Source organism: Amblyraja radiata, chromosome 1 (genome assembly GCF_010909765.2).
Source record: "Amblyraja radiata isolate CabotCenter1 chromosome 1, sAmbRad1.1.pri, whole genome shotgun sequence".
Lineage (NCBI taxonomy): Eukaryota > Metazoa > Chordata > Chondrichthyes > Rajiformes > Rajidae > Amblyraja > Amblyraja radiata.
In genome coordinates this window covers 48,531,735-48,603,823 of record NC_045956.1, presented here as the reverse complement: position 1 = coordinate 48,603,823, position 72,089 = coordinate 48,531,735, and the positions used below count along the sequence as shown (strand labels likewise).

Genomic DNA, 72,089 nt, shown 5'->3' with positions numbered 1-72,089 from the left:
GATAATATTGAACAAATGGTGTCAAAATTATCACATGTTAAAACATATAGATTTGCATTTTATCATTGAAATAGCATGTTTGCAAATGGTGTATTTTTCGTGACTAAGGTAGACTAATGATTATTAAATTTATTTATAAAGAATATAAAGCAGGATAGTAAAAGCTTCTTTAGGTATGTGAAGAGGGAAAAAATAGTTAAGACCAAAGTTGGACCCTTGAAGACCGAAAAAGGTGAATTTATTATGGGGAACAAGTAAATGGCAGATGAGTTGAACAGGTACTTTGGATCTGTCTTCATGAAGGAGGACACAAACAATCTTAGGCAGGAAATGGTGTTGGATGGCCTGCTCCTGCACCTATTGTCTATTGTCTATTGTCTAATCCAAGGTTTTGGACCATAGTGAACCATAGGCTCTGGTATGGAGGAAAGTTGATTTAACAGTTGGGCTTGCAACTCTAGATGCTAAAATAACCCTTGCCACATCACCACCAGGTCCACCAAGTACTCTGCTTCGCACTTTGCAGAGCACAGATTCACCATAGTGATCTTGCTGCCTGTACCTGGACACTTACAGGTGTGTAAAGCACGTCAATATAGTGGGGAGACACAAATTTAAACCCGGAGAGACAAGAGATGCAGATGCTGGAATCCCAAGTAAAAGGTAAACTGGTGGTGGAACTCTGTGTAGGAAGGAACTGCCAATGATGTTTTAAACCGAAGATAGACACTAAAAGCTGGAGTAATTCAGTGGGTCAGACTAGAGATGCTGTCTGACCCACTGAGTTACTCCAGCTTTGTGTCTATCTTTGGTCAAGGAACTCAACAGGTCAGGCCGCATCCATGGAGGGAAATTGACATCTCAAGTCGGGACACTTTTTCAGACTGAGTCCTGACCTAAAACATTGTCTGCCCATTTCCCTCCACAGATGTTGCTGAGTTCCTCCAGCAGTTTGCTTTTTTGCATAAACTTAAACTTGATTTATGGAAATCATATTACACTGTCACTGCCTCCCTGCATCTCTGTTACTATTGTCCTTCATCTTTTCAACCCGCTGCTTTTCATTTGAGTGTGTTTTTTTATTGTGTCGTTCCCTATTGCACTCAATCTTGAGCAGATATTTGGCAAAAGCCCGTTTATATTCCTAAATTAACTGAAGGTGTCCTGTATAATTTGCATGAAGAGAATGTTTTGGTTTGTATCAACAGTGGTCAGTTTTGGTTTCTTTATCTCAGACGAGATATGGGTTCCATGAAAACAATGCAACATTGGATTACGAACTTGATTCCAGGGATAAGAAATGTGTAGGAAGGAGCCGCGGATGCGGAAGATAGAAGATAGACACAAAATGCTGGAGTAACTCAGCAGGACAGGCAGCATCTCCGGTTATTAGGAATGGGTTGACATTTCGGTCCGAGACCCTCCTTCAGACTGAAGAAGGGTCTCGACTCGAAACGTCACCCATTCCTTCTATTCCAGAGATGCTGCCTGTCTCGCTGAGTTACTCCAGCATTTTGCGTCTGTCCACGGATAAGAAGTGGCCCTCTGACGTATGAGTGGATACAATTGGTAATTTTGCAGAATTCGGAAGTATGGGGAGAGATCTTGTTAAACATGTAAATTTTTAAAAGCTTATTTCCCTTGAAGGAGGGATCTAGAACAATGGCCAAGGGTTCTGGATAAGGAATCTAATCCCAGAGAGTTCTGGATGATCGAACAGGCAATTCCCACGTTTTTGTAAACAAATTTTCAAAGAGGAACAAATTCATTCTCTATGGGACAAGATGGCAATTTTATGGCACTTAAACTTGTAGAGCCCTTTATTTTAATGCCACTAACCAGCATATAACTAAGTCACCTGAAAATACCTTTAACTAGACAGGCCATCACTGAACATAGATTATGTCCTAATTAAAGAAAATTGTCATCAATATCATCCAAGGATTTTTTTAATGATTTTATAAGAATAAAGATTTTTTGTTCAAATAAAACACTTCAATCTTCCCTGATTCCAAATTAAAGATCAATTTCCACAGTAAATGTTTCATTTCTATGAAACGGGGAAGTGATTTTTGATCGTGAAATAAATTGAGATATTTTACAAAGATTGAAACCTTTTATTGTTCCTCAGTAACATTTAGGAAACTATTATCATACCATTTCAGATATTTTTTTACGACATGAAAGGAGGTAATTTGGTCCATTGTGCGAATGTCAACCTCTAGAGCAGTGGTTCCCAACGTGGGGTGTACGCCCCACAGGGGGGCAATTTGATTTTTAAGGGGGGCAATTGAGCGCGACTGAGGAGGTCTGGGTCCAAACAGTTCTGGAAAAAGATTACAAAGATGTTAAAGCCATGCCACTCAGTAACAACACTGTTAGGAGAAGAATGTTTAAACCAAGGTATTGGCGTTTTAAGCTTCTTCAGCTGAAACGGAGTTCACTTTTTAAATGATAAGAATTATATATCACCACATGGGGGGGGGAGCATCAAGATTTTAGAGGTGATTAGGTGGGGCATGGCCAAAAAAAGGTTGGGAACCACTGCTCTAGAGCAATCCGATTTTCTCTGCAACCTGCTGCCTACACTAGTGACAACACCCAAGATGATGCTTGAATGTGGGTTGCTGGAGCTGAGAAGCAGCAGCATTACCTGCTGCACCACCGTGCTACACAGACCCACAAATGGACCAATACCAAACTTGAAACTGGTTAATGACAGATTAAAACCAGCAAATCAGCTAAAGAATACCAGGGGTGAGATGAGAAACTTACAATTATTACAGATAAAAATAAAAGGGAGACTTGACTTTATATAATGCCTTTCTTGACCTCAGTGGTCCCAGTTCTTTCCAGCGAATTAGTTACTTTTGAAGTGTAGCCATTGGTACTGGTTTATTATTGTCACACAATCTTCTTCTTTTCGTGTCCATCTTGCTACAAATGTTGACCTCGCTGTCATCGTCCGTCCTGAAAAGGACGCAAGCTTCCGGCAACAATCAGTGGAAGCCATCACTTGTCGCAATAGATAATGGTGGTAGCAGAATTAGCTCAGGATACTTCCCTTTTCCAGCCCCGTGAAGTGAACGCTTCTGCTATGGGGCCATCACACACACTGAAATATAGTGTAAAACTTTGCTTTGCGGCTGTCCTGTCAATTCATACCATACACGAGTACAATCAAACCACACACAAGTCCAACAGGTAGTATAAAGAGAAACTTAACAGAGTGCAAAATATAGTACTACCATTACAGAGAGTAGCATGCTTTTGTAAAGGGGAGATCCTGCCTGACAAATCTATGGCATTCTTTGAGGAAGTAAACATGCAGAATAGACAAAGGAAAGTCAATGGATGCTGGATTTTCAGTACACCTTTGATAAGGTGGCACATGTGAGGCTGCTAAAGATCAGAGCCCATGGTATTAGAGGGACAATACTAACATGGATAGCAGATTGGCTGAATGGCAGAAGACAAAGAGTGGCAATTAAGGAGGCTTTTTCTGGTTGGCTGTCAGTGACTAGTGGTTCCACAGGGGTCGGTGTTGGAGCCGCTATTATTCTCGTTGTGTATCAATGAGTTGGATGAGGGAATTGAAGGGTTTGGGGTCAAGTTTGCACGATATGAAGATAGGTGGAGGGGTAGGTATTGTAGAGGAAGCAGGGAGTCTACAGAAGGAATTGGACAGGTTAGAAGAGTGGGCAAAGAAGTAGCAGATGGAATACAGCATAGCAAAGTGTATGATCATGCTCTTTGGTAGTAGGAATAAAGGTGTAGACTATTTTCTAAAGGGGAGAGGATTAAAAAATCAGAGATGCAATGGAATTTGGGAGTGCTGGTGCAAGAATCCCAAAAGGTTAATTTGCAAATTGATTCGGTAGTAACGAAGGCAAATACAATGTTGACATTTACTTCGAGAGGACTAAAATATAAAAGCAGGGATGTAATGCTGAGGGTTCATGAGTCACTGGTCAGGCCCCATCTGAGCAATGTTGGGCCCCATATCTGAGGATGGATGTGCTGGGATTGGAGAGGTTTATGAGAATGATCCCGGGAGTGAATGGGTTAACATGTGATGAATGGTTGGTGGCATTGGGCCTGTACTTGCTGGAGTTTGGAAGAATGAGGGGGGAACCGCATTTAAACTTACCGAATAGTGAAAGGCCTGGATAGAGTTGACATGGAGAGGATGTTTCCACAACTGAGGTATAGGACCAGAGGGCAGAGCCTCAGAATAAAAGGATGTACCTTGAGAACGGAGATGAGGAGGAATTTCTTTATTCAGAGGTTGGTGAATGTATGGAATTCATTGCCGCAGACGGCTGAAGAAGCTGTCATTGGGTATTTTTAAAGTGGACATTGACAGATTATTGATTAGTAAGGGTGTCAAAGGTTATGGGGAGAAGGCAGGAAAATGGGCTTAAGAGGGAAATACTAGATCAGCCATGATTGAATGGCAGAGTAGACTCGATGGGCCGAATAGTCTAATTCTGCTCTTATGGCATGAACGTATGAGGGAGTGCAGAGAAAAAAAAGTACAAGAGCTATGAGGTAGGATGGGAGGTCAAGAAAATACCCTTACCTTATGAGAGGTCTGTTCATCAGTCTGATAACAATGAGGACGGGTGTACCTGAATAGCTTGTAGGAAATGTGGCAATTAATGTATACACTATAAACTCCCACATTGTCCAACTATTCAGAAATCCCAATAGTTCAGTATCTGGCTCACAAAGTAATGTTTCTTTCACTCCCTTTATACTTACAATGAGGCCTGGTTTCTACGCTTTCCATAAACGGACCAAGCCCCAATTCTCATGCCCCTTTTAAACTGCCTAGGGATCTGTTTCCCTTGATAGGTTTAAAGATTTTCTACAAAATGTTAAGTACTGTATAATTTTGTTTTTAAATTGAGGCAGGTGTGATGGGACATTAATAAATGTATTGATAATTTTTTTTGCCCATTTCCTTCCCTCCATGTATGCTGCTGTACCCGCCTTTTTTGTGTACCTCCGTATTGATAAATCTACCAGTACAACTCCACCAAAGTCCTGAGTGTGGGTTCTTGGAGTTCTACTGTAATCTGTTCTTTGTGATGTTTGACTGTCCACAAATCTGGAAATGAGCCCTTCCCATCTTCAAGAATTTGCACACTTGAGAGGGCAACTATTTAATGTTTAGTTTAGTTCAGTTCAGTTTAGGTCAGGTTGGAGGGAGTTCCCCCTGCCACGGGTACCATGTAATCAGTGCTACCTGCACCATAGTCGGATAGTCGGCGACTAAACCGTCTCCCCCACCTGATTTGCCAGGTGAGGAGGGGGCTGTGGACCCCCAGCAGGACCAAAAACAAGACCTGTCAAAGGGCAGATGAGCTTCTAGCGAGCCATCAGCCATCCACACTTCAGTAGAAGTTGCGATCGCTGTCGTACATCGCATTGTAAGGAATGAAGATAAAGCACACACACCAAAATCCTATACTTCCAGCAGCGGAGGTCCGCATGAACTGGAGGACAGAGATGTGTGGTGCGTCCATCACCGTTCCCGTTGAGACCAGCACCACTGCGTCGCTAATGTTTTCAACGATGATGAATGAATGAATGAATTAGTTTAGTTTAGTTTAGAGAGACAGCACAGAAGCAGGCCCTTCAGCCCACCAAGTCCGCGCCAACCAATGATCACCCCGTACACTAACACTATCCTACACACTAGGGACAATTTACAATTCACAGAAGTCAAGTCAATCTACAAACCTGTGCGCCTTTGGAGAGTGAGAGGAAACCGAAGCTCCCGGGGAAATCCCACACGGTCACCAGGGAGAACGTGCAAATTCCGTACAGACAGCACCCGAAGTCAGGATCGAACCCAGGTCTCTGGCACTGTAAGTAGGTATGTTGCAAAGCGTACCTGAAGCGTCGCGGAAAATCTGCCGCTGCGGGTGTGCGCGATTTTGGCTCCGTTTAGAGGGGGGCGGGTTTAAAACGCGATTTTCTCTAGGCTGTTCAAATCGAAGATGTTCAGCCTAGTTAATTATTAACGAAAAATCGCTGGAAGACCCCGTCGCAAAAGCTATTATTAGTTTTAAAGGCCTCGTAAAATAGTTATAGTAGTTTAAAAATCAATCTCTAAACCCGCGACCGCCAGCAACCGCAGGGTCTCATAAAGCAGGCAACTGAAGGTAGGCTGTATATTTTTACATTAAAAAGGGCTTCTAAAGATCCCTTTATACAAAGTTTAATATTGCGAGTAGCTCATTTTGGGCCTATTATATCCCGCAGTATTTTTCTGGGCATTTGAGGGCACAAATCTACCGCAATGTGAACGTTCTAAACCAGCGCGTTCACAGGATCTCACTAGAAAGCTGATTTAAATGGGCATTTATTTACAGCAATTGAACACTAAATTCCTTCCATTTGGTCTATAAATTAATGTAAATGAGATTTAAAAATCATGTTTTATTGTGAATTATTTGTGAATATTATTTGGACATTTAGGCTATTTAAAAATGTTAATCATTTATTAAGAAATGGATAGATGTTTAGATCTAGTAATTGAAGTCTGAAATTAGCTACAATTAGGTAACTAACTAATTATATGCTTTAATTTCAGGTCATCCAAGTAAGATTATTTTATATTTGTTTCAGAATGCTTCAATCTATAACTGAAAATTTCATTCAGTTCTCTTAATTTTTAAGAAAGTTATGGGCTTTTGACTGTTCACGATCACAGCTTTTTTGTTATGTCCATAGAAAATCAATAGGGAACAAGATGCTCATTTCCCAGTATGAAAATGGCCATAACTTTTTAAATACTTGAGATATGAAAGTGAATTAGGTGTCAAATTAAACTTGATTTTTAAAATCTCAAAATTTTGTAACATTGCTACTGTAAGGCAGCAACTCCGCTGCTGCGCCACCAGGCCACCCCATAATGTCCAAATGATGATACCTCCAGCAGTGAAGCACTCTCTCAATGTTAGCCTGGACTGTTATCCTCAAGTCTCTGGTGTTCAAAATCATGAAATTTCATGTCAATAATAAAGGAAAGGGAAGGCAACAAGGGGAAAAAATATCATTGAGTTGTTTTAATCGAGGATTTCCTGCCTGTAAAGGTGGCAGGAGCAGATTCAATAATAAGCTTTAAAGGAAATTGGATAAAGTAGTGTAGTGGAAAAAGTTCCAAAGCTATGTTGAAAGAGCGATGGCGTGTGACTAATTGAATCGTTCTTTCAAAGACTGGCATAATCCACATTGTCCATTTACTCTGCCATTCATTTCATGATTCTGACATCTATGCACAGCAATCTTTGCAGGTGATTACAAACTAATTATCTCGGAGAGCATGGGACTAGGAAACGTTTGATTTTTCATCTAATTCCGCCTTCGGCCCTGAAACTTTTTTTAAATACATCATAAAACTATTTTTCTCATACTTAAATGTAATACTTGATCCAGCATCAACACTCATTGGAAGAAGAAAGTGATACTTTTCTGCCATCTTTTGCAGTTAAATGTTTCTAACTTCACCTCTGGAAGAAAAGACACAAAGTGTTGGAGTAATTCAACGGGTCAGGCAGCATCTCTGGAGAATATGGATAGGTGGCGATTCGAGTCAGGACCCTTCTTCAGACTGATCGTGTGAGGGGGGGGGGGGTGAGAGAGGTGGGGAAGCTGGAGGAGAGGAGGGACAGTACAAAGTCTGGCTAGTAATAGGTGAATATAGGTGAAGAAAGTTTTGATAGCACAAACTATCGACTGACACGTACTACAAAGCCACCGACTCCCACATTTATCAGGACTACACCTCTCCCACTCTAACTCTTGCAAAATCACTATCCCCTACTCTCAATTTTCGCATGAGAATTCCTATTGTCCTGCGTTCTTCACTTCTGGAAGGTTTAGATTTAATTTATTTGTCTATTTCCCCATGTCCAGGAGTCTACAACCAACATTTTATTTTCTCTCAACCTATCCTTTCAGATTTCCATATCTATCTATATATTAAAACTGTGTGTGTGTGTGTGTGTGTGTGTGTGTGTGTGTGTGTGTGTGTGTGTGTGTGTGTGTGTGTGTGTGTGTGTGTGTGTGTGTGTGTGTGTGTGTGTGTGCGCGAGTGTGTGCGTGTGCGTGTGCGCGTGGGCGTATGTGTGTGTGTGCGTGTGTCAGATTCCATTTTCAGATATTTTTTCAGATTAGATTTTTGGCCTTTGATTCCTTGGTCCGCCAAAACCACACGCTGAAACTCCGTGGTTTTTTCCATTTCGCTAGCGATTTCACTTTTACATTCGCTAATCCACTCCTCATTACATTGAGACATTGTTATGTACACATTTTTCAATAAAATCCTCCCCCCCCACTCACTCATTTTAAAATCTAAACGGGACACGAGCTGCTGACGTCACAATGCCAACATGCCGACCAATCCAGGCCCACCTGCCTCCAGGCCCCGCCCCCCGGCCGCTGTGGATTAAAGGCGCAGAGAGATTGAGAAACTTCTGCGGAACAAACATTCTACATTTCGCTGTAGCTTCTTTGTTCTACACATCTCGAGGCAGCGACTCCTCACGCGCTGAACCTTATCATCACAGCACTCATTCCAGCTGTGGGTTACAGAGTCAGAAGTGCTTCTCTCTCTCTCTCTCTCTTCATTTGGCAGCCCGGCTCTACTCCACCCCCCACACCCCCCAGCTGCCTGCACCATGAGAAGTACGCTCGCGCGAAGCCTCCCGCCCGCCTGCTCCAACCCCCCCCCTCCCCCCACTTCACCTCACTCCCCTATCCTCCCATTCCAATTCCCCCTTCACCCCCACTCGCCCTCTCCCTCCAGACAGAGCAGAACGCCAGCTGTTGCCAGAACCGCAGCCTCAGTTTTTCAGCTTCTGGCAACTGTGCCCGACAGACCTGCTTCAGGGGAGATTTACCACCTGCCCGCCCGCCCGCCCGCCCGTGTGTGTGTGTGGCTGTTTGTGGGGCGGGCATGCACTCTCCATTCAAGCAGACACTCTCATCTGTTTGTGGGGGCGGGTGCTTAGTGTGTGTGACGACACACGCTCCTCCCCCTGAACTCCAGAGTCTTCACTGTGTGCCCCTCTCTGTGCGCCCCTCTCTGTGCGCCCCTCTCTGTGCGCCCCTCTCTGTGCGCCCCTCTCTGTGCGCCCCTCTCTGTGCGCCCCTCTCTGTGCGCCCCTCTCTGTGCGCCCCTCTCTGTGTGCCTCTCTCTGTGTGCCCCTCTCTGTGTGCCTCGGTGTCACCCAATCTCTCTCTCCCCCTCTCTCTCTTTCTCTCTCCCCCCTCTCTCTCCCCCTCCCCCTCTCTCCCCCTCCCTCTCTCTCGCCCCCCTCCCTCTCTCTCTCCCTTCCTCTCCCCTACCCCCTCCCCCCGCCCCAAACCCCCTTCCCCCTCCACCCCTCCCCTACCTCCTTCCCTCCACCCCCTCCCTTCCCCCCACCTCTCCCCCTCCCTTCTCACCTCATCTCACCCCTTCCCTTCCCCCCCTCTCAACCCCCCTCTTCCCCTCTCTCTCCTCCCATCACTCTCTCCCGTCCTCCCCACCCTCTCCCCCTCCCTCTCCTCCTCCCCTCCTCCACCCCCCCCCCCCCTCTCCCCCTGTCTCTTGCCGTTCTGTTTCTGCCTCTCTCACTATCTCTCCCCATTCTCTCTCTGCCCTCGCTGTCTACCCCCCTCTCCCTCTCTAGACGTGCCTGCGATTTGGGGGCTATGCGTTAGTGGATAGGGCGGTTATGGGGTAAAAGGATCTAATTAATAATATTAATATAATATCAAGGGGGTTGTTAGTGTGGGGGTGGTTAGTGTGTGTGACGCCGCATGCCGCCCCGCACCAACCCCCCCCCCCCCGCCCGCAAACGCGCGTTGGGGGAACAGACCCAACGGGTCTGCACTTGGTCTAGTTATCTCTAAAAATTCATCAACTCACTCAGTAATCTCCTAACTTCCAGCTTCCAGTGAGTGCTACCCTAATTCATGGCATCTCTTCTCATAATTTAACCCTTTCAGTCTAGGTATCATTCCAGTAAATCTGCGCATATAGTGCCAAATATTCATACTAAGCCATGCGGTCCAGAATTGAATACAACAGAGCTGCCAACTCTCGCGCATTGAGCGTGAGACTCGCGCATTTCACCCACTTCTCACGCTGATCACAGAATTTCTCACGCTCTGTCGTGAGAAATTCTGTGATCAACGAGAATTTCAAAACTAATATCAACTACATGGGCCGCGGGTGTTGGAGGGCCAGGGCGGAGGGAGGGATGGAAGCAGAAGCAATGTAATTTAGCCTAACCTTATTCATAGCTAATCCAATTAAAAGCATAAATATTGCATTCAAGTGTAAGTGAAAAGACTTGCTGCAGTATACACCAGATTGCACAATTTCAAACTGAAAAATGCAAAAGCTCTGTACCAATGGGAGGGGGGACAACCCCTCTCCCACACCTCCCCCCCTCGGTCGCTACACTCCCTCGGGCTTGGTCTCTCGCAATTTCTCCCTCCCAACTCTCACCCAATGTTAGCAGCCCTGATACAATATGCCATGTGTGTCTCTCAAGAGTTCTCCTTGCCACAGCATGACTTTAACCCTCTTATATTCCAGCCTCCATGGTGTACAGGTCAATGTACCATTCACATTTTAGATTATTTTATCTATCTGCCCTTGAAATGCTCTTAATTGATTTGATACAATTAATACCTTTAGTGATTCTAGTTCTCCACCATTTAGAAAGTATTCAGTTTGATTTGTTCATGATCCAAAATGAATGGCTTCATGCTTTTCTGCATTTAAGTCACCAGATAGATCTGGCACTCCAATAATTAACCAGAATCAGTTTCAGTTTAGTTTATTGTTACAGTGCCCTTAATAATGTTTAGGACATCGGTCATTTCATGGGCTCAAGGCATTTACAAACTTGCGTTTCCTCGGTCTTTCCCCGGCTGTTAATGTTTTGCTGGTTGCAATCAAAAGGGGACACGGAGTTTCCAAAAGCGAACTCTTCCCCGAGCACATACAGTGCCTTCCATATTGTTTGGGATAAAGACCCATAATTTAGTTATTTGCCTCTGTACTCCACAATTTGAGATTTGTAATAGAAAAAATCACATGTGGTTAAAGTGCACATTGTCAGATCTTAATAAAGGCCATTTTTATACATTTTAGTTTCACCATATCGAAATTACAGCAGTGTTTATACATAGTGCCCCCATTTCAGAGCACCATAATGTTTGGGACACAGCAATGTCATGTAAATGAAAGTAGTCATGTTTAATATTTTGTTGCCTATCCTTTGCATGCAATGATTGCTTGAAGTTTGCGATTCATGGACATCACCAGTTACTGGGTGTCTTCTCTGGTGATGCTCTATCAGGCCTGTATTGCAGCCATCTTTAGCTTATGCTTGTTTTGGGGTAAGTCCCCTTCAGTTTTCTCTTCAGCATATAAAAGGCATGCTTAGTTGGGTTTGGATCGAGTGGTTGACTTGGCCACTCATGAATTGACCATTTTCTAGCTTTGAAAACCTCCTTTGTTGATTTAGCAGTATGTTTGGGATCATTGATCTTGCTGTAGAATGAACTGCCGGCCAATGAATTTTGAGGCATTTGTTTGAACTTGAACAGATAGGATGTGTCTATACACTTCAGAATTCATATGCTACTCCCATCAGCCGTTGTATCATCAATGAAGATAAGTGAACCAGTACCTTCAGCAGCCATACATGCCCAGGCCATAACACCCCCACCACCGTGTTTCACAGATGAGGTGGTATGCTTTGGATTTTGGGCAGTTCCTTCTCTCCTCCATACTTTGCTCTTGCTAACGCTCTGATATAAGTTAATCTTCGTCTCATCTGTCCACAGACCTTTTTCCAGAACTGTGATTGCTCTTTTTAGATTGTAGGTTAATGGTCGTGGGGGCGCTGCAAGCCGGCAGCCCTGCTAGCAGCGTGTCAGTTTTTTCAACTCTTTTTTATTTTTTTAGTGTGTTTAAATGTATGTTTTTAATGTTTCTTTGTGTGTCTTGTGTGGGGGATGGTGTTGGGGGGGGGATAATGGGGGAACCGTTTTGGTCGCCTCCTCCACGGAGAGGCGACATTTTCCATGTCGTCTACCCCGTGGCCTAAAATCGAGGATCGGTGCGGCATTTCCCGGAGACGCGCCTGGGGCTTCAGCTGTGGGCGCAGCGTGGACTCTCAGCATGGAGTGGGCGAGCTCTCGCTTGGGCTCGCCGGAGGGGAGAGCTCCGTTTTGCTGGCCCGCGGGAGCCTGGAGCTGCGGTCTGCAGAGCTCCTGCTGGCGCGCCGTCCGCAGCCTGGGATCCCTCGCTGGGGACCTGGGAGAAGAAGAAGCTCCGACTACGACTGCTGGCCCGCGGCGTGGACTGCGGGCGCGGCGTGGACTGCGGGCGCGGCGTGGACTTACCATCGGGAGCGGGGTCCCTCGCTGGGGACCCCTGGAGCGGGGTCCCTCGGCTGCCGGACCTGGCGTTGCTTCTGGCTGCGGCGTGAACTTTAAATCACCGATCGCCGGCCTGCGGCCTACACCAATCTGAAGCCGCGGTCTCCGGTGGGTGAGGCACCGATTCAGGACTTACCTTGAATTTCATTCATCTGGATGCCCGCAGCAGCGGCTGCGGAGGGTTGAGGTCCCGACCACGGGGGGAAATGGAGGAGGAGTAGCCAAATGTTGTGCCTTCCATCACAGTGATGAATGCTGTGGTGGATGATTGTGTTAAATTTTTATTGTGTTTTGTGTGTTCTTTCTCATTGTACCGCTGCTGGCAAATTCATTTCACTTGCACTTTATGTGCAATGTTACGAATAAAACCGTATTGTATTGTACAGGGTATTGTATTGTATTGTTTCAGTTCTTATTGGTAAACTGTAACCGGGCCATCCTATTTTTGAAGCTAACCAGTGATTTGCATTTTGCAGTGTAGCCTCTGTATTTCTGTTCATGAAGTCTTCTGCGGACAGTGGTCATTGACAAATCTACACCTGACTCCTGAAGAGTGTTTCTGATCTGCCGGACAGGTGTTGGGGGATTTTTCTTTAATATAGAGAGAATTCTTCTGTCATCAGCTGTGGAGGTCCTCCTTGGCCTGCCAGTCCCTTTACGTTAGTAAGCTCACCAGTGCTCTCTTTCTTCTTAATGATGTTTTAAACAGTTGATTTTGGTAAGCCTAAAGTTTGGCTGATGTCTCTAACAGTTTTATTCTTGTTTCTCAGTCTCATAATGGCTTCTTTGACTTTCATTGGCACAACTGGTCATCATGTTGATAAACAGCAATAAAAGGTTCCAAATGTGATGGAAAGACTGGAGGAAATATTACGTGCTGAGAGCTCTCTTATACCTACATTAAGGACGCATTTAAACACACCTGAGCAACTATAAACACCTGTAGACCTGTGCCAAACATTATCGTGTCCTGAAATGGGGGGACTATGTATGTACACTGCTGTAATTTCTACATGGTGAAACAAAATTGTGTAAAAATATTTAAGAAGGAACTACAGATGCTGGAAAATCAAAGGTAGACAAAAATGCTGGAGAAACTCAGCGGGTGAGGAGCATCTACGGAGCGAAGGAAATAGTAAAATTTTGAGTTGAAGCCCTTCTTCAGACTGATGTGAGGGGGGGTGGGGTGGGAAGAAGAATGGAAGAGGTGGAGCCAGTGGGCTGAGGGGGAGCTAAGAAGGGGAGGAGAAAGCAGGGACTACCTGAAATTAGAGAAGTCAATGTTCATACCGCTGGGGTGCAAACTGCACAAGCGAAATATGAGGTGTTGCTCCTCCAATTTATGGTGATCCTCAGTCTGGCCATGGAGGAGGCCCAGGGCAGATAGGTCGGATTCAGAATGGAAGGGGGAGTTGAAGTGCTGAGCCATCGGGAAATCAGGTTGGTTATTGCGAACCGAGTGGAGGTGTTCAGCGAAGCGATCGCCAAGCCTACACTTGGTCGCACTGATGTAGATCAGCTGACATCTAGACCAGTGGATGCAATAGACGAGGTTGGAGGAGGTGCAGGTGAACCCCTGCCGCACTTGGAAAGACTGTGGAGTCAAGGGTGGAGGTAAAGTGACAAGTGTAGCATTTCCTGCGGTTGCAAGTTAAAGTGCCCGGAGAGGGGGTGGTTCAGGTGGAAATGGACGAATTGACCAGGGAGTTAAGGAGGGAGCGGTCTCTGCGAAAAGCAAGCACGGGAGGAGATTGGAAGATTTGGCAAGTGGTGGGATCACATTGGAGGTGGCGAAAATGTCGGAGGATTATTTGTTGTATGTGACGGCTGGTAGGGTGGAAGGTGAGGACAAGGGGGACTCTGCTCTTGTTATGAGTGGGGGGATGGGGAGTGAGAACAGAGTCACGGGCTATAGAAGAGACCCTGGTGAGAGCCTCATCTATAGTAGAAGAGGGGAATCCCCGCTCCCTAAAGAATAAGGACATCTCCGATGCCCTGGTGTGGAACACCTCATCCTGAATTCAGATGCAGCGTAGATGGAGGAATTGGAGTAGGGGATAGAGTCCTTACTGGAAGCAGAGTGGGAAGAAGTGTAGTCCAGATAGCCATGGGTGTCAGCGGGTTTATAGTGGATGTTGGACAGTAGTCTATCACCTGCAATGGAGATAGTGAGGTCAAGAAATAGTAAGATTAAACGAGAACTTACCAGTTTGTAGTACCATAGACGGGTTGCTGATAATTATTGGATTGGAACAATACCTGATGTTATGTTCCCACCATTTTAGTTCCATTATGGCCTCTGTTGGTAGCTTCATTGGTCTGTCAAAATGGCCACCATTAATTTTGAGTGCTCTTATTTTTGCTCTCTGTAAATTTCGATAGTGTAAAGGTCCGAATTGTGTGGCTGGAAATGCAGCCACTATCTTCCCAATTATTCTAGCTACCAGTCTAATGGATGGTTTGGTGATGTCAATGATTTCGCTACAAGCCTCTATTAAGGCTGTAACCTTTTCTTTCGGCAAAGTCACTGACATGAGAACTGAGTTAATGGTGAACCCCACATAATCCATTTTTGTTGAAGGCGTTAATTTAGACTTAACTGGATGGATGATAAACCCCAGTTTTTCAAACAATTGTTTTGTGGCTGTTACCGCTTGTTTAGCCAATTCCAAAGTTTTGCCAACAATAAGTATGTCATCTAGATATGCCATTACCATGTGTTTTTGTTTCCGCAGTAACGCTAGGGCTGGTTTCAAAATTTTTGTGAACAGCCTGGGGGCTGATGTTAGATCATTAGGTAGTGCCCTGTATTGTCAGATCTGACTCTTCCAGTTGAATTTTAAATAACATCTGTGGTCACCTCTTGTGGGTACTGTATAGTAAGCATCTTTTAAATCGATGCTTGCCATGTAGTAGCCTTCGGAAATCAATTGCTTAGCAGTAACAAAGGTTTCCATCTTGAAATGAATATATTGTACAAAGGTATTCAAAGTAGTCAAATCGATGATGATGCGGCAACCACCATCTTTCTTGTTTTTTATAAAGATGATGGACACGAATTCTTGTGATTCGTGTTGGCTTTTCTCAATTACTCCTTTTTTATATAGCCGCTGTAATTCAGCATGTGCTTTAGATTTTTCTATGCCGGTGAGCACGAACATTCGGTTCGGTACATGCTGAACTGGAGGGTTATGTTTTTGTATAAATTCTATGGTATAACCCTGGATACTGCTTAGAATATAAGTGTCGGTAGTTAACTTATTCCATGCATCCAAATAATATCGTAATCTCCCACCAACTTCCATGCTCCCTTTAATTCTTAAGGAACCAGACCCACCTACCTGGTAGGTGTGTTACATCTTCGGCATCCTCCATGGACGTTGAGGCGCCGTTGTCTGGGTCTGTAGTTGGGTTGGTGTTGAGGGTTTGCGCATTTTCCAGGAAGGTCGGTCTGGGCCATGGCCTAAAAAAGACCGATGTTGGGTGCTCCTGGTTTTTGCGCTTTCTCCAGTTTGTCTTGGCCGACTGGTGGGTGCGTAGGGATGATGTTTTTGGCCGTAGTAGCTTTTGGATGCTGCTTTTATGAGCCCCAGGGTTTTCGCCTCTTCGTCAAGTTATTTGACTTGTTTTGATAAATCCCCTCCAAATAGTAGTATTGATGGTTTGGAGGTTCCAGGTTTGCAGAGGCCTGCAAATTTGGGGTCTAAAGCCGGTTGGATAGCACTTTTCCTAATATTGTTTAACTCGTATTGTGAGTTGCAGAGTAAAGCTAGCGCATCTCCCCGACATGTTTCCAGATTCACTGGTTGACACTGGGAACATTTAGCGACTTGCAGTTCCCTGGTGGTAAGTGGCGTGCTGTGGTGTCCGATAATGCCTGTCCCTGTTGTTGGTTAAAAGACATGTAGTCAATGCTTGCCGCTGTTTTCGGCTCAGGTTTAGGCCAGTCTGGTCGGGTTGGATAAACTGGGACACCATATCCAACATGTTTTCTTTCACCCCAGGCATACTAGGGGTATGTTGATCACTCCCCTCTTCAGGGTCAGCCCAGAATTGACCCTCCGTGCTCCCCTCTGATGAGGGAGAAACACTGTGCAGCCCCACAAGAGGTACTGCTGTGGGGCTTACTAACTGCCCACTGTGGCTAGCCTCCATCTCCCGGAGCCTGCCACTTTGGAGTATTTCCTCCAGCAGCCGCTCCAACCGGCTCCAATGCTCACGGGCACTGGCCGCTCGCGGCTGCTCCTGTTCCCCCAGCCGCTCCAACCGGCCCCAATGCTCACGGGCACTGGCCGCTCTCGCGGCTGTTCCTGATCCTGCAGCCGCTCCAACCGGCTCCAATGCTCACGGGCACTGGCCGTCGCGGCTGCTCTTGTTCCCCGCTCCCAGCCGCTCCAACCGGCTCCAATGCGCACGGGCACTGGCCGCTCGCGGCTGCTCCTGAAGCCGCTCCAACCGGCCCCAATGCTCACGGGCACTGGCCACTCGCGGCTATTCAGAGTCGGACTCATCGGAGTCAACGACTCTGTTAGTTTTTTGCTTCGCTCTACCGCCCGGCCGTGGCCGGTGCGGGAGCGAAGTCGGGCACAGCTGTTCCCATTTCGGGAGATTGGCGTGCCGTTGGCTGCTGCTGCCGGCTTCCCGCAACTCCGTGGTTCTCCCCCGCCAGCTTTTTCGCAGCCTTCGTGGATCTGGTCCATGTCTCCACCTGTAAGGTAAGTGGAAGGAACGCAGAGTCTCCTTACCTGCTGTTCCCGGCTTTCAAATTCTGCCGCTAAGGGGAACGTCGTTCCACCTGCTGTGACTCGTTGCAATGCGTGTAGCGATATGACACGCATGCGTCCTGGCGGGGTTCTTCACGTAGTCACTCACGTGACTCCGAAGTAAAATGGTTGGGAAATGTCGGAAATGGTCCAGGTGTATTTGAGTGCCGGATGGAAGTTAAAATAATATTTTATAGATAATAATATAAACATAAAGGGTAAAAATACCCTTTAATAAAATCTGACAATGTGCACTTTAACCGCATGTGATGTTTTCTATTACAAATCTCAAATTGTGGAGTACAGAGGCAAATAAATAAATGATGGGTCTTTGTACCAAACATTATGGAGGGCACTGTACGTGTACCGAGGTACAGTGAAAAGCTTTTTGTTACGTGCTAATCAGTCAGCAGAAAGACAATACATGATTACAAGCAAGCCATTCACAGTGTATAGATACATGATAAGGGATTAACGTTTGGTGCAAGATAAAGCCAGCAAAGTTCGGTCAAGAGGTAGATAGTAATTCAGCACTGCCCTCTGGTTTTGGTAGGATAATTCAGTTGCCTGATTACAGCTGAGATGAAACTATCATGCTGGATCTGGTGGTATGCGTTTTCACACTTCTATACCTCTAAATCTTCACAGGATATATACGTACGCACATCCTAGAGGCCTAAACAATCCCTCATCTCATCCCATTGTCAGTCAAACATAAACCACTTCCCAAAATACTTTGGAAAACAGCCTTTTTTCAAACGCCCAACCGACCTACGTTTATTCAAAGTGCCCTTTAGCCATTTATTTGGGTCAAATTACCAATGTTCGTTTCAGTTATTGATGACGAATTTGGTCTTAGCTGGTAATGCAAACTGGAGGTATATTAACATCAAATCTTCTCTATAATTGACTTCAATTAGAAATATTCTGGCAGGCAGTGGGGTGGGCTTAATTGTCAAAAATTACTAGTCTGGTATCTTAATGACTTCCCCTGTGGAATATGTAACTTTGACATTGAACCAGCACACTGTATTCCTCAGTACACACGGCTCAATGCTGGAAGGTAGCGATATGGTTGAGGAGGATTTCCAATCCATCCATGAAAATAGCTGGGACTCTATCCCAAATGAAGATGAACTATTTCCTCTTACATTTCTCATTCTCAGACACAGAAAGGATATAATCCGTCGAATGGTACAATTGGCAATGAGATAATAGAGCAGACTAATTCAAGCATATTCTTGACACAGCCGACACCTGCTTTGAATGATACAAGCACAAGACATGTGTAGGAAAGAACTGCAGATGCTGGTTTAAATCGAAGGTAGACACAAAATGCTGGAGTAACTCAGCGGGACAGGCAGCATCGCTGGAGTGAAGGAATGGGTGACGATTCGGGTCTGAAGAAGGGTCTCGACCCAAAACGTCACCCGTTCCTTCTCTCCAAAGATGCTGCCTGTCCCACTGAGTTACTCCAGCATTTTGTGTCTACAAGCACAAGACATGTTGGCAACAGCCCTGATCCGGGCAGTTGATCCTATTAAATTATTCACAGTCCAAGTGAAAGTCGACTGGGATGTCTGTACGATGGTTGCCAGACTATTCCACCCCTCTTCTCTATGTATCTGACACCTTTTTGCTTCCTTTTCATTTCCAGCCTTTGTCACTTATTCCACCCATCTGCCATTCAATCTCCCTCACCTGTATCCACCTGTCACTTGTCAGGCTTTGCCCAGCCCCTACCTCTCTTTTCCACCTCCCCTCCTCCCCCACTACAATTTGAAGAAGGCACCCGACCCAAAACGTTGACTCTCCATAGATGCTGCCTGACCCGCTGAGTTCCTCCAGCACTTTGTGGTTTGCCAAAGTTTCCAGCATCTGCAGTTCCTTGTCTCTCCAGACTATCCAATCCTGCTGGACTGCCTCAGGAGTGATTTTACAACAGAGGAAGTGAGAACAGGTAAGCAGTGAAAATCTCCAGGCTAGAGAGGATAGGGTGAGTTTTTTCAAACCAACAGTGCATAAGATTTAGTTTCATTTATTTAGTTTTGTTTATTGTCATGTGTACCGTCACACAGTGAAAAGCATTTTTGTTGCATGCTATCCAGTCAACTGAAAAACGATATATAATTAAACTAAGTAGGACCTATTGGGTCCCAGCATCACACTGGGGTGGGCTTTCTGGAGCGCTAGTATGGGTGTTGTGGTGTGAAGGGACTGGTTTCCAGAGGGCTAGTATGGACATTGTGGGCCGAATGGATTCTTGGGCTGGCGGCTCAGTCACTAAAGCCTGTTGTGCTGGCAGCTCACTCACTCACGGCTGGGGGGCTGGCAGTTGACTCACGGCTATTCCTTGAAATTCCATTTCAAGCAGGGTGTAAGGCCACCAAATTCAAGTGCAGATTCTTACCACTTCAAGCAGGGTGCAAGGCCACCAAATTCAAGTGCAGTTTCATACCATTTCAAGCAGGGTGCAAGGCCACCAATGACACTGAGTCGTGACCTCTCCCTCCTCCATCTTGCAGAGCCCACACTTCTGGGTTTTATAGTCTCTTCCCCCTACCACCAGAAGGGGTGTGGCCTTCATGGCGTGATTGACAGGAGAGAGAATCTCAACATTTTTTAAACACTAATAACTCTTTTATTTTTCATAGATGGGAAAAATCCTCGGCACCTGAAGAGCGGAGGGGGACTCTCCACTCTTTGGTGGCCTTGCACCCTGCTCTCCGTAGCGTTTATTCTAAAATCAATATAAAGCGCAAACAGGAAGTGGTCAAGATTAGACTTTTAATTATATAGAAGGCAAGGCAACCTTAATTAGGCAAGGCAAGTTTAATTGGGCAAGGCAACTTTAATTAGGCAAGGCAACTTTAATTAGGCATCACAGCTTTAGCATTTCCAAACCAAAGGCAACACAGCTTTAGCATTTCCAAACCAAAGGCAACACAGCTTTAGCATTTCCAAACCAAAGGCAACACAGCTTTAGCATTTCCAAGCCAAATGCAACACAGCTTTAGCATTTCCAAACTATATTTTCAAACCACATTAAGGGAACTGACAGGTCAGTAAAACCACTCACAGTTTAGTTGACATGTGTTCAGTGTTATTCACAGCTCAGACTGAGAGACGTGACCCTCGCGCTCCCCCATCTTACAGAGACTGACTGAGGCACTCAACACTTCTGGGTTTTATAGTCCCTTCGGAAGGGGTGTGGCCTTCAGGAGAGAAAATCTCAACATTTTATAAACACTAATAACTTTTATTTTTCATTGATGGGAAAAATCCTCTTGTCCTGCGTAGCGGAGAGGGACTCTGAGTAAGATGGCCAAAAATCACAGCCGTAAGTGGCAGCGTTTTTTTCTAAAAATCAATATACAGAACAACAGGCAGTGGTCAAGATCAGACTTTTAGTAATATAGATGACAATCAGGCCATCCACAGTGTACAGAAAGAGGATAAAGGGAATAACGCTTAGTGCAAAATAAAGTCGAAAAATGTCCGATTAAATATAGCCTGAGGGTCTCCAATGAGGTTTATGGTAGGTCAGGATGCTCTCTAATTGGTGATATGATAAGAAACTGTCCCAGAATCAGGTCGTCTGTGTTTTCACACCTGAATATCTTGCCTGATGAGAGAGGGGAGAAGAGGGAGTGACTGAGCTGAGACGTCCTTGATTATGCTGGTGGCCTTGCAGAGGCAACATGAAGTGTGGTTGGAGTCAATGGAAGGAAGGTTGGTTTGCGTGATGGTCTTGGCTGCGTCCACAATTCTCTGCAATTTCTTGTGGTGTTGCAAGGAGCTTTTCCGAAACCAAGCTGTGATGCATCCTGAGCTCAGGACAGGAAGAGATAGGAGGAACTAATCCAAGTCACTAGAATGTAGACCATAGGGCATAAAACAGTACAGCGCAGCAGCTGACCCTTTAGCCCACAACGTCTGTGCCAAACATGATGCCGGGATGAACTAATCTCATCTGCCTGCACATGATCCATATCTCTCCACTCCCCACATATCAATGAGGCAATCTGAAAGCCTCTCAAATGCCACTGTCATATCTGCCTTCACCACCACCCTTGGCAGTGCATTCCAGGCACCCACCACTCTATTATACCGGGTGACGCCGTACGATGGCAGCCTCGCCAAAAGTCTGTTTCGTCCTTTTCTTCTTTTGTTGTTTTTAGATGTATGTTTTGTTGTATCTTTAGTTTTATATTATGTAGGGGGTGGGGGAAACTTTTTAAAATCTCTTTCCTAGACGGAGATGCGACTTCTTCCGTATCGTATCTCCGTACGCGCTGCGGACTTAACATCGTGGAGCTCGCGATTCCTTGTCGGGGATCGACGGGAGTTCCAACCGTGGGAGCTTCGACCGTCCCGATCACCGGAGCTTCGATCGCTGGCTGCGGGAGCTTCGATCGCTCCAATGAGGGAGCTTCAATCACCCCAACTATGGATGCTTTGACTGCACCGATCACGGAAGAAAAAGAGTGAAGAAGATAATATGTTAATGCCTTCCATCACCGTGTGCTGTGGTGGATGTTTTTGTTAATTTTTATGTAGATGTGTGTTTTGTTGATTTTTAGGTATGACTGTATGGCAAATCAAACTCTTTGTATGTTTTTACATACATGGCTAATACATTAATCACAATTACAATTACAATCTACAGTGTATGTATAAAAAAACTTGCCCCACACATGTCCTTTAAACTTTGCCCCATCTACATTAAAGCTATGCCCTCCAGTCTTTGACATTTTCACCTAGGAGTCAACTTTTGTTCTTTGATAATGGGTGGTACAGTGGCACAGCTGGTAGACCTGCTACCTCACAGCGCCTGAGACTCGGGTTCAATCCTGCCCTTGATCACAAGGGGAATAGATAGGGTAAAGGCATGGAGCCTTTTATCCAGAATAGGGGGATCAAGAACCAGAGGTTTATGGTGAGAAGGGAAAGATTTAATAGGAATCTGATGGGCGATATTTTCACACAATGGTGAGTATATGGAACCAACTGCCAGAAGACATGCTTGAGGATGATACTAGAGCTACATTTAATGGCATTTGGTCAGGTAGGAAAGGTTGAGATGGATATGGGCCAAAAGTAAGCATGTTGATAGGGCATCATGGTCAGCGTGGACAGTTTGGGACAAGGAACCTGCTTCAATGCTATGTAACTCTGTACCGTGCGAAATTCCCCTCTTAATCTAGAAAGCCTATGGCACACCTAATGTATTGTGGTTAACTTGCTTAAGAAACCGCGCACCCCGGCAAGGTGGGCGCTCCGCTGACGGGGGGGGGGGGGGGGGGGGGAGGAGTGAGGAGTGAGGTGGGAGTGGGTTTAATTTTTTACCGGGAGAGTGAGTGGCGAAGTTAGTGGACGCCGGGCAGCCGCTGTGGAGGAGTTCAGGTGTTGGTTCCTTGGGAAAGGCGGTGAATCACAGGCTGGGAATTTACTGGGTGGGATTGTTGGATGCGAACCTCGCCAATGTGCAGAGCGCAGGCTGGTGGGGAGCCTATGAATAATGAATGATGTGGGACAGAGTTTAGCAGCGGCTGAGATCCAGAGCGGGTCACTCTCCCGGCGAGGCGTGAACATGCAGTTTGCTCTCTTGGTGTTGGCGCTTGGCGGGGTGATTTGGGGCAGCGGGGCGCAGACTGGTTGCTCAGACTGCCAGCTCGCCTCTTGCCCGGCCGTGTTGTGCAGAGTGCCCGAACTGCTGGCTGAAGACGAGTGCGGCTGCTGTAAGCGCTGCTTGGGAGTACAGGGAGAGCGGTGCGGTGGCCAGGGGCTAAAGCACGGCCGCTGCGCCCCGGGCTATGTGTGCCTGACCTCGGCGGACGGGCCGAGGGAGGAGGGGGAAAGGGAGAAGGACGAGAAGGAGGAGAAGGAGGAGAGCGAGGATGAAGAGGGAACCGGCGCCTGCGTTTGCAAGCACGACTACCCGGTGTGCGGCTCGGACACCAACACCTACCCCACCATCTGCGCCCTGCACTTGGCCAGCTGGATATCAGTCCACCTACAGGAGGGCAAGATCCACAAAACACACGACGGCGAGTGCAAATACGGTAAGGGACTTGAGGGGGAAGGGGTGCAGTCCAAATGGGGGGTGAGAGAGTGAGGTGTAAGGGGGGAAAGGGGGGGGGGGGTCAAGGAGGTGGCAAGGGACCAGAGGAAAGAAAAGGAACGAAAACCAAAAGAATGGAGAAGGATGGGGAGGAGGGGAGAGAAGGGAGGCGGAGAGGGGAGACTTGGAGATAGGACGCGGAGATGCAAGGGGAAGAAATGGGGGGGGGGGGGTGAAAGAAGGAAACGGGGAACAAGGAAAGAGGAGGGAGAGGCTGAAAGAGGCAGGTGCCAAGTGGAGGAAACAGAACAAGGGAAATGCAAAGAGACGGACTGGTACCATTGCGTAGAATAGTTGAACACTTCGCGCTGCCCAGACCACTTATCCCCCTCACCCCTCTTTCCCCATTGCCTGCCTCTCCCTCTCCCACCACCCCTGTTCTCCGTGTTTATACATCCATTTCTCTTCTCTCCCACACTTTTCCCCATCTCTCTCCCTCCATAACCTTTCTCTCTCCCCCCCTCTCCTTCAATTTGCGGTGCCTTCCGTTATCCAACCGAGGGAGAAAGGGACGGAGAAACTGAGTACGGAGACAAAGGGGGAAGAGGGTGGAGGGGGGACAGATGTAGAGAAGGCAAGCAGAAGGATGGATGCAGCGAGAGGCGAGCATGCAAGCCCCAGAGATGGAGGGACGGGACAAACACTAGAGTGAGACTTTCTCTGCCCCGCTCACTATCTGTCCGTGTCTGTACACAATGTATCTCCTCCTCCGCCCGCGGTTCCACGCGGTTCTCTCCGCTTTGTCAGGAGTGCTGTGCCATGACGGGTAACTAAAGAACAGCGGGTTTCAAACAGCCGGCTGCCTGGGGTCCGGCGACACAGAGCGAGTCCCGGCCATGTCTACACTTCCCACTGTCCGAGCTGTCAGCTACAAGCTCCCTCGGGGCTGCTGCTTCACGCTTGTAATTCAGAGCACTAGGCTCTGGCAGATACCCCGTCTTTGCCCAAGTGTGTGTCAGTCCCGAGGAAGCAAACGCTGCTGGACGCCGCGGGTCACTCCTGCTCTGCTCTCAGTGGGAGATGCCGCTTGTGTGGACATGAATGTAGAGTCGCCGGCAAACACCTGCCGCCCGGGCTAATGCGATATTTGAGGCTCTATCCCAGCCTCTGTCCGTGGCGACTGGGTACCCCAGCAAACAAAAAGACCACGAATCAGACACTCGGGGTATAAACTTTAGTAAAAAGCAGGGATGAACTTGGGCGAAAGGCTATTTATCACGAAGACCTCCCCGGTTACTGTCTATCTATCGAGCGACCCACACAAGTCCTGCACGCGTGTATCTATCTGCCGGCTGCAAGAAGCGACAGAGAGAGAATGTACAACCACAGCAAACAGGGGATTTCGCTCATTTAATTTGGCTACAATTCCCGAATAAGTGGGAGAATTGGTTATATTCGGGCCTGGACCGTTGACGTGGAATTTTAACCCAAGACTCATTTCATTGCATAATGAATTGATTCCGTGTGAATGGATAGAGAACCCGTTAATTCTAACTGTAAATTACAATGTTCGAGGACTAGAAAGTCCATGCTAACTCAGTCGGTATGACTTGTGATAGGGGGTTGCTTATGTGTTCCGTGAACAAGTGCTAAGAAGCTCTGTATGTTTATGGGTTTTTAGACAATTTATATTGATGTAGAGCGAGGCGCATAAAGGCTCTTCACCGAAACAGTCCAGCAACAAATGCCGTCCACGCAGATAGTAGGCAGATAAGCAGGGAGCGTACGGTATCTTACAGATCCAATAAAAGGTGACATCTGCGGATGTTTATCAGGATCGGTACCGGCTTGGTACAGTTGAAGCGAAGTGAGGAAAATAAACGAATCGTACACAAAGCGCTAGAGTAACTCAGCGGGTCAGGCGGCATCTTTGGCGAATATTATGATGCAGCTTTATCGGACTTCAGTTAGACCACACGTGGAATATTGCGTGCAGTTCTGGTCGCCCCATTACAAGAAGGATGTGGAGCCTTTGGAAAGGCGCAGAGGAGGTTTACCAGAATATTGCCCGGATTAGTGGGTATTAGCTACAGGGTGAGGTTGCACAGACTTGGATTGTTTTCTCTGGATAAGCAGAGGTTGAGGGGAGACCTGACAAGTGTATACATTTATGAGAGGTATAGGTAGGGCAGACAGTTAGAAGCATTTTCCCAGAATGGAAACAAAAATCTAATACTAGAGGGCATAGCTTTAAGGTGAGAGGAGCAAAGTTTAAAGGAGGTGTGTGGGGGAGCTTTTTTACTTAGAGGTGATGAGTGCCTGCAACGCGTTGGCAGGGTTGATCATTGAGGCAGATACAATAGTGGTATTTAAGCTTTTTGTAGGCATATGGACATGGAGGGATGGAGGGATGGAGGGATATGGATTATGTGCAGGTAGATAAGAGATGGTCTTGGCATCATGTTCGGCACAGACATTGTGGGCCGAAGGGTCTGTGCTGTATTGTTGTGCTGTATTGTTCTATGGATAAATGACGTTTTGGGTCAAGACCCTTCTTCAGATCCGAAACGTCATGCATCCATGTTCTCCAGAGATGCTGCCCGATCCTCTGAGTTACTCCAGCATTTTGTGTCCTTTTTTGAAAACCAACATCTGCAGTTCATTGTGTCCAAAAACAATCAAGGATGTATTCATACGTTTACTTTCAGACTATATAGTGCATTTACATTTTTATAATGATTCTAAAATACAGTTATGATTTTGTCTATTACTATTACTGCTTTTGCTAGAAGATCTATTTGGACTTGTCAAGAAATCCCTGAGGTCTTGCAGTATGAACTGGTGCTCAATTCTAATCCTAATCAATTTAGTTTATTGTCACGTGTACCAAGGTACAGTGAAAAGCTTTTGTTGCGTGCTAACCAGTCGGCAGAAAGACAATACAGGATTACAATCGATCCATTTACAGTGTATAGATGTGTAAGAAGGAATTGCAGATGCTGGTTTAAACCAAAGATAGACACAAAAAGCTGGAGTAACTCAGCGGGACAGGCAGCATCTCTGGAGAGAAGGAATGGGTGACATTTCCAAAATGTGTATACAGTATACAGGGTATAGATACATGATAGGGAAAGAATGTTTAGTGCAAGGTAAAGCCGGCAAAGTTTGATCAAGGATAATTCGAGGGTCATCAAAGAGGTAGATAGTAGTTCTGCACTACTCTCTGGTTGTAGTAGGATGATTCATTTGCCTGATAACTGCTGGGAAGAAACTGTCCCTGAATCTGGAGGTGTGCATTTACACACTTCTGTACCTTTTCCCTGATGGGAGATGGGAGACGAAAGAGTGGCCAGGGTGCGACTCGTCCTTGATTATGCTGCTGGTCTTGATGAGGCAGCATGAGGTATAAATAGAAGGGAGGTTGGTTTGTGTGATGGTCTGGGCTACGTCCACAATTCGCTTTGTTACACTGTGTGGAGATTTAGAACATAGAGCAAAATAGCACAGGAATTTTCTGTGCTGAACATATTGCCAATTAAAACTAATCTCCATATCCTTCCATTCCCTGCATATCCATGTAGCTACTGTGTCTTAAAAACCGTCCTAAACGCTGCTGTATCTGCCTCCACCACCATCCCTGGCAGCACGTTTGCAGGCACACACCACTCTCTGTGTAACAAAAACTTGCCGCATGCATCTCCTTTAAACTTTGCCCCTCTCAGCTTAAAGCTACACCATCTAGTATTTGAGGAGATTTGAGGAAGAATTTGTTTATCCAGAGGGTGAAATCTGGCATGTGCTGCCTGTGAGGCTGGTGGATGTGGGTACACTCATATGTAAGATGTATGAATGGAGACAATGGTTCAGGTCAGGGAACATTCTTCAGACGCTATTCCCAGTATGTTGTCATTAACATTCTTATCTTAATTCAGAAATCCTTTCACCTATAACATCTTTCAACCTTAGATATCCCTGTGCTCTTCTGACTAAATCCTCCTGTTCCTTTCCTTCACTCGTCGCGTCATTATCAATGCATTTGTATGATTGATTGATTGATTGATTGATGAGTATCTGCTTAATTAAAGAAGCATCAGTCAGCTTGGGTCAACTGCCCTATATGCCTGCGCAAATAGCAGATCAGCATTTATAAATAGAAAGAGAATGGGATAAGAAGGGATAATGATGCTGCCTTGTTTTATTTGCTGCTCGGCACTGGTTTCCATCTCACATTGAATAACAATCATGCGATGAAAACATTGGATTATTGTAGCAATACAATTCTGACTTCACATAGCATCTTTTAAAGTATGAACTTTGAGTGGTGATAAATAAATTTGTGCAATAGAATTGAAACACCGATTAATTTATCACAGGGGTCGTGTAGCTTCATGACTAGTTATATGTGGAAAGGTTATAGTTTTTGCTAGTAACGATACATAGAAGTGTAGTTGTATGTTGAAGTGTATCAAATGTTATTGATCATGTTAACGTTTACAGAGCATGTTTATAAGTACATCAAGAAACAATTTATAGTTGAAGCATTTCTATCGATATTTAAGTAAATTTAATGATCGTGTTATGCTGCTGCTGAATTAAATTATTATTTTGTATTTTTTATTATATTGATTTGCAGCTCTACTGCTGTTCATCAAAAGCATGCCATTTACTTATCCTCTTACTGAGCTTAGTCTGTGAATGGTCTGTGTCTGGGTGCTGAATCAGTCTGCATCTCTGAATAGAGAAGGGTGAATAATTTAACCACAATAGTCTTCTGTGACAAATCTCTGGGAATACTGCTGTGTTTTGCATCCAAATGAATCAGTATCTCAAAGTAATCCTGGGCATTTTTCACATTAAATATCTTTTCACCAAAATGCAAGTTCTTCAATACAGGTCAACACCGACAACTTCAAAGCATAGTCCTCAAGGCAGTAACTATCCGCTTGTTCTGAAAAAACTATTAAACAAATGTGTGTTTATCTATGTTGGTGAATAAATACTCAGTATTTAATTGCTCAATATGCCCTGTTAATCAATTCATTTTGTTTTTTTATTGTTGTGCAAAGCCAAGTAATATGCTGTTACCACTCTTTGGAGAAGCAGCATTCCTATTAACTGCACTGAGTAAAACCTTCACCCTTTCTTCTTTCATTCCGCACACAATGGCCAACCGAGAAAACTAAAGGGACACCGGAGCCTTTTAAGGTATTTTCCAGCCACTAATCTCATGGTTTCAGCTTGTCCCATCTGTACAGTCAGAATACACAATTTCTGTCCCTCCGACCATCAAACAGAACAAAGCATACCCTTCACAATACTTTCATCTTGAAAAGCTCCTTGCTCCTTTTTGAAGTTATTCATTGTGCTTCGATTTTAGAATGCTGCTTTGTTTCAAGATGCTGACAAACTGCAGCAACCATTCAATGACAGGTGCAGAATGAGCCCGGTATCTTCCTCAGACTGTCGGTAATCTTTCCGCCAATTCAGGCCAGCGTTTAAAAGGTAGACAAGATTTCCCCTTGATGTAAATAGCCAATTAAATCAGGGGAGCAGAAGCAGCCAAGTATGAAGAGCTTAATCTCTGGTTTCTGCACACAGCATTATTACTCACAGGGGAGCGAAGATGAATTGTAAGATTCCTCCAAAGTGGCACCAGCATGGGGTACAATCTCCAGAATCACCTCAGGGCAATTAAAGCTACTGATGTGGCATGCAAAGTAGCACCATCACTGCTCTGTAATGCTTGGCACCCGAAGGAAGGCTTGGAGCAATCATGCCAAAGTGGTTAAAACTGCTAATACTTGATATTGCAGCTGCAAGCTGTGTCTGTATCAGGAGCTGGCTCACAGTTCCTGGGATCTGCCTGTGGGAATGCTCTCTGCGATTAACAAATGAGGAGGAATGGCCAGGAATGTAACAGATGGAAGGAAATGGTTCGTACTTGTGTTGCATACAATAGTAAGCAACGGACAAACAACCCGACCTCATCACCAACTCTCTTGACCCTGTTCACCGTCCCTGAATTGTCCCTGTTCATCTAACATCTCTGCACTGGCTCGGGGAAAAAAATTCCTCCAATTAAATAATACAAAGACCAAAGTCATTGTCTTTGGTCCCCATTGCTAGCTACTAATTAAACCTTTTTAACGGAACCAGTCCAATGCTGAACTGGACGGTTTGCGACCACAATGTCACATGTGGTCCCAGGTTTAGTTCCAAGTCTTTTATCAACACCATTGCCTATTTTCAACTTTGTAATAATTCCTGTCTCCAAATTTGCTTCAACTGTTAAAACCCTCATCGACATGATTATTCCAAAGCACTTCTGCAACACTAAACCTTTCAGCCTGCCTGCATCATATCCTTATTATAACAAAGTGGGGTGTTCAGCAATGCTGGTTTTCTGAGCAATTTCAACAATTTCCACAATCCTTTCTCTCTCATATACACATTTACTCATGCCACCCATTTTCCTGCCACCCACCTACACAAAGGGTAATCTACAGTTGCCTATTAACCTACCAATCAGTCAGTGCATAGCTCATCTCTTTTTGTACACTGACACTGAAAGAGACTGTTCGGCCCACTGAGCTAATGTTGGCCCTCAGAGACATTCCCACATTTATTTTTATGAAACCTATTTTCTCCCTCAAGCTCATCAAATCCACCCTGATGTTTCTATAAACTGCCAGCACGAGGGATAATTTAAAAACTATTTACCGATTTTGGGAAATAGGAGGGAACTGGAACTTCAGGGGAAAACCCAATGCAGTCAGAGGTAGAACGAGCAACAACCAGAGGGCAGGATTGAACCTGGGCTACAGGAATGTGAAGCTCTTCATCTCTCGTCACCTGTCACATGTCATGCTCGTCACCTTCTGAGTTTTATTTTAAATTGATCCTGCAAAGAATCTTACGTTTTTCACCATATAAATTGCCTTTCTTCTATTTAAACATTGGAGACAAACAAAAAGGTTACTTTGGTTAAGTTTCATTTTATTGTTCATGGTATCAAGATTGATATTCAGTCCTCCTTTTCAAGTAATTAACAGTATCCCAGAGGATTTGTGCAGGGGCCTGAGTTATTCACTATATTAGACACAAAAAGCTGGAGTCACTCAGCGGGCCAGGCAGCATCTGTGGAGAGAAGGAATGGGTGACTTTTCGGGTCGAGACCCTTCTTCAGACTAGTCCAGATCCGGCACATTTTGTTATGCTCAAGGTTCCAGCATCTTGTGTCTCCATAACACAATATTTAGGATGTATCCAAGTTTACCACAGGCTCAATTAGGTAATGCTGAAACTGTATGGGATGGGAACGTTGTTAAATGAAGTGTACATAGTTGTTGCAGACAGAAATCAGTTCAAGTTCTGTGCATCAAATGCAAATAAATCTTATTTAAAAGATAGCTAACAATGGTCTGAGATCCAAGGATTCTTATCGACAGTTCATTAAAGTGTAGTAGAAAGAATAAATAATAATCGGAACAGGTATTAAAGTGGTTTCATCCGGTCAGGATCGATAAAAAGCTTTTGTTGTTTCACTGTTGAGAGTTTCTCGGACAAGGAGAGACAGACCCTACTACAAAATATCACCATGCAAACGATGGTAGAAATGTGGGACTCACTCCTACAACAAGCAACACCTGCTAGCTCTATTAATAATTTAAAATCTGACTTTGATAGATTTAGTTTAGTTGAGCTGAGTTTAGTTTAGTTTAGTTTATTGTCACGAGTACCGAGGTACATTGAAAAGCTTTCGTCGAGTGCTAACCAGTCAGTGGAAGGACAATGCAAGATGACAATCGAGCCGTCCACAGTGTATAGGATATATGATAAAATAAATAACATTTAGTGCAATATGGTGCCAGGTTGCGTATAGTTCTTGTTACTGTCAGAAAAGGGTATAAAAGGACAGATGACAAGAAGGATGGATAGAATTAGGGTACTGTGACTGTGCTGAATGGAACTGGTTTGAGGAACTGAAAGGTCTCTTCCTGTTCATGTGTCACTGCGTATAAAGACAGTAACTAAATACGGTGAAGTGTTCAGCAGTTCCGGCACTGCATCTGATATCAGCAGAGCTTCTATGTAAAGGACCCATCCGGTAACACATTCCAAAATATAAGGAGAGGTCATCTATTTCATTTTAAGAAATGATTTCATGTCAATAAACTGGAACAAAATGTGACAGGTGTTTGAATATGGAGATTAGTTTGATAGAGAAGGAAGGTAAATCCATTTCCTGTATTGTAAAGTAAAATTTGCATTTAGTGTAGTTTAGAGATACAGTGCGGAAACAGGCCCTTTGGCCCATCGGGACCAGTGATCCCTGCACATTAAGACTATCCTACACACTCTAGGGACAATTTGTACATTTAACAAGCTAATTTACCTACAAATCTGTACGTCTTTTGAGTGTGGGGGGAAACCGAAGGTCTCAGAGAAAACCCACGCAGGTCACGGGGAGAACGTACAAACTCCGTACAGACAGCGCCCGTAGTCGGGATCGAACCTGGGTCACTGGTGCTGCAAGCGCTGAAAGGCAGAAACTCTACCGCTGTGCAACTGTGCATTGTAAATATTATATTCTCCTTTATTAGTTAGATGTATCCATTCACATCAATACTTTAACAGATTATTTTCTTAAAGAAGGATCATATTTTTTTTTCAATTTGGCAATGATTCCATTTCAAATTTTCAATGATTCAATGATTCAATTTCAATTTTTCAATGATTCAATTTCAATTTTTCAGAATATTTCTGAAAAAATTTCCATAGCTATGCAGGTTAATTGTTAGTTCAGGGATACAGGAGGCAATTACCACATCTGATGTTAAACAGGGATTTTTAGGGATTTCATTTCACCTGTTGGCATCAAGGAATAACACACTTTTGATCATAAACTCTGGCAATTCAGTTCAGTTTCAGTTTAGTTTATTGTCACATGTACCGAGGGACAGTGAAAAGCTTTTTGTTGCATGCTAACCAGTCAGCAGAAAGACAATACATGATTACAATTGGGGAGCCCGCGTAGAAGCTGAGACCGGAGCCTCACGGGTCGGAGCCCACGGCTGACTGAGTCGACAGAGACCACGGCTGCGGCCTGGGTCAGCGCCAAGGAGGCGTCCAGAGAGGACCTGGCACCAATAGTGGAGAGGTGGTCGATGATGCCACTGAACGATGGATGAAGACTGACCAAGTGGAGTGAGGACGTTGCTGCCGGGGGAAGGAACAAAGGAGGACACAGCATGGGGGTGGATCGCCGTGAAGGAGGGGGAAGAACAATTAACCCGGCATGGGGGGACCACTGTGAGGGAGGGGGGGAGAACAAGGGAGGACTTGCCACGGGATACTCTGTGTATCCCGTGCCCTTTATGTGGCGTCTATTTGCATACCTTGGGTGTGCAAGCAAAAAATTTCACTGTGACGTCACATGGGTCAATAAAGATACATTCATTCATTCAATTGAGCCATTTACGCTGTATAGATACATGATAAGGAATAACGTTCAGTGCAAGGTAAAGCCAGCAAAATCCGATCAAGTATAGTGGAAATGGAATAACTGTCCAAATTGATTAAAGAATTTTGACATTAAACAATCAATGAATGTCATCATAGACTGACATTCCTGAAGATTACCAAGATCTGCTGTGTTGTCAGAGGTCTACCCTCTCAGAGAGAAATAACAGCATATAGGTGAGAAGGTGACAAGGACTTGGACAGATCCTTGGAGGATTTATTGCGTAAAAGTGTTGGAAATAGAAATTGTTCCAGATGATTTTCTGCCTACAACTTGCTATATAAGAATTGAAACAGATATGCTGTTATTCCACCCGCAACTCACAACTATTATCAAATGTCTACCAAACAATCCAGAGTCATTATAAATAATCCAGTGGATCTTTTGTTGATGTTCTCTACTCGACTTGCGACTTACCATCGTGGACCCCGCGATCCCTTTGCCAGGGATCAACCCCTGAGCTCTGCCGTGGGGGCCTGCGGACTTTAACATCGTGGAGCTCGCGGTCTCTGGTCAGAGACCAACTCCAGGAACTCCAAGTCACAGGAGCTTCGATCGCCCCGACGCGGGAGCTTCGACTTTAGACTTTATTGCCTTCCATCACAGTGGGGAATGTGGGGAATCCGCTGTGATGGATGTTTATGTTAACTTTTATGTAGTTGTGTGACTTGTTGCTTTTTTAGTATGGCTGTATGGTAATTCGCAAATCACTGTACCTTAATTGGTACATGTGACAATAAAAGAGCTTTGAAACCTTTGAAGCCTTTGAATATCTATTTTTAATTGGCAGCTCATTCAGCTGAAATCAACAGGAGATCATTGATACTGTAGGTACATCCCAAATTATGCACACCAACACGATGACATCTGTAATGACTGTTGTGAAATGTCTTAATGAAAATAACCAAATGAGTATTGTTAATAATAATAATAATAAATTTTATTTAATGGGCGCCTTTCAGACATCTCAAGGACACCTTACATAGTAATCGGAATAACATATAATCGGAATATAACAAGTAATAAAGACATCACAGAGACACAAATTAAAAACAGAATTCAATCTAAAAACAGAAAATCAAAAACACAGTGTGAAGATCATTGTTGATCTTTGCCAAGATTGTTTTCTCCATTGGTAATCAATTTTTGAAAACTAATTGCCTCAAACGAAACCAGCACTTGCATTGGGTCTGCCAAGGCCTGCAGGATCTCCCGGTTGCTAGCTATTTTAACTCTTCTTTCCATTCCCATAATTACATTTCTGTCCTTGGCTTCCTCCATTGCCAGAGTGAGGCCATACACAAACTGGAGGAACAGCACCTCATATTCTGCCTGGCAATGGTATGAACATTGAATTCTCCAATTTTAAGGGATACCACCCCAGACTCTCTCTCTTCCCTGTGCCCTGCCCCACCCCACACCAATTTCACTCACTAACCTCCCTAGGTTATTTCCTTACCTCACCTTCAACCGATCCCTGAATACACTCAAACCCCATCCACGTCCATATTTTCCCTTTCATCACTCCTCTTTCCTCATCCTCCTTTCCCCTTCCACCCACACCTCTCCCTCCGGCTGTACATTCCACTCTTCTATACTCTTTTGTCTCCTTTTCATCTCGAGCCTTTCACACTTACTCCATTCATCTACCAATCAAGCCCGCCTCATCTGTATCTACCTATCACTTGCGAGACTCTGTCCTGCCCCCTCTCTTTACCAGCTTTCTCCCCCCGACTACAATCAGTGTCAAGAAGGTTCCCAACCTGAAACATTGCCAGTCCATTCCTTCCCCAGATGTTGCCTGACCTGCTGTTCCTACACCACTTTGTTTTTTGTGAAACTGCTAATGAATATCACAACATTATGTAAATCCATTTCTCTAAATTCTGTTGAATAAATAGCGATTTCGTAACTGATTTTTGCTGTGACTCCATCAAACCAATTAAAAATATTAAACCAGAGTATTAATAGGTAATCTAAATATAACAATGAATGACATTGGTATGTATATATACAATAAATACATAATTCCTACTGAAGGTTAAATGCCAATGAGTGTGGATTAGAAACACTATAAAATAAGCAGAGTACTTCATTGCATTAGATTTTATTACCTAAACCATTAAATGATGTGGCAATGTAGATAACTGGTATAGTACAAACTCTAACTCAAGTCACTAATTTTCTATTAAGCTGTGAAATAGAGAAGCATGGCCCATATGAGTTTGTGATGGAGATGTAGGGAATTATTCCTCAAATCAAGTATGCATTGCCTCAGGCTTTTGACCAATGTTTCGTGCCTCAACATCTTATTTGACCATGGGTTGAGCTACCAAATTAAGTGTGTCCATCGTCAAATCCACCCTATTCTTACTACTGTGCCCCAACCCAACCAGATCCTGGCATCAATATTCCATCTGAGATCATCAACTGCTGAAATCCACCAGGGTAGTCCACAGAAGGCAGTGGAGGCCAATTCACTGGATGTTTTCAAGAGAGAGTTAGATATAACTCTAGGGCTAACGGAATCAAGGGATATGGGGAGAAAGCAGGAACGGGGTACTGATTTTGGATGATCAGCCATGATCATATTGAATGGCGGTGCTGGCTCGAAGGGCCAAATGGCCTACTCCTGCACCTATTTTCAATGTTTCTATGTAGTATATTTTTGTGGTGTGCTTTAGTTTGGTTTAGTTTAGTTGGAAACAGGCCCACCAAGTGCACTGACCATTGATGGCCCATTCATACTAGTTCTATGTTATCTCTATTATTCACCCACTCCCTACACACTAGGGACAATTCAGAAGCCAACAAACCTGCACGTCTTTGGGATGTGGGAGGAATCTGGGGCATCTGGAGGAAACCCATGGGGTCAGAGGGAGAACGTACAAACACCATATATATAGCACCTGTAGTTAGGATCAACCCTGGGTCGCTGGCGCTGTGAGGCATCAGCTCTACCATTGTAAATCTTTTAATCTCTATAACTGTAGGTTTGAACAACTTTAGATATCATAATATAACATGCTATAATTTAAAATTTGTAGGTGCTCCAGGTGAATTTTCTCTAAATTATAAAATCTTATCCAAGTATTCATGTGTTGATTTGTACTTTGTTCTAGTGCTGGATTCTGCATGATGGTTTTATCTCTTCCCTTTTGTTCATGGTTCAGCTTGTTTAGCATAACATCTTTGTGAACAGGCTGGATAAAAAGTTACATGCACTGTCCTATGATTTGATGAGATATTGAGGTTTCCATTTTGCAGACAAATTATTTTACTCTGCATCTATTGCTTGTTAAGATATTTAAAATCAGTAAAGAGCAAATTAATGCAGGTCCTGGAAATCAGAAACAAAAGAAGAAGGTATTTTAAATGTTACATTTCTCAGCTTTAACTTTCACTTTTCATTGTTCTGAGCATGAGCACGGGAACTGGGTAAAAATCGAATTGAGCACACCAGTCAGAGAAATAAAACTGGGTCGAGGGAAGTGCTTAGTAGAATGCCATAGGGATTAATGCAGGGCCTTGACTGTTTCTAATCTGTTGACTATACAGCAATGGCGATAAATTTTACTGTTGATGTATCTCTGGAAACCTGTTGAAAGCAAAGCTCATTTATGCAATTCATTTACCCTCCCTACATTATGCATAATTAAGCTCTACATGGAGCATCTATAAAGATGTGGATGTTCCTGTTTTTTTTTTCCTTTTTCCTCTTGTAGTTAACTACTTATTTTCTGTAATTGTAACCATGACAACATTGGCCTGCACTCTCTCAGAGTCAATTCTTCTTAGCTCTCCCCCTCCCCCTGCTGCGACTCAAAACATGCCCCGATTTCTCACCTGCCCAGTACCGATGAAGGGTTCTTGACCCAAAACGATGACTATTCTATTTTGGTTCTATTTCGTTCTACACTGATGCTGCGTCCCACATTTTCTGCTTTTATTTTGCATTTATAGCATCTGCAGTTTTTTTTTCCTACTTTATTGTAATTCCACACCCAAAGGTGTACACACAAATGTCATCATTTAAAATGTCATGCCAAGCCATATATGCAGCCACCATTGGCGCATATATTGAAGATGGACCCAGATGCCTGAATTAAAGAAATGGAATGTTCAGCCACCATTTTTATAGGCAGACGGAGAAATGTGTGGATTTTAGTTAATATCTGGTTGGGCAACAAAACTTTATTTGGTTATTTTCAGGCTACCAGGGCCATCTGTGATTTAGAACTTACCCAAGCTATAATGTCAACCAACCCAGTAAGATATGCAGACCCAACAGATTATTGTATGTCATGTTGGCACTTGCGGGCGGAGCACCAAGGCAAATTCCTTGTATGTGAATACTTGCCCAATTAACATATTCATTACGGATGGGGTGGAATGGTGGTACAGTGGTAGAGTTGCTGCCATACAGCATCAGAGACCCATGTTCCATCCTGACTGCGGGTGTTGTCTGTACTGAGTTTGTACATTCTCCCTGTGACCGCGTGCTCCAGTTTCCACCCACACTCCGAAGACATACAGGTTTGTAGGTTAATTGTTTTTTTGTAAATTGTCCCTAGTGTGTAGGATAGAACTAATGTATTGGCGATTGCTGGTCAGCGCAGACACGGCCTGTTTCCACACTGTATCTCTAAAGTCTAAAGTAAAGGATGCTGTAATCCGGAGCAAGAAATAAAGTGCTGGACGAATTAAATGGATTGAGCAGCATCTGTGGAGGCAAAAGGATAGTCAATGTTTTGCGTAACACCCCCCCTCCCCCCCCCTTATGCTCCTTCTTTTCTCCAGTTTAGCCCCCTCCCACTCTTCACCTCGCTCCCTATCCTCAACGAGCTTCATTCCCCTCCCCACCTGGTTCATATCACCCACACACACACCTTCTGGTTCTCCTATCCCCTCCCCTCCCTTATCTGGTTCCACTTCTCAGCTTCCCTCCTTATGAGATTCCACACTGACAACCTCTTCCCAGCCGTTGTCTCTAACTCCAGCCTCCCTTCCCCCACCTGGCTCCATCTGCCCATCATCTCCCCCCTCCCCGGTTTCCTCCTGTCTCCTGCCAGTCCCGTTTTTACCGTTCCTTCTGGCCTCTTTATCTTGGTTGTCTCCCTTGTGCACCATCAATTCCAATGCAGGCTGGCCACTCCAAATGTTGCCTATCCCTTTGACCCTATAGATGCTGCTTGACCTGCTGATTCCCTCCTGCAGTTTGTTTCGTGCTTTGCTTTATGCAATTGCATTGGAAGAGTCGGCACACATTGCTGCGAAAACAAGCTGCCCCAAATAAGCAACAAATTACGCTATTCTGATGGTTTTTGTAGTTTGTGCTCTTGTCCTGGAGTAGCGATGTCTTCATGTAGGCTGTGATTGAACCCCTCAATGAGCTGCCAACCTAGAAATTAAAACGAGTAGATCTTTGTTTCTGTGTTTCTATGTTTCTATGTTTCAAGGGCGGCACAGTGGTGCAGCGGTGAAGCTACTGCCTTACAGCGTCAGAGACCCCCCGGATTCGATCCTGATTATGGGTGCTTCTCTGTACGGAGTTTGTACGTTCTGTAAGCATGACCTGTGTGGGTTTTCTCCAATATCGTCAGTTTCCTCCCACACTCCAAAGACGTACAGATTTGCATACAGATTGGCTGGGCATAAATGTTAAAAAAATATCCCTAGTGTGTGTAGGGCAGTGTAAATGTGTGCGGGGATCACTGGTCGGTGCGGACTTGGTGGACCGAAGGGCCTGTTACCACGCAGTATCTCTAAACTAAACTAAACTAAACTAATAAATATTTATTCATCTGAAATAAAGATTGGATTATGGATATGAGGTTAAGTTAGGAAATGAAGTAGCGAGGGAAAAACATTTAAAGTTGAGGCAGCCAATACAAAGCTTATCGAGACTCAGACTGGCATCTGATCTCTCGCATGTTCAGCGCTTCTACCCGGCAAGTAGGTAAGTTATGAAGACGCTGACCTGCTAAAGACATTGCCTGGAATTCTCCTACACGCCGCCAGCAAGAATGATTAAGCCCATTACTTTCACAAGAGAATGTGTAAAAGGAGACATCTGATCACTGATATTGATACTATATTGATTAATCACTACACGGTGGTGCAGCGGTAGAGTTGCTGCCTTACAGCGCTTGCAACACCAGAGACCCAGGTTCGATCCTGACTACGGGTGCTGTCTGTTCGGAGTTTGTACCCGAACCGGCGTGGTAAATGTAAAAATTGTCCCTAGTGGGCGTAGGATGGTGTTAATGTGCGGGGATCGCTGGTCGGCGCGGACCCGGTGGGCCGAGGGGCCTGTTTCCGCGCTGTATCTCTAAACTAAACTAAACTATATTGATTGTGAAGATTGAAACAGCACTTCCTATGTTGAGGCAGAGAATCTTTGATAGCAACTCACCTCTGGCTCTGTTTAACTGTAGATGTTCGATATTAGCAGTTGAGATAAAACAGAAAAGACAGGAAACATTCAAAAAGTCGGGCAGAATCCTCAGAATGAGAATCAGAGATAACATTTCAAGTCAAAGACTCCTTCACCAGAACTGGGAAAGTGTGATGGTTTTATGTCGCAGAGAGAGTGAGGGGGGAATGGGGGGGGGTAAAAAGAATAATTCTATTTTCCTATCCATGAACCTGTCCAAATGTCTTTCAGACATTGTAATTGTACCTGTCTCCACCACTTCCTCTGCAACTGTACAGCTTCAAAACAGGCTGGACCACGGATTGCCAGACCATAGAATGCCAGAAACCTGTACTTCCAATTTCATAAATTCATAAGTGATAGGAGCAGAATTAGGCCAATCGGCCCATCAAGTCTACTCTGCCATTCAATCATGGCTGATATACGTGTCTTTCCTTCTCTACCCCATTCTCCTGCTTTCACCCCATAACCCCTGACACCCGTACTAATCAAGAATTTATCTCTGCCTTAAAAATATCCATTGACAGCTTCCACAGCCTTCTGTGGCAATGAATTCCACAGATTCACCACCCTGTGACTAAAGAAATTCCTCCTCCTCATCTCCTTCCTAAAGGAATGTCCTTATATTCTGTGGCTATGACCTCTGGTCCTATACTGTCCCACTAGTGGAAACATCGTCAACTACTCCATATGAATTGCTACCACATTATTTTACTCTTCATTATTTTCACCTACATGTAGTCCCATCAGAAGATTCACTTCCAGGAGCCTTTTCAAACTTTCTTTAATTTATAACCTACTCTTACTCCAGCTAAACAGTGCTCTATGCTGATAAAATGTTTGAATTCTATGCCTGGACAATTGGAATGACTATTCATAGTATTGCCATCTGAGAGAGGGATAAATCCTAAATTGGACTAGCAAGCTCCTTTAAGGTGCATCCTCCTGGTTTTCTGTAATGTCACCAATACAAAATTGAGGTGCTGCCTGAAAGCGCCAAAGTCCTGAGTTCAATCCTGACTCTGGGTGTTATCTGTACAGAGCTTATACATTCTCCCTGTGACTGGCGCTCCGGTTTCCTTCCACATTCCAAAGATGTGCAGGTTTGTAGGTTCATTGGACAATGTAAATTGTTTTTTGGCACAAACTCAGTGGGCCAAAGGGCCTGTTTCCACACTGTAACTCTATACTAAAGTAAACAAAAAAAAGTGTGACATGATTGGATTTCAAAGTAATTAAAATGTTTAAGAAGGAACTGCAGATGCTGGAAAATCGAAGGTAGACAAAAGTGCTGGAGAAACTCAGCGGGTGCGGCAGCATCTATGGAGCAAAGGAAATAGGCAACGTTTCGGGCCAAAACCGTTTTGTCTACCTTGGATTTCAAAGTAATGTGGAATCCAGGACTTTGCATATGATTCATGTGTTCAGCTTAATAAACTGAATGTGCCCAGGCATTCAGCTCATTATAGGTGGAAAGGTAACGGGTTGGAGGTTTAGCAATGTCCTGTAGTTATAGTAATGCTGTACTGCAGGTCACCTCGTTTAACAGGAGTTTATTGAGGAATTCTAAATCACTGCTCGTTAGTAGAAAAACAACTGAGTTGTAGGTGAATAAATGCATCTGTTTGTTTCACTGTAAATAGAGTTGCACATCCCTGAGGTTTTGTGCATTCAGTTTAGTTTGCGTGACTTTTTCATTCTTGGCCGTGCATGTGCTCACTGACAGATTCACATTTAGCAGTGGTTGGGTGACTTGGCAGATAAAGTGAAACAAGTGAATTGGATGAAAGATTAGTTCTGGATGAGAGATGACCCACTAAATATCCTAGCTTGCAAAATCACATGTAACAACCGGTCAATGTCCTCAGTGTTATGTCAGTTTAGTTTATTGTCATGTGTACCGAGGTACAGTGAAAAGCTTTTGTTTGTGTGCTAACCATTGTATAAACAATACATGATTACAATCGAGCCATTTACATGATGAGGGAATAATGTTTAGTGCAAGGTAAAGCCAATAAAGTCTGATCAAAGATAGTGTGAGGGTCACAGAATTTTCAGGTAAATTACTTCTCTCCTGATTTACCCAGGTCCTCTCAGGCATCCTTTACTTTCCATTCCCTTCTCCCCTCCCCACCCCCCCCCCAAATTCCAGTCTCTTTCCCCTCCTCTTTCTGCCCTTCACCCATCCCTTCCCTAATCATCCCCCTCATCACCATCCTAATCATCAATAATGTTTTATTTTTGATGTTTAATGTTTTATGTGTCATTCCTAACTGTCACTGTATGGCATGATGTCACTTGCGGATGGAGCACCAAAGCAAATTCCTTGTATGTGAATACTTGGCCAATAAACTTATTCATTCATTATTCATTCATTCTTTCTCATCCACCCACCATCTCTCCCTCTGGTTCCACATTTCACTCCCCCATCTTCCTTTCTAACCAAATTCCATCATCTGCCGCCCTTGTTGTTCGCCACTTATCATCCCCAGCCATTGTGGCTTTCTCCATCCTTCTTTCCCCCGCTTGACTCATCTCCCAATTAAACACTCCTTACCTGCATCCACCTATATCACTTGCCAGTTCTTGCCCCACTCCTCCCCCTCACATTTTTCTCCCAGATATCTCTCCTCTACTCCAGTCTTGAAGAAGGGTCCTGACCCAAAACAACATCTGTCTATTTCCCTACACAGATGCTGCCGGACATGCCGAGTTCCTCCAGCAGTTTGCTTTTTAGATAATCTGCTAGTTTTCTTCATTCGCTGAGTTAAATTAAAAAATATGGCAACATAAAGCCTGGATAACGAGGTTGGGTCAATGTTTTTCTAAATTGTTATTATGATGTGGCAGCAAGTAGCCCTATGGCCATTCAGAGTTAACCACACAAGGATTAGAACAGAGTCACGTGTAGAGTAGAATGGGCTGGGGCAGGCAGGTATGTCCCCAAGGGACATGAATCATCTGGTTGGATTTTTATAAAAGTACAAATCGTTCTGCTGATTATCTGGGCCAGCCCACGTACATTGGTTCATTGGTTACTCACTGAATTATATCAGCTGATTACCCACCATTGGTGATCACTGAGCTGTGTCGACTGGTGTCAGCAACACAACTTGTCTTTTGGTTTGGCCGTTAATATAGTGAAATATCCCAAGGAGCTTCATAGCAAGAGTTTCAACAGTACTTATACTGTCACATCAAGGAATGTATCAAAAATCAAGCAAAAGCACGATCATAGTCATCGAGTCATAGAGTCGTACTGTTTAGATTAGTTTAGTTTAGCGTCACGTGTACCGAGGCTCAGTGAAAAGCTTTTTTGTTGCATGCTGGGAAAGGTAGCAAGCAGAGGGAAAGGCAAATCCACGGACGGATTTGAAAACAAGAATGAGGATTTATAATTGGTTTATCAGGGGCTCATATGGGTCAGGTTAATGGGTGAACACTACTTGAGAAAGGTAGGACAGTAGTAGTTTTTGCTGATGAAAATGAAATATAGAAGGCAGGCCAGGAGTGCATGGAGTAGACCAGAGCACACTGGTTGTTCAATGAATGTTAAACACTGGTTTGTCACCAATCTACATTAGTTGGCTAGCAAGTCATAGAGTAGTGCAGCATGGAAACAGGCCATTCAGCCCAACTTATCTAAGCCGACCAAGAATCCCCATCTAAACTAGTCCCATTTGCCTATATTTGGTCCTTATCCCTCTAAAACTTTCTTATCCATGTACGTGTGAAAGTGTTTTTAAACGCTGTTTAGTACCTGCGTCAACTACCTCCTCTCGCAACTCTTTCTATATACGTACCGCTCTGAATGAAAAGGTTGCGGGTCAGGTTCGTATTAAACCTTGTCCCTCTCACCTCAACATAAACCTCTTGTTTTTGATTTCCCTTCCCTGAGTAAAAGATCTGTGCTTCCACCCATAGTTCTTCCCATCATGAGTGTTGTACACTGCTTGTTCAATACATTGTACACACTGTGTAGGAAAAAACTGCAGATGCTGGTTTAAATCGAAGGTAGACATAAAACGCTGGAGTAACTCCATGGGACAGGCAGCATTTTTGGAGAGAAGGAATGGGTGACGTTTCGGGTCGAGACCGTTCCTCAGACCGAAGCTGCCTGGCCCGCTGAGTTACTCCAGTATTTTGTGTCTGCATTGTACACACTGATTTCTCACTGAACGGTGTACAATGAACACTTACTGAAATGGGTACAATGGTTGGTTGCCAATTGAATAGTGCTCTCCTTTTAATTCTACAGTCCTATTGCAATCAGGCATATTTGTGATTTCAGAAACTGATTCACGTTTCCACAATCTGGAAGAAAACTGTAGAAATCAGTTGCACTACACGTTTTAGATATTCAGAATATCACTGATGTAGGATGAAACATCACAACATTCTAAAGCATTAGTAAATGCCAATAGATTGGACCATATTAAACTGAGCTAAAATCCTGCTCCCAACATTTAGGGGATAGCACAAAACTGAATACTGTTTTTAAAGGATGTGTTCTATAGTGCAGAATAATCTTCAATATAATATATATCCTTCAATATATCTTCAATATCATACAATCCTAAAGAAAGGTTTAGACTCATAACATCACCTATTCCTTTTCTCCAGTGATCGAAAGGATCGAAAATTCCTTTTCTCCATCTGCATCTGCCTGGCCTGTTGAGTTACTCCAGCTTTTTGTGTCTATCTTCGGTGTAAACCAGCATCTGCAGTTCCTTCCTAACAGAGAAGTGTTCCTTTTATCGGAATTGATTGAAAAGATTAGAGCCTTTCAGTTCAAGTCACCCGGTCTTGTTACTCTAACTGTCTTAAATGCTTTATATTCACATGCCTACTATTTTATAATCATGTCTGAGCAAGCTAGCTCTCATGTTGACCGGCTCTTCGTGGGTAAATTGCCCAAACTAGTAGCTTGCCACTTGGTTGCTACAGTAAACACACAGATCAACTGCACCCTTCCTGTATGTGCAAGGAAGGAGGCTCCAAGTACTGAATTAGTGATGTTGAAACGATATGGCAGCTGTCTCTGCCTTGCACCAGTTCCTCTGGCTCCCTGCTCAGTGGTTGCAGTGGATTATTTTAAGTTAAGCTTCTCAATGCGCAACATTAAAAATAGGGGGAGCATTAGTGCAAAAAAAGCAGATAGACTTTGGATTGGGGCCAAGAATTAGAAGGTCATAAGGAATAGGAGTAGATTTAGACCATTTGGCCCATCAAGTCTACTCCCCCATTCCATCATGGCTAATCTATCTCTCCCTCCTCACCCCATTCTCCTGCCTTCTCCCCATAACCTCTGATACCTATACTAATCAAGAATCTATCTCTCTGTCTTTAACATATCCACTGACTTGGCCTCTACAGCCTTCTGTGGCAAAGAATTCCACAGATTCACCACCCTCTAAACTGACTAAAGATATTTCTCCTCATCTCCTTACTAAAAGAACGTTCTTTAATTCTGAGGCTATGGCCTGTAGTTCTAGACTCTCCCACTAATTGAAATATCCTCTCCACATCCACTCTATCCAAGCTTTTCACTATTCTTTGCCTAATTTAAGAATCAGGCATATCAAAGAGAAGCCTAATTTGTTTTATTAATGAATCTTAAAGTTTGCTGACTACCGTGGATATTTATTATACCACTGGTGTTGCGATCTTCACATTCCCAGGAATTAGTTTATGCAATGATAATTTGAAACAGCAAATCGGAGTATTGGGTGCAATGACAGAGGTGGAATAAGATACGATCAGGAGTATAAACAAAATGCTGGTGTAATTCAGCAGGTCAGGCAGCATCTCTGGAGAACATGGTCAGGTGACATTTTGGGTCGGGATCGTTCTGTGTGTAGAAGGATCCCGACCTGAAACCCGTCTGAAGATGGGTCCCGATCCGAAATCTCACCTATCCATGTTCTCCACAGATGCTGCTGGACCCGCTGAATTATTCCAGCACTTTGTGTCTACTTTATAAACCAGAATCTGCAGTTTCTTGTTTCTTTATACGGTCAGGAGGGTTTTTGGATGAGCTCAACTGCATGCCAAACAGAGAAATAACATATGTGTTTAAGAAGGAACTGCAAATGCTGGACAATCGAAGGTACACTAAAATGCTGGAGAAACTCAGCGGGTGCAGCAGCATCTATGGAGCGAAGGAAATAGGCAACGTTTCGGGCCGAAACGGTCTGAAGAAGGGTTTCGGCCCGAAACTTTGCCTATTTCCTTCGCTCCATAGATGAGTTGAGTTTCTCCAGCATTTTTGTGTACCTTAGAAAAATAACATAAACTGCTGTAGTTGCTAGAAATTTCAAATACGTTGAATAGAAATACACCACGGGTCCAGCAGCATCAATGGAGTGAGAAACAGAGTTAATGGTTCAAGTGGATGACCATTCATCAGTTTAGTTTAGTTTACTGTAGGTTTAGTTTAGTTTAGAGATACAGTGCAGAAACAGGTACTTTGGCCACCGAGCCTGGGTCGGGACCTTTCCTAGACTCTGTACGTACTTGTTTCCACATTCTAGCTAGTTATGCATCTGTGTTGCTGCACTTATTTGGCAATTGTTTCAGGAAATAGTTTGGATGTAAAAGTTGTTTCAGCCCTTCTACACATCCGACAAGAACATTACTTTGGATGTTACCCTCTTCATAAATTTAGCGACGGAACATTCTTAGCAGATGGGGATGCGTGGATCAATGTGAAATGTAACAGCTGTCATCACCAAATCTCTCAGCGATCTACGGGAATCCAGATTCCCTGCAGATCTCCAATTCTCTCATAATAAGAGGATATTTGGCAAAAGTTCAGGGGCTTATTTTCCAATGGCTCTGTCACTCCGTTAATAAGAAGAATGATTGACTATGTACTCAATAATAGAGGCTCCTGCAGAGGCATTCAATAGACAGTTTTTATAAAGATCTCGTTAGTCATCGCTTTATGAGATTGTAAATTCTACCACCTACATCTCTACCCAGTTCCATGCTGAGCAAGAAGAAATTTAAGGGATTTTGAATCAAAAGCCCTTTTAACTTGGTCCTAACTTCCAGCTTTCCACAGTGAATAGCTACATTTGCTTGACTGTGCAATTTTGGAGTTTCCGGAGCCTAGGGTTTTTTTTTTGCTGATGGAAGTGGAATTATTTAGCTTCTGTTCGAGTTCACCCCTAGATTGTATTGGTCTTGTTAAGTATAGTTTAGTTTAGTTTAGTTTAGAGATACAGTGTGAAAACTGGCCATTCGGCAAATATAGACCGCGCTGACCAGCGATCCCCAAACACCAGCATTATTCGACACACTAAAGACAATTTACAATTTTTACCCGAAGCCAATTAACCTACAAACCTGTATGTCGTTGGAGTGTGGGAGAAAATTGGAGCACCCGGACTAAACACCCACTCAGTCACAGGGAGAACTTCCAAACTTTGTACAGGCAGCACCCTTAGTCAGGATCGAACCCAGATCTATGTCGCTGTAAAGCAGCAATTCTACCCATGTGCCACCGTGCCGCACAACCATCAACATTGCAGAGCGTGGCAAATACATAGTGGAACCAGCACAATAAAGTGAGCTGGAGACACAAGACACTGCAGATGCTGGAATCATGATGAAGAAAACAAAAGGAACTCAGTGAGTGAAGCAGCATCTGTGGCGGGAATGGACAGATAATGATTGGGGTCGAGACCCTTCTTCAGACTGACAGAGCAGAGGGGAGAAAGCTAAAAAAGAGCGATGCGGATGGGGCAAAGCCTGGTAAGTAATAGGTGGATACAGGAGAGGCGGAAGGATGGACAGATGGGTGAAGTAAGTGATAAAGACTAGAGGTGAAAAGGAGACAAAATATTGCAGGATAGGGAGAAGAGTGAAAAACCAGAGGGGGAGGTGTGCGTTTTCACACTTTTATACCTTTTCCTCAATGGGAGAGGGGAGAAGATGGAGTGGCCAGGGTGTGACTCGGCCTTGATTACGCTGCTGGCCTTGTTGAGGCAGCGTGAGGTATAAATGGAGTCAATGGAAGGGAGGTTGGTTTGTGTGATGGTCTGGGCTGCGTCCATAATTCTCTGCAATTTCTTGCAGTCTTGGATGGAGCTGTTCCCAAACCAAACTGTGATGCATCCCGATAAAATGTTTTCTACGGTGCATCTGCAAAAGTTAATGAGAGTATTTGGGGACATGCTGAACTTCCTAAACCTTCTCAGGAAGTAGAGGCGTTGGTGTGCTTTCTTGGGCGTTGCTTCAATACGGGTTGGCCAGGAGTACCCATATGGTGATATTTACTCCTAGGAATTTGAGGCTTTCAACCATCTCTACTTTGACGCCGTTAATGCAAACCGGGATATGTGTACCGCTTGTCTTCCTGAAGTAGATCACCATCTCCTTTGTCTTGCTGGCATTGAGAGAAGAGTTGTTGTCTCGACATCAGGACACGAGATTCTGAATCTCCTTCCTGTACTCCGTCTCATCATTATTTGATATCCAGCCCACAATGGTGGTGTCGTCTGCGAATTTGTAAATTGAATTAGATTTATACATGGCTGCACAGTCGTGGGTGTACAAGGAGTAAAGAAGAGGACTGAGAACACATCCTTGCAGAGCACCAGTGTTGAGGATTATCGTAGAGGATGATTTGTCCCCTATCCTCACCGATTGAGGTGTGCTGAACAGGAAGTCAATGTTCCAGTTGCAGAGATGAGTGCTGACTCCAGGTCCCGCGTGTTTCGACTCAGGGATGGGAGATGAGTGCACAGAGCAGGAGAAAGAAACACGGTTACTAGGATGGTGGGAGAAATGTGTGCGCACTGGAAGAGGGGGGCTGAGGCAGAGGAAAGGGAGGAGCGTAACTTGAAATTAGAGAATTCAATGTTCAAACTGTAAGTGGATGCTACAAAGTGGAATATGAGGTGCTGTTCTTCCAGTTTTAATGTGGTCTCACTCTCACAATGGAGGAGGCTAAGGACAAAAAGGATGGTATGGGAATGGGAGCGGGTGAAAATGGTCGCAACCGGGAGTTCCAGCAGGCCTTGACAGCAAAATGGTCACCTAGTCTAAGGTTTATCCCTTTGGTGTAAAAAGCAAATTTGATGGGAGCACATGCAGAACTACAGGACACAGAGGAAGCACTGGTGAAGGCTACGCCCACATCAGCAGGGGGGGGTGACACTTTTCTGAAGAAAAATAACATCTTGGATGTACCTGAACATAAAGCATTTTGGGAGCAGATGCAATAGAGACAGAGATATTGAGAACAAGTGATGGCATCCTTGCACAAAACAGGGTGGGAGGAAGTGTGGTCAAAGTAGCTGTAAGAGCTGGTAGGCTTGTAGTCGACGTCAGTCGATAGTCTGTCTCTTGCGATGAATACAGAGAGATCAATAAAGGGGAGAGAGGTGTCAGGGATAGAACAAGTTAATTTGAAGGCAGGATCTTGAGCTGGGTCTTGGACAGATCAAGTGCAGAGAATTCCCAGCAGAGGGAGCCCTGCTCTTGGCCCTATGCCCATTGACTCTGAAGCCCTGGAGAACGATCCTCCCTGTAGCTCTCATCTGTTTTAACACACAGCACAAGCCTGTTTCCGCTGCACTCCTCCCAAAAGCTAAAACTGTATTTGTGGAAACAGCTGCAAGCAAAGGTTGTCCCATTTCCAACACTGTGCATTGTTTGTGATCGAAACAGTCTTATCCTAAGAGACAACGCCACATTATGTAGGAGGTCTGTTCATAGTATTGGCTTGTTGTGACTACATGGATGTTTTGTTGGTGATCATTAGACACACCACCTATTTTTATTAATTCACTGGCAGTATCAACATTTGCTGTCCATCCTTAACTGCACTGAAGGGAGGATCTCTAAAGTCTATAATATGTAGTTATATATGGGTAGAAATGACAGATTTTCATCAATTAATTAAACAGTTTTAACAACATTGTAATAGTGTCATGGCTACTCCACTGGGACCGCTTAAAACAAATACTTGAATTTAAATTTCCCAGCGGCAGTGAAGGGATTGGAGCCGAGAACTCTGGTTACCAGACCATTTGCTTAACCATGAAGTTACCGTACCTGTTATTTGACAATCTCATCTCTTATTACAGAATTGTTTAGTTACCCTGATGAAACATGCATTACTAAGTTTGTTCTGATCCTTCTACTTTCCCTTAGCAGTGCAAAGTTGACTTTAAACCACCCCACTCAACAAAAAAGGGTTGTCAACATCTCCATTGTGATAGCACTGGCTACCCATCTATCATTATAATTTTAAAACTGTGTGTGTGTGTGTGTGTGTGTGTGTGTGTGTGTGTGTGTGTGTGTGTGTGTGTGTGTGTGTGTGTGTGTGTGTGTGTGTGTGTGTGTGTGTGTGTATGTGTGTGTGTGTCATTTTGCCTTTGAAACGTATCTCCTCGAAAACCAGATGCCGAAACGGGGAAATTTTTACATATTTCAGTAGAGATTTTCCTTGTGATGTCCTCTGTACATTTGGCACGTTATTTTCCCGACTTTTTTATTAAAATTGTTGACCAATCTGACTTTTTTTTTTTTAATCTGACCGCTGCCCAGCTGCTGACGTTACAATAACAGTGACATTTTTACATCTCTTGGTAGAAATTTTCCTTATGATTTCAAAAATCCATTCCTCTATAAATTTGGTCAATTATTTCCCGAGATATTTACTAAAATCTATCACCAAACTGCCATTTTTTAAATATATAACGGTTGCCCAGCTGCTGACCTCACAATGCCCTTGCACGTGGCCCAGCTTGCTCGTGGCACCCCCCCCCGCCGCTCTGGATTAAAGTCAATGCACATGCGCAGTTTTCCACGAGGTACGTTACCACTCTCCCCTCCCCCCCCCTCTCCCCTCCCCCCCCCAAAATGCACAGAAAGAACAACCGTTCTGCAGATCGGGAGGTCACCAGAGGTCACAGCCGGTCACCGGAGGCCACCGGCTTGTGTCTGAATCCTCTCCATCTCCCCCGCCCGATGGTACAACATGGCGGCGGCGGAGGCAGTTATCGTCGCGCGGGGCACGCGATGAGAAGGTGGCCCTCACGGCCATTACTCCCTCTTGGAAAACTGCCCCCGGTGCAGCGAGTGAAGTCACGCCCCCTCTCTCCCTCTCGCTGCAAACCGAACGCACTGCCGGTCCTTTGCGGACCCCCCCCCTCCCCTCTCTCTCTCTCTCCCCTTCCCACTCCCCTCTCTCCCCCCCCCCTTTCATTCTTTCTTTTTAAATCTTTTATTGCTTTTTTTCCAAAAAAAACAAAAATAAAACATAAAAAACAAAGTAAAAAGAATAATGATAAACATAACAGTGATATTGATACATAGGGATCAGGATTACATTTATAACTGGTATAACCTAATATGAGACCAGTGTCAAAATACACGTTGAATATAGACCTCCCGGTCTCTATGTAAATATAGTTAAATCTTTAAAAGAAAACTTATAAATGTAAAAAAAATAATAAATAAAAAGACAAAAAGAAAAGGAAAAAAAGGAAAAAACAAAACCCCCCTAAACTAAAGAAAAAAAAAGAAAAAATTAATAATAATAAAAATAAAATAAATAAATAAAATAAGCAAAGCAAAACAGAATCTGAACTGAGAATTTCAACAATTTGTCTGAAATTGTTGAAATTCCCCCCCTCTCTCTCCCCTCCTCTCTCTCTCTCTCCCCCACCTTTCTCTCTCTCCATCCTCTCTCTCCCCCTCTCTCTCCCCCCCTCTCTCTCTCTCCCCCTCCCTCTCTCCCCCCCTCTCCCCCCCCTCTCTCCCCCCCTCTCTCTCCCTCCCTCTCCTCTCTCTCTCCCTCCCTCTCTCTCTCTCTCTCCCCTCTCTCTCTCTCCCCTTTCTCTCTCTCCCCCTCTCTCTCTCCCCCTCCTTTTCTCTCCCCCCTCCTCCCCTCCACCCCCTCCCACCACTCCCTCCCCTAAACACCCTCCCCTACCCCCTTCCCTCCAGCCCTCTCCTCCCTCACCCTCCCCCTCCCTTCCCTCACCTCTCCCCTCATCCCCCTCTCTCTCCCCCCCCTCTCTCTACCCCTCTCTCCCCCGCTCTCTCTCTCCTCCCCTCTCTCTCTCCTCCCCCCTCTCTCTCCTCCCCTCTCTCTCCCTCCCTCTCCCTCTCTCTCTCTGTCCCCCCCCCTCTCTCTCTCCTCCCCTCTCTCTCTCCCCTCCTCCCCTATCTTCCCCCCCTCCCCCTCCCCTCCCCGCCGCTCTCCCTCTCTCTCTCTTTGTCCCTCTCTCTCTGTCTCTGCCCTTTCTCTCTTTGCCCTCACTCTCTACCCCCCCCCCCCCCCCTTCTAGACGTACCACATATGCGTCAGTAGATGGGGCGGTTTTGGGGTAAAAGGAGCAAATTAATAACATTAATATGATATCAAGGGGGGAGTTAGTATGTGTGTGGGGGTGGTTAGTGTGTGTGACGCCGCATGCTGCCCCCCCCCCCCTCCCCAAAACCGCACGTTGGGGGAACAGACCCAATGGGTCTGCACTTGGTCTAGTAACACATTAAATTGCTATTTATAAAAACTGGTTATGTTTTTAAAGTTGCAGTTCACAGCCACGATGCAGGGCTATTCCTTGGTGATTATGGGTTTCTGCCTCAATTCACCCAAGCTAAAAGTTGCTTCAGGAATAAGGATCCAAACATGAGCAACACACAAACAACACATTAAAGAAAATAAATCTAATTCTTTAATAAGGTATATTGCGTCAACTAATGATGATGTGAATGCATCTAATCAAACAATACGCATCTGCATATACAAGTTGACTGACCATTTACTTGCATAAAGGGTTAAGTCAAGTTGAGTATTGGAGAAATAAAACTGCAGATGCTGGTTTACAAAAAAGTGCTGGAGTAACTCAGTGGGTGAGACAGCATCTCTGGAGAATGTGAGTAGGTGATGTTTTCGATAGGGTCCCGTCTTCAGACTGATTGTGATGGGGTGGGGGTGAATGCTGCAAGTGAGGAGGGGCAAAACAAATCCTAGTGAGTGATAGGTGGTTACAGGTGAGGGGGCCGATGGCTGGACAAAGGCTAGAGATAAAAAGACAAAATGTGTTTGAAAAGATAGAAGAACTGTGAATTGCATCGAGAGAAAATGATTTAGATGGAAGGGGAAGGGAAGGAGAGAGATTGTGTTGTATCCAGGTGGGGAATTGAGTGTTCATACCATTGGGTTGTAAACTACTCAAGCGGAATATGCTTTTTTTCTTGTGGCCTCACTCTGGCAATGGAAGAGAGGGGCCAGGACAGAAAGGTCAGTGTGGAAGGAATGGAAAGAGGAGTTTAAATGGTCAGCAAGCATGAAATCCAGTGGGCCTGGGTGGGCTGGGAGCTTCAGCAACCAATCACTGCTTCTATGCTTGGTATATTTTCTTGGATTATTGTCATATGTACACATAGGGTGAGGTACAGATCATTTCTAAATTATCACAGGCGCATACACTCAGCCAACGCAAAAAACAAAGGCTATACATACATTTTATACAAATTACACAAGACAGTGAAAAGGAAAAAAAACAGTGAAACAAGATGGAAGTTCATAAACAGAAACAAGTTGATGGTTATTCAGGAGGTTGTCCATAATGTTCCGTTACTGAGGTAGAATTAAGCTTTTGCAGGTTGGTCAAAAAATCTTATGATTGTAGGAAAGAAGGTGTTGCTGAACCTGGTAGGGCGAGATTTCAGGCCTCTCTACTTCCTGGCTGATGGCAGCAGTGAGAAGAGGTATGGACTGGACAGTGGGGATGCTTCATGACAGATGTCAGCCAGGACTTGTCTTCTGAGATGTTAACACCCAGGTATTGGAAGCTACAATCTCTCTCCACTGCTGACACACCAATGAAATTTGGCACGTGGTCTCCCAGCTGCCCCTGTCAGATCAGAGAGCAGGAATGGAACAAGACCATGTCCGAGCACATGGCGAGTGTAGCTCAAAGCAGATGCTGACATCTCTTCCTTTTCCTGATGTTGTCGTCCAGTCCATACGGTGGATGGAGAAACCTTTGGGCTGGAATGCCACATACAGAAAGATGGGGGTGAGCCATGTCTCGGTGAAACTCCATCATGCCTCACTCTTGTTCTCCAGTGACTGTACATTGGCCAACTGCAATATAGTAATCTTGGTAGGGGAGGTGGCATTCCCTGATGCTTCAGTCTTACCTGAAGGCTTCCCTGGTGACCCTGTTTCCCGGCATAATATAGGCCTCCCCAATTCCCCAGGTGCTGTACTTGCATTGCAAGGGGTTAGGTCCATCAATTCTGTCAGGCAATCATACATTCACTCATGAAAAAGCCCTTTGCTTGCTACTGTAGTTCTGGCTGCAAATTTCAGCTTTATAAGGACAAAACATGAGTAAACAAGTATTCTCCTAGATATTGTCTGCAATATATCACTTTTCTCTGTTGCCATTTTGTAAAATAAGAATTTCATCAAGGAACACACAGCGGTGCAGCTGTTAGAGCTGCTGCCTCAACGAACCAGTGACCTGGGTTTGATCCAGACTTCGGGCGCTGTCTGTGTGGAGTTAGCACGTTCTCCCTGTGAGCATGTGGGTTTCTTCCGAGTGCTCTGATTCCTCTGATAATTGGCCTCTGTAAATTGCACCTAGTGTGTAGGCAATGGATGTGAAAGTGGGATAACATCAAACTAATGTGAACAGGTGATCGTTGGTTGGCGTGGACTTGGTGAACCAAAGGGCCTGTTTCCATGCTGTATCTCTAAACTAAACTAAATGATTTTGTTGTTAATTGAAGTGTGGTACATTGCTTTGTGGAATTCACAGCTGATCTTACTTGATGCATATACAATTTATCAATTGCAATCCAGTCATCGAGGAAAATACAAGATGGAAGGGACAGTAATTACAATCACAGTGTCTGCACGCAATACTTGCCTTCCTCATGGGGCAATTAGATCTGGTGGATTCCACAGAAAATTTGTACATAGAAACCAATTATTCTGCTTTTGTTTCTGAAAAATAAATGTCTCTATTTTGCTCTCTCCCAGCTCCCGTAATCATCCTCTCCCCGAAGTCAGTCCTGAACGTGACTGGTGCCCAAGTGTACTTGGTCTGCGAAGTGAAAGCTGTTCCAACTCCCATTATCACCTGGAGGAAGGTAGGACTCTAGCCAACTGCACGGTGACTGCTCAGTTTCTTAGGGAGGTTTGGTCATTTGAAGAAAGCAAACAATAATGATAGTTCACAAAGTTAACAATTTTCAGAATTGTTACGCAGCTAAAAAAATTCCGTAGAACTTTTTAGACCCATATAAACTGTTTTATATTTTCTATTTTATAAAACCTAAATTATCAACATGACAGTAAAATCTGGATTCTACTTACCTTCTGATTAAAGAGAACTGACATAGATAGGAACATTTTGATGTCAAAGCACACTCCATGAGCACCCCGTTCTGTATAATGGCAAGTCTATGAGATCCAGAAGCAATCAATTCACACTAGAAGTCACAGAGAAACATTCAGTTGACAACAGTAGACAACAGGGCAGTACAGCAAAGCAGCTGGTAGAGTTGTGTTCAAGAAGGAACTGCAGATGCTGGAAGATCGAAGGTACACAAAAATGCTGGAGAAACTCAGCGGCTGCAGCAGCATCTATGGAGCGAAGGAAATAGGTGACGTTTCGGGCCGAAACCCTTCTTCAGACTGATGGGGGGTGGGGGGGAGAAGGAAGGAAAAAGGGAGGAGGAGGAGCCCGAGGGCTGGGAGATGGAGGAGACAGCTCGAGGGTTAAGGAAGGGGAGGAGACAGCAAGGGCTAGCAAAATTGGGAGAATTCAATGTTCATGCCATCCAGACGCAAGCAACCCAGGCGGAATACGAGATGCTGTTCCTCCAATTTCCAGTGTTGCTCACTCTGGCAATGGAGGAGACCCAGGACAGAGAGGTCGGATTGGGAATGGGAGGGGGAGTTGAAGTGCTGAGCCACCGGGAGTTCAGGTAGGTTATTGCGGACTGAGCGGAGGTGTTCGGCGAAACGTAGAGTTGCTGCTAGAGTTGATGCTTCATGGTGCTGGAGACCCGGGTTCGATCCCGACCTCAAGTGCTGTCTGTGTGTGGAATTTGCACATTCTCCCTGTGACCAAGTGGGTTTCTTCCACATGCTCCAGTTTCTTCCCACATCCCAAAGACAAGCGGGTTTGTAAGTTAATTGGCCTCTGTAAATTGCCCCCTAGTAGGTAGGAGGTGGAAGAGAAAGTAGGATCATAGTGAATTCATGTTAATGGGATATCAAGGGTTGGCGTGGTCTCAGTGAGACTCAGTTTCCACACTTTCTCTCTAAACTAAACTAAACATTCAGCAACTAAATAGTAAGTAATGGTGATCTCTTTAAAGAGCACAGATAGTGGTGAGGAGGAAAGGGTTTCTTCCCTGAAGCAGGATGTTTCATCTGTTTTAATGTCATACGCATACCAGTAGCTGCATTGCTGAACTCCAATTTGATAGCACTGATCCTATCAAACTCTTCTGATATGGGACCTGGCATGATTCATTCTGCGCATGTGCGGGTGCATATTGTATGCCAAACATGGTATTTATAAAACAAAAACCACCCCACAATTTATCTTTATCCTCAAGTAAATTCTTTACCTTTAGTCTTAATCCTCAAGGGTATCCGGGAGTATGGGGAGAAGGCCTTGAGAGGAAAGATAGATCAGCCATGATTGAATGGCAGAGTAGACTTGATGGGCCAAATTACCTACTTCTGCTCCTATAACTTATGAACATGGGTATAGTAAAAGTGTACACTATCTGCAGTACATTGTATGTCAAAAGTTCATAAGAGGCAGATTCAGAATATTTATTTCATATACACCAAGGTGCAATGAGATTCCACGCTCTCATGAAGTTCATAGAGTAAACAATATACGATAATGATAGATATAACAATGAATACAGGGAATTAACAAGGGGAAGCAAAGAGAATAGGCCATGCAGCCTTTTCCACAAGCAGGAAACAGTCATATCAGGGAATAGTTCCCAGTATATTGGGGAATCAAGGACTAAAGTCTTCGGAGAATCAAAGAGAAGGAATAGTCCTTGATTCTCTAATAGATTGTTATTCTCATTAGTTATTGCATCATGATAGTCAAACTCAAAGTATAGGCAAGAAGATAATTGTTGGCAGTGACAATGCCTTTCCTGTAACCAGATCCAAAATAAATACCTGCTGTTAGTTGTAAATTATAATTTAATTCTTATTTTAATCTGAGATGCATTGCCTAGTGTGAACTGTTGCCATACTGTATATACTGTATTGACTGGTGTACAGCCTTCTGTTGGGTTATTACTGTACTTCACCATTATATTGGTCTGTATAATATTAGTATTTATTATATTGTTTATTGCTTCTTACCAATTCAGTTAATGTTCATCCAGTTAATATTTACACCTTGGCTGTGAGCAGGTCACAGAGTCACCCAAGGGAGTAAAGCTTTTGGAAGAGTTGCCTGGAGATCGGGTGAATGTTGCAGTTCAGGTTCGTGGTGGACCATCCAAATACGAAAGCACTGGATGGGTTCTGGTAAGTCATGAGTTTGTAGAGATTAGATGCCACAGTGGGGCACACACTCACACACACACACACAGGCACACACACACTCACACACTCACTCACACACACACAGGCAATTGTAACTAATGCTTTTTTTCCCCACAAACAGGTTATTGTAGAACACGAGAAAGTGCATCAGGCACTAATGCATGGCAGAATTCCCCACATGATATAGCAATGTTACAAAATTTTGAGATTTTAAACATCAAGTCTGCAATTTATCCCACCAGATAAAGCATAAAAAGAAGTTTAATTTGACACCTAATTCACTTTCATATCTTCAGTATTAAAAACGTTATGGCCATTTTCATACTTGGAAATTAGCATCTTGTTCCCTATTGCTTTTCCATTGACTTAACACAAAAGCTGTGATCGAGGACAGTCAAAAGCCCATAACTTTCTTAAAAATTAAGAGAACTGAATGAAATGTTCAGTTATTATAGATTGAAGCATTCTGAAACAAATATAAAACATCTTACTTGGAGGATCTGAAATTAAAGCATATAATTAGTTAATCACCTAATTGTAGCTGATTACAAAATTGACCATTGTGACGAAAATAGTAATAAACACCCAGGCTGCCTTGAAAATTCAAAAATTTGATATTCTCAAGATCAGAACTTTAATAGACCAAGTCTTTATGGAGAAGGTCAGTTGCTAGCTGGTACATTGGCATATCATAATCAGTAGCATCATCATACTCCTCAGATTGTAACCAATAAGCAACCAATGTACACCATGTTTTTCCTCAACTTTTCAATTTTGGCATTGTAAACTACAAGTTTTTGCTCTTCAAACCATGCATGACATGACTTTCTGCCCACTACTTTCCCATTAACAATGTCCTGTAGATTCCATTTCTTAAGAAAAGGATTTTTTTTTTTAAATAGCCTAAGTATCCAAATAACAAACTAATCCCATTCACACAAGAATTCACAATATAACATGATTTTTAAATCTCAATGTCATGAATTTATATGCCAGATGGAAGGAATTTAATGTTTAATTCCCATAAATTAATCCAGACACATCCACTCAAAATATAATAAAAATTATTGTTTTTTGCACAATACATGTGACTCAAACTGTTGTGAATATTTAGTTTAAAAATAATGATCATGGAGAGAATAACACAAAATATAGACAATTTAGACGGCTTATGACATTGTCCAAAAAAAAAAGAGGATTTAAATCATCTTGCGAGTGGGTTTTTCTGGAACGCGATCAATTGGAACGTTGCATTTGCGGTGAATTTGAACTCCATATCGGCAGGAAAAACACTGCTGGTTCGTATGGGGCCCAAATAACATTTTCGCAACGTAAAATTAGATTAAAGCCATCCCAAGAAGCAAGATTATATGTAAAATAAACAACTTACCCATTGTTTTGTCCCATTCTTGCGATCCGTCACGTTGTAGGCGTTGAGAGCGTTCGAAGTCGCATTTTACTTCAGTCCAATTATTAAATTATCCAGCGAATTTAAAAAAAAATATACCGGGAACGGAAGCCCGATTGATTTTTCTTCATCAGCTAGCAGCATGAGGAAATCAGCCTCCGACAGACAGTACAAACCCCCCCCCCTCCAAGGCGCCAAAGTCGCACACATGGCCAGTGGCAGATCTGCAGTGCCGCTGAAGGTAGGTATTGTAACATCGCTACAGGATACAACAGTATTCTCAAGAGGAAGACAAATCAATAGAGGCATGGACTGGAGCACACTACCAGTTGTACTGTTCCTGCAGCCTTGGAGGACTGCATTAATCTTTTTCTCTGAGAGAAAGTCCCGCTTTTTATCTCGTATTTTATGCAGATTGTTTAGAAATTGAATGATTTTAAAGTTATCAAATGAAGGATTAGGGAATCCAAGGGAAAGTAAAGTGCATACTCAAATCCTAGCTTTCCTGTCCTGCTTCAATATTGGCTAGATCTCTTCAAACTGGGGAAATTTATCTTCCATACATTAACATTTAATCAGAAAAGGAGGCATCTGATGCATTTATCAAAATAGGCCATTTAAGGTATAATTTATTTGGTAAAATAACTGTATGTGAGATCCAGCCTTTCGGTTTATCTTTAAACTTGTTTTCTTTGTTAATATTAGTAGTACTATTTTTAATGAAAAATAATATCCAGTATTTCTGCTAATAAATGTCATGGCTAACAATGGTTTCATTCATGTGTAGACTATACACGGTGCTCATGATGAATTGACTGTGACCCATTGAGAAGTCCCTGCATGTTTACAGTTTTATATCCATCCATTGTTGATTCCACATATTATATTTGTAACTTAAATACTTTTATTTCTAAATTTCTCCCTATAATTTAGATAAATCCACTGACAAAGGAAGATGAAGGTGTTTATCAATGTCATGCCAGCAATATCCTTGGAGAGGCACAGATTGAAGGCACAATCAAGATCACGGAGAAGGTCATGGTGACTAAAGGTGCGGTTAATATTTGGGAATATAATATCTGAGCTACAGCCTTGTGGGATACTATGTTCATTGGATCTGCTGAAAAGTAATGGGGCATGATTCACACAAAAATTCATAAGCAGAATATTTCAATTAAAGCATTCAGAGATGGAGTTAACACCAACCAGCACCATGATTAAAGAAGTACTGTATTATTTATAATACTGTATATACTTATTCCACTGTATGGTTGTTTGTATGAATGCCTCTAGATCATGGAGTCAGAAGGATGGGATGTGGAGTCAAGAAGGCATGTTTTTAAGGGTTCTTCTTACATTGTATAGACTGGGGTTGGTGGGTTTTCCTGGCTTAATTGAAGGTCCCCACAGCCATCAGGCGATTAAACCTGGCTCGGACAAAACTCTGATTATTAATAACCAATTATCTGTTATTTGTACAAAGGTGACACATTTTAAATACCAATTGCAGTATGTTGTGATATTCTGCATAGTATTTCAAAGAAGATCCCTATTTGACAGCAGTAAAATACAAACCTTTTTTAGCATTGGCCCAAATCAACAGTAATTCTTTTCACTTTTGTCCACAAATTCACTTGGACTCTCAATCTGACACCTTTCCCCCTTTCTTGGTCTCACTGTTCTCACAGTTGACAGACAATCGATTGACATCTATTACAAACATACCAACTCACACAGGTATCCAGACTACACTTCCTCTAACTATGCCTCTGACAAATTCACTATCCCCCACTCACAATTTCTCCGACTCCGCCACATCAGCTCTAAGATGAAGCTTTCCATTCCAGGAGATCCGAGGTGTCCTCTTTCTTTAGTAAACATAGTTTCCATCCTGCTGTCATAGATGGATCCCTCAGCCGTGGCTCCTCTGTGTCCCGCAGTTTTGTTCTTGCTCCCCCTCCCCCAGATAGAACCAGGATAGAGTTCCTCTGATCCTCATCTTTCGCTCCACCAGCCTCCATGTTCAACACATCATCCTCCGACATTTCTGTCACCTCCTGCATGTTCTCCAGAGATGCTGCCTGACTGACTGAATTACTCCAGCACTTTGTGTCCTTTTTTGGAAACCACAGCTCCTTATTTCTACTAGTAAGGTTATGACGTCCCCATTGCATCAGATACCTAATATAATCTAGAGGCTGCCTTAATTTTTTAAGTTATGGCTTCCAATGTGTAATAACGAGTTTGATTTTTTTTTCCCTTCAGGTTTCTCACATTAAACCTTTGCAACAATTTTTTTCTCTCTCACTTCCCTCTCCTTTACCATTGCTAAACTTGAAGATCTTCTCCCTGGAGCTATTTTTCTCTATCCACCTAGTTTCCTTCTTTTTATCTACTTCTGTTTCACCAACTTTCATCCCAAATGCCTGTATTTCTGGAGCAGAAGTCCAAGATTAGTTGCAGGAAATAAAATAGAATCATAGAAATATGCATCACAGAAATGGACTTCTCAATAGAGTTGAGTGTTTTATTGTCATATGACCTGAATTTTTACTTACAGGATCAAAGTCCAAACTTCTATAACGTTCATAATCCAACCAATTATATATTTTAAAGCTGATCATGTCCCGTGGGACAGTGCACCTTTTATGGTGAAAGACAGGGAAGTGATAAATCAAAATATAATTGCTCATTTTCTCATGAAGCCAGAAAGCAAGAAGATTGAAATATGAGATTTCTGGTAATATTACAAAGCATTTCTACTTCCAAAGGACCAAAATCAGTTAGCTCTTGGCAAAACAGAGACCTTGAAAACAATACTGTACTGAATTTTATATCTTCAACATTGTCTGGGAATGTTATTTTCCTGCCTGTTTCTTTAGAATGCAATTTAATTGGCGGTATGCCATTTCTTTCAGATAAGAAAGAAGAGGAGCTTGAAAAGAAAGAAAATTAAATCATGGACTACTCCATGCTGATACTTCGGCGTTTTCAGAGTTAGACAACGTTGAAACTCATCAAACTGAATTGAAAATTATGTATTTTGTACCATTTTCTTCTACTTTTGTAAGGTGTTTATGATGATGTTAGTAGGTCCAGGATAAAATGACTGCCATTTGCATAACCTGCACAGCATGCGATTGAAAATGCCTGAGGTGTCTGTAGAAAGGAGACGATTGGGGCTGCATATGTTTGAAGCTCATGGTGACTATGAACCGTGCAGACGGAGTGCTGTCCGTAGCACCATAACAAGGATCATTCATGCTACGTTAATCTAAAAGTTTTAATCCTTCAGCAAAGCTCCTGGTACAATATATAACTCTTAAACTCTATATTAGTTGTGTTGTCTTCAGTGCTAATAAATGAGTAGTTATTGAATAGATTTCTCTACAGATTTGTGCTTTTATACTTTTTCACCTTCAACTTTATCGAACAGACCTGGCGGAACTTGTGCAGCTACCAGATTTCCAGACGTAATTTTACCAGAAACCATTTTTCTGAATCTCTGGGCATTGCACAGCTCTGTTCATTGCTGGTGTAACTAATGTAGAATGGAGGTTTCCAACAAAAACTACAAAATGTAACAGCTGTTGTGTATTCTTTTACAAGGTGTTTTAATAAAGATCATTGTTACCTTTCAGAATTATTTTCTTCTATTTTAAATCTTATTTTTCAAATACATTTGGCTCCCGCCTTCTCACCCTTGCTTAATACATCCATTTGAGGAAGTAATACAAAGGAAATCTTAGTGCTTTGCTGGTTTGGCAATTATCAATTCAGCATGTTTAGCCAAAAACTTTTTCTCAAGTGTGGTTATATTTCATTGCAACAGGAGCTTACTTCAAGATATGGTCATCACAGAATTTGGAAAGGGAAGTTATAGATAGGAGTAACAAGAGACTGCAGATGCTGGAATCTGGAGTAAAAGACTCATACAGCATGGAAACATCCCTTGCAGCTCGACTCATCCATGTCGAACACAATGCCCCATCTAAGCTAGTAACATTTGTGGCGTTTAAAGTTACCTCCATGTAATTGTGAAACTGTATTTTAAATGCCGATCTTTAAAAATAATTGTGCAGTTTTTATTCCTAAATTTCTTTACATTAAGTGTGTGACGTTTAATGATTAACCTGCCACGGTGTCTTTAAAAAATTGAGGAGATGACATAACAAATCCTTTTTCCCTGGCTCACTATTACACTTGCATCAAACCTTTTATTATAATTCTCTAGAATAACAAGTAGCCAAAGTAGCCAACAGAGAACACAGGTGAAATGAAACGAATTAGGGGCTGCACTGTGGCGCAGCAGTAGAGTGGCTGCCTTACAGCACCAAAGCCCCGGGTTCGATCCTGACTACGGGTAATGTCTGTATGGAGTTTGTACATTCTCTCTATGACCTGCTTGGGTTTTCTCTGGGTGCTCCAGTTTCTTCCCACACTCCAATGATGTACAGATTTGTAGGTTAATTGGCTTTGGTAAAAATTGTTAATTGTCCCTTGTGTGTCGGATAGTGCTAGTGTACGGGGATCATGGGCATGGTGGACCGAAGGGCCTGTTTTCGCGCTGTATCTATAAACTAAACTAATCTAAACTAATGGAGCACAGCTACCTAAAAAAATGGCCTGCGGCCTGTTAGCGTCTCCTCCTCCTTCACCGTGGGAATACAAACTGCAACTCGTGATAACTGTGAAATAATACGTTGGATGCCTGTCTGCTTAGTTGGCTAATCATAACAATCCTGCATTAAACTAACATTTACATTCAGCTTTTATTTGTTCATGCGGTCCAGCCATTATAAGAGTGGTAATAGATTCACAGCATCTCTTAGAGGAACACCACCCACAGTTTGTGAAATAACACTTGGAATGCAGGGTAAATGTTCTTGCGTTGTATACATGTCTGACCACAGCAGAGGTTATCAGAATCCTATGACAATGCTTTGAAGAGCAAGTGAATTCTCCCCAGTGACCTGGTCAATAACTGTCCCTCAAACAGCAACTAAAATCTGATTCTTTCATTGTCATCTAATAAGTCTTTGCCGTTGCCATATTAAATGCTAAACTTCGCTGCTTTATATGGGCGCAGCTGGTACAGTTGCTGCCTCACAGCCAGCGACCAGGGTTCAATCTAGACGGTGGGTGCTGTCTGTACGGAGCTTGTACATTCTCTCCGTCACCTTGACCGTGGGGCGGCACGGTGGTGCATTGCCTTACAGGACAGATCCGGGTTCGATCCTGACTATTGGACCTGTCTAGACGGAGTTTGTATGTTCACCCTGTGAGCACGTAGGTTTTCCACGGGTGCTCCAGTTTCCTCCCACATTCCAAAGACTTACAGGTTTGTAGCTTAATTGGTTTCTCTAAATTGTTCTTCATGTGTAGGATAGAGCTAGTGGACGGGAATCACTAGTCTGCACGTACTCTGTGGGCAGAGAGGCCTGTTTCCACTCTGTATCTCTAAACTAAACTAAAAGATGCAAAAGTGGGACAAGATGGAACTACTGCAGGGCTGTCAACTCTCACGCTTTGAGCGTGAGAATCACGCCCTCAAGCAAACTCTCACGCCCTCACGCTGATCAGAAATTTCTCACACTCTGTGGTGAGAAATTCTGTGATCAACGAAAATTTAAATACTCGGATAAACTGCATGGTCCGCGGGTGTTGGAGAGCCGGGGCTGAGGGAGGGATGGGAGCAGAACCAGCGGCGGGAACAGATGCGGTGAGCCGGGACTGGCGATGTGTTTGCCGGGCTGCGAGTGTTTGCGGGGCTGGTGAATCGCTCGCAGCAGCACAGGCCATGGAGCAGCCCCAGTGCGAGAGTCCCGGGTCGCGGAGCTGTCGGTAGCGTTGCGCCGCTGCCGCGAGAGTCTCTGTGCCGAAGGGACAGACTCTCAAAGGGAGGTGGAGAGAGAGAGAGAGAAGGGAAGGAGACAGGGAGACAGAGGGGTAGTGAATGGAGCGAGAGAAGAGGGAGAGGGAGGGGGGAGAGAGGGGAGAGAGAGGTAGGGGAGAGAGGGGGAGAGAGAGGGAGAGAGAGGGGAGAGAGAGGGTGAGAGAGAGGGCGGGAGAGAGGGGGAGAGAGAGGGAGTGAGAGGGAGAGAGGGAGAGAGGGAGAGATGGAGAGAGAGAGGGAGAGAGAGGGGGGAGAGAGAGATAGAGGGAGAGACAGGGAGAGAGAGGGAGAGAGAGGGGAGGAGGGGGAGAGTGAGGTGGGAGAGGGGGGAAGAGAGAGAGGGGTGAGAGGGAAGAAAGAGGGAAGAGAGAGAGGGGGTGGAGAGAGAGGAGAGGATAGGAGAGAATGGGAGAGAGAGGGGGAAGAGAGAGGAGTGGTTAAAGAGAGAGGGGGAAAGAGAGATGGGGGGGGCAAAGAGAAAGAGGAGATAGAGACAGAGTAGAAAGAGAGAGTTTGGGGCTAATGACATCAAGGGATATGGGGGAAAAACAGGAAAGAGGTACTGATTTTAGATGAATAGCCATGATCATATTGAATGGCCGATTACTTATTCCTGCACCTATTTTCTATGTTTCTATGCTTGAGTATATACATTATCAGCAGCCTAGCTCATTTTTTATTTTAACAAGGATTTTGGAAACATTTAGAGCCTGAGTGCTGTGAGACAGAGTGCCTGTTCCCAGTTTGACAGTTCTCTCCATTTCAAGGGATACTGGAGCTGTATGATGGCCATACACCACAGGTCAGTAGACTAACAGGATGGGGAGGAATGTAGTGGATATGTGTAAACATTGCCTTGTTGTCTAATTAACTTTACTGTTCCAATTAGTTCCTGAAGCAAAACACTTGATTGTGGGAAAAGAATGGAATGCAAAATTGTTTAATTGCAAAACAAGCCTACAAGACTAAACATGAAAAAGAATAATTCAGTTCTGATGAAGGACGTGGACTCGTTGGGCCAAAGGACCTGTTTCCACACTGTATCTCTAAACTAAACTAACCTAAACTTCCCCTCCATCCCTGAGTCCCCATTTCCATTTTATGCTCCCTCTTTCCCCTCCCCTGTCCTTTCCACCCGTATTCCTTCCTTCAGCCTTACACATCAGGCTTCTTCTCCCCTTATTTGACACCCTTTTGTTTCTTTTTCACCTCTAGTTTTTGTCACTCATTCCACCCATCTGCCAAACAACTTCCCCTTCAACTGTATCCACCTATCACTTGTCAGGTTTTATCCCATCCACACCTCTCTGTTCCAGCTTTCTCCCCCTATTCCTATCGGTCTGAAGAAGGGTCCTAACCCAAAATGATTGGGGATGATCAGCCATGATCACAATGAATGGCGGTGCTGGCTCAAAGGGCCTCCTCCTGCACCTAGTTTCTATGTTTCTATGTCATCTGTCCATTCCCACTACAGATGAATTAATTAATTAATTAATTAATTAATAAGTTTATTGGCCAAGTATTCACATACAAGGAATTTGCCTTGGTGCTCCACCCGCAAGTGACAACGACATACAGTGACAGTTAGGAATGACACATAAAACATTATTAATAAAACATTATTGATTAAACATGTGAATTAAAATACCAGAGCAAAAGGAGGCTACAGACTAGTGAAAAAAAAACTGTTTTTATGTCAGGCTGTGGCAGCTTTGACAATCTGGAGTCGCCTTCCAGAGGGAAGTGATTCAATGAGTTTGTGGCCAGGGTGAGAGTGGTCAGAGATGATCTTGCCCGCTCGCTTCCTGGCACTTGCAGTGTACAGTTCATCAATGGAGGGAAGGTTGCAGCCAATAACCTTCTCAGCTGATCGGACGATTCGCTGCAGCCTCCGGATGTCGTGCTTGGTGGCTGAGCCAAACCAGACCATGATGGAGAAGGTGAGAACAGACTCTACGATGGCTGTGTAGAATTGGACTATCATTGCCTGTGGCAGATTGTGCTTCCTCAGCTGCCACAAGAAGTACATCCTCTGTTGTGCAATGCTGCCCGATACACTGAGTTCCTACAAGATTTTTTTTTTTTGCTCAAGAATAAACAGTTAATATTTTGGGTCCACTTATACCAAGCCAATTTACAGCACTTGCAGCGCCAGAGACCCGGGTTTGATCCCAACTACCGGTGCTATCTGTATGGAGTTTGTATTTTCTCCCTGTGACCATGTGGGTTTTCTCCAAGACCTTCGGTTTCCTCCCATACTCCAAAGGAGTACAGGTATGTAAGTAAATTGGCTTCTTAAAAATTGTCTCTAGTGTGTGTAGGGTAGTGTTAATATGCGGGGATCGGTGGTCAGTGCGGTTCTACGCTGAATCTCTAAACTAAACTAAATCTCAGAGGAAACCCATGCAGGTCATGGGGAGAATGTACAAGCTCCATACAGACAGGCACCTGTAGTCAGGATTTTACTTCGGAGTCACGTGAGTGACTACGTGAAGAACCCGTCCAGCACGCATGCGCGACATGAGCGTTCACGCAGTGCAACAGCGACAAACGGGAGTACGGGCGCTCCCGCTACAAGCCTGAAAGAACGGACCGTTAGGTAAGTACTTACCCACAGGTTCGAATTGACAAACTTTGCTCTTCTTTGTGCACCAGATGAAAGCTGGAAAGCGCAAAGCAGCACAGAGAAAAACCGCCCCCGTTCAACTCCAGGGAAGGAGCGTTCCGTCAGTGGGGGGGGCGAGAGGCGGCACCTGGACCGCACACGCTGCGGTCCACAGTCACGGGTACCGAGCCGAGCCCAGTCCGCTAGCGCTGCCTGACCAACAGCAGCGGACTGGAGGCAAATCAAGATACAGACCGGCCGGTAATCCCTGCATACTCCGACAAGGAGACTCGCCGCGACAACGACAGAGGCAGCCGCCTGAGCAAAGTTGGCGACCAGTCGCAACGGGCTGGAGACAGACACACGGAAGACGGACAGGCCGGCTCATTCAGAGAGCCGGCACTTCAAACCTACCGCCCGAGAGCGAGAAATTGTCTGTTTCCAAGCCTTAGAGAAAGGTCATGGAGTAAAAAACTCCAGCGAGACTTGCCTCGGGAGCTGGGGCAAGCTCGCCAAGGGAGCACAAACACTCCCGCTCCAGTGCACTAACAGCACTGGCCATCGCATCTCCCTCATCAGAGGGGATCGTTGGCGACCAGGGCTGGACTGGTCAAGAAGAGGAGTCACTGGCTGAACAACATCGGGAGTATGCTTGAGGTACAGGACCAGGAAGAGCTGCTGTGTGTGAGATACCGCTACGTGGCTACACCACGAGCAAGATGGCCGTTACAGCCTAATCTGGCGGCCAGTTTACTACCTGTCTTTTAAAAACCTCTCCAAGACAGGTAGTCATGAGGTGTTGGACATTATCACGCCTCCCCAAAATTGCATTTGCTCAAAGTGCCTACCATTATTGGGGGTACATTGAGCAGGGCATTTAAAACCCAAAATCTTAATTTGCAATATTGATACTCTGACGTCGGCTATCATTTCGTATGCTCATTCCAGAGGGGCAGGGTAGTATGGCAAAACACCTGACCCTACTGTTCAACACAGTATGTGATCCGCAACCTCTGGAAGGAAGTCATAAAACCTGCCCTCAACCTAAAAAATTCACAGGACTGTGAGAACGCCGACCTAAGAACCACAGATCCTGCTATCTGGCAAAGTTACCAAATCAAGCCTAAAAATTGGACGAAGTATCCAAGATATTTGGCCTCATGAGGGCAGGACCTGGAATGAACAAACTACACAAAACCAGACAGCAGTACCTCCATGCATCCACCAATAGGTGTCTACTTCATGGTACTGGTGAAAGCTCGGGGCCCGCATGCCATCCCCGCAAGTCTTTCAGGACAGGGCCCAGAGCGGGCCCCATGGAAAATGCGCCACCCCCCAACAACACCACCCCGACGGACAAGAAACCAGAAACGGAAGAAATGAACACACCACTAAACAACAGTGGAGGTAGGTGAGTATGGTTCCTGCCATCACATAAAAGGTATGGGGATTGTGCTAATAGGGGGGGGTGGGAACCACATCTGGTTTTGGAAGCATGAAGAACTATCACACTTGGTAGTTATATACCAAAAGTATTCAAGGATAAAATTGAATTTAAGAAAAACTTGCCACCAGTTCAGCATGCACCCCAAAGGGGTTTTACCCTCTCACTAAAAAGGAAACATGAGGGACAAGCTGAACTGGAGAAGACATACAAAGGGGTCATAAAGAAGTCTAAATATGAACCTTTGGAACTGTATTTATTTACCAAAAAAACAAAAAAGATGGTGAATGTTGCACCATCATTGACTTAACCACTTTGAATACTTTCACCAGGTATACACACTTTAATGGAAAACATTTGTAACTGCCAAACATGGATTTCCTAAAGATACTTCATGGTAGGCATCGACTTAAAAGATGCATACTATTCAGTACCCATGCATAAAGATCATCGGAGATACCTAAAATTTACCTGGATGGGGTAACTATGGCAGTATAAATTATTGACTAATGGGCTAAATATGAGCCAAAACTGTTTTCTAAGATGTTCAAACCAGCCCTGACACTATTAAGGAAATATATTGTCATGGCATATCTCGATGATATTTAACAACAGACAAAACCATGGAATTAGTTAAATCAGCAGCATTAGCTACTAAAAACTTATTTAGCCTGGGCTTTGTCATACAATCCAGATAAATCTACGTTGACACCATCCACAACTATGGACTATCTGGTATTCAATTAACTCAGTCCACATGTCTATAACGTTGCCAAAAGGAGAATCAGCATAATTGGCACAAACCTGTAACAAATTAATGGTTAACTATCAACCAACCATTCGACAAAGTGGCAAGAGTAATTGGGAAATTAGTAGCAGCATTACCAGCTACTTAACTTGGACCTTTCCATTAGAGCTAAGGTGCTAGCGTTTAAACAAAATAACCCATATCCAGATCAGGTGGTAAATGGACTAATCTAGAGTCATCATCACTACTACAGACACTGGACATAAAACCTAGTTGGAAATGTTGGGTGCGTTCTATGGGTTAAAAGCATATTGTTCAATAGTGCACCATTTTGCATGTTCGTTTATAAATTGACAATATCACAGTGGTGGCCTATACTAAACCACATGGGCGGAATAAAATCGATATCATGTGACAATTTGATTAACACAATTTGGTAATGGTATGTCGTCAAACATATTTGGCTATCAGTAACTTACCTACCAGGTGAGCTAAATACTGTGGCAGACATGGTAAACCAAAGTATTTGCTGAAATTACAAAGCAATATGGAACACCAGATATCGATTTCATTGTATTCCGACTGAATCACCACGTACCGATGTATGTCGCATGGGAACCAGACCTTGAGGCAGCAGCGATGGATACATTCTCGCTGAACTGGGGGGGGGGGGGGGGGGGGGAACTAATCTCTATGTTTTTCTCCCCTTTTCTACCTCATCAGTCAGGTACTACGCAAAATAGAGATGAATTTTGCTTCTGACTTTTTGGTAGTACCCGACTGGCCTACATAGCCATGGTTCCCAGTGATCCTTGAGGTCATTGAAACCCATGACCATTCCCCACGGACCAGATCTACTGATCCACCCTGTATCAGGCGTAAGTCACCCATGCCATGACAGAATAAGCCTACTGGGTTGCAGATTCCAAAAAGACCTTTTGATGGACCTGGGATTGTCAAATAGGACCATGAACATGATGACAGCATCTCACCGACTCCACGAAGAAACAATATCTCTCCAGTATAAGAAAATGGGAAACATACTGCTCGAGAACAGAGACAACCTACTAATCAACCACCATACCTATGTACCGGAGTTCCTGGCCAGCCTTCGCCACGATGAAGGTCTGAACTATAGCACTATCAAATGTGCTAGAATTGCACTGTCAGCCTATCTAAGACAGGCACCAAGGGAAACAGGCCATAGGTCTCGTCCACTGGTGGCCAAATTAATGAGAGGTACCTTCTATTCAAAATCCCAAGACCTAGATATACCAAGATCTGGGATGTCAGCATTGTCCTGACATACCTAAGGGATGGCCACCAGCCAGATTTCTTACTCTGAAAACAGCTACCCTGTATACGGCCATGCTGATGGCTTAGTCTCGGCATAAGGGTCCAGTCTTTTTACCTACTCAGACTGGACAATATGGTCATAACATCAGACCAAATAACATTCACCATTCAGGAGCTGGTAAAACAGAGCAGACCAGGAACTTCAGGACTCATTATGGAAATTCCGGGCGTACCCACCTGACCACCGTTATATGTCATGACTCACCTTCTACAATGTATCAACACAACCTAAAATTCCCGAGGGAGACAAAATGGATCAGCCACAAAAAAGCCACTGGGTCAGGGTACCGAGTCAAACCTTCTCTAAATGGCTCAAACAGGTATTAGGAGCTGCTGGATTGGATACCGATATTTGCACATCTCACTCCACCAGAGCAGCATCCACGTCGGCGGCTAACAGTATGGATGTGCCACTGGACCTAACCTGGTAACAGAGGGGTGGTCCATGGGAAGAACTTTCAAACATTCTACAACAAGCCATTAAAACCTGTTTCATTTGCAGAGAGAATTTTAGACGCTGCAAAAAATATATAATTTAGCCCGGGGGAGCATTCATTTCTTTGTTATTATTTTCAAATAATACCATTGTTGTTTTACAAACAGATTCAGGTTTGATTATGATAACATACTTCCTCCCTTGGATGACTTCGGCAGCGAGTGAAGTATGGCCTGTTACACGGTTTGAAATCACAGAGCTTTAAAATCTTCACGTAGTCACTCGCGTGACTCCGAAGTAAAATAGTAAGATTAAACAAGAACTTACCAGTTTGAAGTTTGATCTGTATTTTATGAGGAGTTACGATGAGGGATTATGTGCCCTCCGCTCCCACCCTCAATTATAGAGATCAACTGGTATCTTAGTTCTCCTTTTCTTTACTATGTTTATTTCAATTATTGTGTTTCCTGTGATTCCACACCGCTGCTTTGAAGTATGTCGCGCATGCGTGCTGGACGGGTTCTTCACGTTATCCCTCATCGTAACTCCTCATAAAATACAGATCAAACTTCAAACTGGTAAGTTCTCGTTTAATCTTACTATTAAACATGGGTCTCTGGCATTGTAAAGCACCACTCCGCCACCGGCCGCCCACCAGTTGTTCCAGTATCTGCAGTTTTATATGTTTCCAGCACTTGGAGCGGGCACTGAAGGGTACCCTGCAGCAACTGTCCAAGGCTTCCACTAAACCACCTCCAAAATCCATGATATCTACCACGCAGAAGGTCAAGGTTACCCCACCACCTCCAAGTTCACCTTAAGTCACACTCCATTTTAACTTGTGAACCTTCAGAAACCTGTAACTTCAGCCTTTTTAACCACTGTGGCAATACATCGAGTGCACTGACGACAGTGGTTCAAGATTACAGCCTTTCACAACTTAGCCATAGGAAAATGGAAGCAGCTCCGTTAGGAAATTTGGTCGGCATTGTTGAGTTGGCCAAAGGACATGCTGTATAGATCTATGACTCTATTACTCTGATGCTGTAATATCCCAAACTGTACATAATTCTTTGGCAGGGCCCGATTTCACATACTCTTACTATGGCTTTTAAGTAAAGTAGTTTTTATATATATTTTCATGAAATGAGGTGACCATTGAAATTGAAATTGAAATTGTTCTTTATTGTCATTATAACATGTAAACATGTACAACAAAATTAAAAATGCCAACCAGACAGTGCACCATTTACACATTATCTAAAAGCTAACGATATGTAAAAGAGAAATATCTGAAATAAACAACTAAAATAAATAATATGAAAAAAACAAGCATAAACACACAACCATACATTCTTCTGTCGATTTCACAATCCCTT

General features: G+C 44.0%; 1 protein-coding gene across 1 annotated transcript; it reads left to right on the top strand.

Moving 5' to 3' along the window:
* Positions 1 to 22,582: 22,582 nt before the first annotated feature.
* igfbpl1 (insulin like growth factor binding protein like 1) lies at positions 22,583 to 61,871 on the top strand. The gene is made up of 5 exons (XM_033021482.1): positions 22,583 to 23,287; positions 54,265 to 54,374; positions 56,683 to 56,799; positions 59,159 to 59,276; positions 61,144 to 61,871. The coding sequence occupies exons 1-5, from the start codon at positions 22,744 to 22,746 to the stop codon at positions 61,179 to 61,181; spliced, it is 927 nt and encodes a 308-aa protein (XP_032877373.1). The 5' UTR covers positions 22,583 to 22,743; the 3' UTR covers positions 61,182 to 61,871.
* The last annotated feature ends 10,218 nt before the right edge of the window (positions 61,872 to 72,089 follow it).

Coding starts and splice junctions, on each gene's coding strand:
- igfbpl1 (XM_033021482.1), top strand. CDS start 22,744: ATGAATGATGTGGGACAGAGTTTAGCAGCGGCTGAGATCCAGAGCGGG. Junction 23,288..54,264: donor CGACGGCGAGTGCAAATACG/GTAAGGGACTTG, acceptor GCTCTCTCCCAG/CTCCCGTAATCATCCTCTCC. Junction 59,277..61,143: donor GAAGGTCATGGTGACTAAAG/GTGCGGTTAATA, acceptor CATTTCTTTCAG/ATAAGAAAGAAGAGGAGCTT.